The sequence below is a fragment of the Miscanthus floridulus genome, chromosome 2 (genome assembly GCF_019320115.1).
Source record: "Miscanthus floridulus cultivar M001 chromosome 2, ASM1932011v1, whole genome shotgun sequence".
Taxonomy (NCBI): domain Eukaryota; kingdom Viridiplantae; phylum Streptophyta; class Magnoliopsida; order Poales; family Poaceae; genus Miscanthus; species Miscanthus floridulus.
In genome coordinates, this window is record NC_089581.1 from 36,071,058 (window position 1) to 36,143,146 (window position 72,089).

Below are 72,089 nucleotides of genomic sequence, written 5' to 3' on the forward strand. Positions count from 1 at the left end.
TACAGTATTGTTATCTTATTGTGCGATTCGTGTGTTTTTAGTATAAAATGTTAGCTATCCCGTAGCAACATACGGACATGCTACCTAGTCTATATATATTGCCAAACTGACCTTTGTTATGACGTACTTAGGGGGGTGTTTATATACATGTGACTAAACTTTAGTCCCTGTTACGTTGGATGTTTGATACTAATTAAGAGTATTAAATATTGATTAATTACAAAATTAATTGCATAAGTCGAGACTAATTCGTGAATATGATGATACAATAAACATATGCTAATCATAGATTAATTAGGCTTAATAAACTTGTTTCATGAATTAGTCACGCCTTATGCAATTAATTTTATAATTACCTCATGTTTAGTCCCTCTAATTGACATAAAACATTCCATGTGAGAGGGACTAACCTTTAGTCCCTGGATCCAAACACCCCCCCCGCTCTTACGCAAATCATTCATTTTTCCTTTTTTTGTTTTTCGGATTTCGATATTATTGAAGTATTGGCTGATTTTTATATGAATAATGAGTAGTGAATATGTCGGTACGTTGCAATGGGAAGTACAATTTGTTATGTGACAACTTGTGGATCAAACATTTTTTTTCAATGATTATGTCATTTTAACTGGTTTTGGAACTAGACTTCACACTGTGTCTGGATGCATTGCTCTAACTTGTACGGATACAAGAGCCATAGAGATTTATCATTGATCACGTCATGCATTCTAATTCATCTTGAGAACAGATTTTGCACCATACTTTAATTATTATACTAGCAAATATGTTTCGGAGGTGCTCATAGGGGTAGGATTTACGTACATGTGTTTATAGGGATGAATGTGCGTATGTGCATGTGATGGGCGTCTATGTTGTATTGTGTAATTCTAAAAAAAAATATTTGCATGTTAGAATAGAACGATAGTTACATACAACTTATTGCATGGTCACATATATGATTTGTTGCTCAAAGATTTATTCATGGATTGTATCATGTATTTCAATAGGACTTGGAATTGAACTCCGCACTATCGTTGGACGTGCATTATCATAGCTTTTACATACGAGCACGAGTTCCAGGTCACGTAAGGAACAGGGAGGGCTATGAGGACATTGTGGGGAGTCAAAACGGTTCGAAGATTCCTCTATTATCAAAAAGGATATTAGAGGCTGTTCATGATGAACTTCAAAGACAGAGGTGTCATTAGCGTCTACTCATAAAGCCCTTGTTAATGTCGATTAACAAAGGTAGATTTCTTGCCCGCCTCTAATGTTTTTTCCTATTGTTTTTAAAAACAACTTAGCCTTTGTGTAGATCTACAAGGCCCGCTGAGCCCTTCACTGTCGCCCTTGACCATCCTCTGAGTCGGAGTCCTCGAGATTGGGGAGTCCATGCCCCAGGTTTGGTGCTTGGACGACCCTCCTTGACGTTGGTAGTAGCTTTTGTTCATAAAGTTGCACCGAATCCGCAATGCTCTCATCAGATCAGGGTAAGGAAACAAAGGCCACACAAATCAAAACCACATTGCAGTGCACAAAAAGAAAAAAAAGGATCCAACATGGCTTGCAATCGGGTGACGTAGATACAAATCAACGACAAGCTCACCTAAAGGGAAAAGGTAGGGGATGGAGAGAGACCGACATGACTGTCGCCATGGCTGCCGACACTATCGACACCTTCACATCGAGGCCCTTGTATCCATTTGTCACTATGAAGGCGTGTGTTACGCCTCCATGCTTAGGTTGCCTCTATCTCCACGGTTCGTTCAATGCGGCTCCTCTCCTTGCTGTGTCGAGGCACTCGACCTAGTCATGGCTCCCCTTCCTGTGCCCCGGTGCTTCTCGCCCTCCCCATGCCATCTTCGGTGTCTCATACGCCAATGTCTACTTGAATGGATTTGATAACCTTGAATTAAGAGCTCATACTGGAGTAGATGCAAAGAAAACTGACCATCAAAAGTAGGGAGAGCCCTTAAATAAAGAATAGAGACCCCTATTTGAGGTTTATGCTGGAGTTTCTCTAACTTATATTATTTGTATTTAGAGAGGGATTTGGGCCTAGGGACTACAGAGCCAAGGCCCTAAAACATGCCCCGAAATATTTTTTATAATATATGTGCCTAATTTCATAGAGCCAAGACCCTAAAAATATTTGTTATAGTACATGTGAATTTCAGGCCTAATTCAAAGTGGGCCTACACAGTTAATCGGCCCAGACTCCCGTCCCCTTCGGCCAACCCCAACTCCACGACCGTGAGCGGGAGTCCCCGTTTGGCCGCCTGTTCCTCTCCGGCTCTCCCTGCCGGCCGCCGCCGCCTCAACCCAGCAGGCAGCAGCAGCCGCCGGCCGGCAACTCGGGCCCCTGCCGCTAGGGTCCGTCCGTGGCTCTGCTCCGCGGTCGGAGGCGCCGGGCGCGCTTGGCTGGGCGGCTGTCCGCCTGGCCGCAGCCGCACTGGCCAGTGGCCACTGGCCGTAGCTGGTGAACCACGAGCTCCGAGCGGCGAGCCGGAGCCGGCGACACGGCATATCCGTCGCGGCGTGGGCAGGGTGCCAGCAGCCAGCCGCCAGGGCAGCAGGAGCGCGGCCGCGGCCGCGCGGTACTCGTCGCCTACTCCTACTCGTCTGAGCCCTGGTAAATTCCCCATTCTCGTATCCATTCTCCGGTTCTGCCCGATCTAAAAAATCTTTGAATGATAATTAATTAGGTCGATTTTTGTAGAGTTGCACAATGAATAGGACTAAGACATTAAAATCTTTTTTTCTCCTTCTCCTCCAATTATACAACTAGTGTTACGAAACCAACCTTCTACACAAGCACAATCAGAAGTAGTATATAGTAGTAGAAACACAGGTTATCAAGAATCAGCTAGCAATGCAAATGGCTTACAAAATAGGTTTAGGTTCACTTGATGAAGATACGAGAGACGAGGGAGAACCAAACCATCATTAGTGAGGTATTATTTTAACCACTTCTATGCTTCCATCAATTATGTTGTGGATTTAAGCATGGAATTGAGATATCATCGAAACTTATGCATTTATAATCTAGTTTTGTTATATTATTGGTATTAGACCCGGTGCTGATGGTATACATGCTTTGGTAGTGGCCCTAGGCTTGAAAATTGACAAGCTCCACCACAGTTTGGATTCGGATCTGCTTGTATTATACCTACTAACTTTGATTGTTTTGCAAAAATTATCAGGTGTACATGTGTACACCCATGTCCTTTATTGGGTCCGCCCTTGGATCCTAGGCTATGCATACCAATTGAGCAAATGCATTTTATGATTTGCTGATCCTTGGCACTAGTTAGGAATTTCTTTTGTAGCTCTTGGAGATTTTATCAACTGTGTTGTTCAATTAAGCCTACAATTGAGATGTAGTCTAAATCTTGCATCTTTTATTTGCTACTCGAAGGGCGGGCTTGGTGCAAGCGGTAGAGTCTTACCGCTTGTGACCGGGAAGGTCCCGGGTTCGAGTCACGGTCTCCTCGCATTGCACATGCGAGGGTAAGGCTTGCCACTAACACCCTTCCCCAGACCCCGCACAGAGCGGGAGCTCTCTGCACTGGGTACGCCCTTTTTTTTATTTGCTACTCCCTCCATTACAAATTATAAGACGCTTTGGCTTTTTTAGATACGTAGTTTTTGCTATGTACTTATATATACCCTACGTCTAGATACATAGTAAAAGCAATATATCTAAAAAAGCCAAAATGTCTTATAATTTGGAACGGAGGGACTATGGTTATCTGTCCTAGTTTAGGTGGTTTAAGCACTTAGATCTTGGCCCTAGGCTTGCGGATTCGCCAGCTCCGTCACTGTCTCTAGTGAGTTCAATATGACGTCTATGGAGCACACTTCACATTGGGATGAAAGTGTTGGACCAATCCCCTAAAAAAGATTGAAATTCCTACCATCTTGCCACATAAGCTCAAATTTCCCATGTTGAGCGAGGATTCTCCAACCTGAACTTCACTTTGTGCTTTATTTGGAGAGTGTCATTACTATGAATGTGGTGACAGCAAGCAGTGACCTCTTTATTTTGCCTTTTACATTAGATGTTCCCTGTGCAGTTTGATTCCTGAGATGCAAATAGTAGGCTATTGACATGGATGAGAATATAATTTTGACTCTCTTTTTTGCAGAATTTAAATTGCAACGTGCTGCTTCTTTATATGCACGTCTGAATGCTTGGACCTGGTGTGACTACATAGCTTGGTATTCATTTCATAAATGATGGAAAGAAGATTGGGACAGCATGTATATTTGATTCCCAGACCTCTTCCCTTTATGCAACTGAATGCTATGTCCTCGTTCTCAGCTGGCCATGGACGCCGACCCAAGAAGAAGCTATATCACCGAGAACCTGGTCTTGACAAGGCCATGGATCTTCAAAAGAAGCCTGCTCTTCTCCTTCATCTGCGTGACCTCATTTTGGCACAAAAGACAGGGTCATTACTTGTACGTGACCTTGAAAAGGAGGTTGGCTTTGTCCAAAAATGGAAGTTTCTTTCACTTATCGAGCGCCACCCCAATATCTTCCATGTCTCTGGTGGAAGTGCTTCCCGAGAGCCCATTTCTGTCACACTTACAGAGAAGGCCAGAAAGATATCCAGTGAAGAGGCTGAAGCGCGAGAGCTAATGGAGCCAATCTTGGTGAGAAACCTTAGGAAGTTACTGATGATGTCGATGGACTGCCAGATTCCTCTGGAGAAGATTGAACTAATCCAGTCTGAACTGGGCTTACCTAAGAACTTCAAGAGCAACTTGATTCCAAGGTACCCTGATTTTTTCTCAATCCGTGATGTGAAGGGACTGGACCATTTGTGTCTGGAGAATTGGGACTCTTCACTAGCAGTCACAATACGAGAAGAAAAAATGAATTTTGAGGGTTCCCAGATAGGCCGTAGAGGGATTCCTAAAGATGGAAATTTCTTGGGTCCTTTTGCTTTCAAGTTGAAGTATCCAGCAGGATTTAGGCCAAACCGGAAGTACCTTCAGGAGGTTGTCAGGTGGCAGAAGATGGCATTTCCTTCACCTTATTTGAATGCTAGGCGAGTCGAGTCTGCAACACCACAGGCTCGAAAGCGTGCCATTGCTGTTCTGCATGAGATTTTGAGCCTGACAATGGAGAGGCGGTTGACATCTGATAAGCTAGATATATTTCACAACGAGTACAGGTTTCCATGCAAATTACTTCTTTGTTTGGTGAAAAATCATGGCATCTTCTACATCACTAACAAGGGAGCAAGAAGCACAGTCTTCCTCAAGGAGGCTTATGAAAATAGTAACCTTATTGATAAGTGTCCTTTACTGAAATTCCATGATCGGTTTGCATCCTTGATTGGCCGACCGTGCTCCAACTCAGACAACATGCTGGCAGTATAATTGGAGTGTGGATTTACTGATCAGGATTCAGGAGACAAACTATAGTTGGTGCATCTGTTTTGTTGAAACTCAGGTCAGCTCATTGCACATGCAACTACAATTTAAATCCTGTGTACAGTTGCTGTTTCTCTCAGTTCAGTAGCTAAAGATAACTAAAGAATTGAAAAAGCCAGTGTCTCATCTTCAAATGTGAAGCCATCTGAGAAGTGAAGTGGCAGCTCTGCAGATTAGGCAAAATAATGCTTGTACCAGAAGTCACATCTTTATTCTCAGTTTCCCACAATTGTAGGTTTGGATCCTAGGGCACCATATGATTGACTTAGGAATGTTCTAGGATTAGCTCCTTTATGCAGCTTATATCCCAAAACAATGTTATAGCATTTGTAGCTCTTACTATCATAACATGTGGTTTGCTTCTCTTGGATTGAACTGTTCTGATAAATAATACAGTCAGATGCTCATTCATTTTAAACAGTATCATACTCTCTCCTTTTATTTTTGTAAGGCGCGGTTTGACCCAGCATGGTCTCTAACATTGTGACTTGACCATTAATTTCTCATATATTATAATGTTTGTGACTATGAATTTTACATATGGAAGTGTTTTCAAAATTTCAAATATGAATCCGATAATACCAAATTTGTATGGTGTAATCTACAAAGTTTTAAATTAATTGTTTGTCAAAGGTTAACAACCGTCAGCTCTCTCTGTCAGCAAACCAGTTTGATTGGAAGAGGTTATCCTGGGTTACTCTACTGATCCTGCTACGGTCCAAATCCTTGCTGAGCTTGCAATTGGTAAAACAGTTCCACACTTTACTCTTCAGCAAGCTGTTCTTAGAATTCAAGGAAGACTCTAGATTAGTGCCAATAGTGCACTACAGCTCAAGCTCATTTCTGCTCTCCATGCCAGTCCTTTGGGAGGCCACGCTGGTTTTCCAGTGACTTACAGAAGATTAAGGCAATGTTTGCTTGGCCACAAATGAAGCAGTCAGTCCATGACTTCGTCACACGGTGTCAGGTCTGTCAACAAGCTAAACCAGAGCATGTGAAGTATCCAGGGTTGCTGTTACCATTGCCAGTACCTGAACATTCTTGGCAAGTAGTCCAATGGATCTTGGTTGTTGTCAACAAACTCTCTAAAGTTGCCAATTTTCTACCATACTCATCTATTTATAGCTATGACTATTGCTCAAACCTACATGCTGAATGTCTATAAGCATCAAGGGATGCCCCAAACCATTATCTCAGACTGGGACCGTATTTTCACTAGTAACCTTTGGCAAGCCCTCTTCAATTTGGCAGGCACACAACTGAGTATGAGCAGTTCCTATCATCCTCAGTCTGATGGGCAGACTGAAAGGGTAAACCGGCGTGTTGAGACATATCTCAGGTGCTTTGTACATGCTTGTCCATAACATTAGGGAAAGTGGCTCTATCTTGCTGAGTATTGGTATACTACATGCTTCCATTCTTCTTTGAGGAAGTCTCCTTTTGAGGTACTATATTGACACTCTCCTCGACATTTGCTATTGTCCCTGTTTAGTGTTCCAGATCTTCAAGAATGGTTGGAGGAGCGCCAACTCATGCAGGTACTGGTCAGGCAACATCTTGAACGCGCACAGCAGCGCTTCAAACATTAGGCAGATAAAAAATGATCTGAACGTAGCTTCAATGCTGGTGATCTGGTGTTTGTCAAACTTCAGTCATATGCTCAGAACTCTGCAGTGTCCAATCCAACTACGAGCTCTCATTTCGTTATTTTGGGCCTTTTCCTGCCAACAGCAAAATCAATGCAGTGGCATATGAAGTTCAGCTTCCTCAATCTAGTTTATCTGGTGTTTCATGTGTCCCAACTGAAATTGGCGAAGGGACCAACACACCAGGTCAATGTCACCATTCCTGACCTTGATCTAAAGGGCGTACCCAGTGCAGAGAGCTCCTGCTCTGTGCGGGGTCTGGGGAAGGGTGTCAGTGGCAAGCCTTACCCTCGCCTGTGCAATGCGAGGAGACCACGACTCGAGCCCGGGACCTTCCGGTCACAGGCGGTAAGACTCTACCGCTTGCACCAGGCCCGCCCTTCATTCCTGACCTTGATCTAAATTTGCAAATTCTGTTGTCCATTTTGGATCATTGCCTTTGACCCTTTGTTAACTTGGTCGCAAACTGATCCCCCAAATCCTTGTGCATTGGTCAACGTGGCCTCCGTCTATGGCCACTTGGGAGGATGAACAACGACTGATCAGGGCAAGCTCATGTAAAAGGCTGGCGTTTGCAGGTGTTGGAGGTGTGCTGGTTGTTTAGGAGGGAGGCACAAGGGAAGAAAGGCAACATTTTAGACTTGCTTAGGCATAGGCAGCGGCATCTGGTTCTCCAGCGATGATATTGGTGGTGATTTTGGCAGCGGTGAACTTGTATCTCCACTATCATACTGTTGAGCGCTAATATATATCCAGTACAACCTTACAGAAAGCACCTATAGATGCTCCAAATGCCAGTAGCTGAAGTTTTTTCTTCCATCTAGCACATCCAATGGTATCCTAGCTTCTGAATTTGTTGACAGTGCCACCTTTCTATGTTCATGATTTCTAATTGTTTCTTCATGCTTATGTTACTTAGCTACTTCAGTCATGTCCGTTGGATGATCACACTTGTTCACCTATTTTTGCATTACTAGGATCTGTTTAATGAATTGCAGTACCACATTCTTGTAGTTCCATGTCTGAGATGTGAACTTGACTAAAACATTGTCAGCATCCTCATGTTTTGAATACTGAGTTGTCTACTTGCTTATTGTTGAATCAAGCATAGTGGATGGATGAGTGTTTGTGGTTATGCTCAAATGCTAGACATGCATTTTTCAAATATTTGACAACCATATTTTTTTTGGATTAAGTCCGCTTTAGGCCCCTCAACTCTTGTGTTAGTCTCATTTTAACCATCAACTATAAAACCGTCTAGTACCGGTACCCCAACTGTCAAAACCGTTCACTTTTAGCACCTGGGCGGGGGCAAGGCTGTTTTGACCGACGTTGAGCGGTTTTGACCACGCCACGCTGGCGTTGACCGCCATGTAGGACGCTGGCATGCATCTCAGCGACATGTGGGGCCCGCGCCCACCGCGGATGCTGGGCTCGACGATGTCCACTTCACCGCCGCGCTGTCCCACCGGCTGTTCCCTCCTCCCACGCCTTCGCCTCCGCCCGCCGCCGAAGTTCGTGAAAGAGGACCTACCATGGCGGTCGGTAAAAATCTCCGATGAAAAGACCTTCCGCGGCTATAAAGCCAGCCATGGCCACCATCCAGGAGCGCCTCACCGAGCTCCATCTTCCTCTGCTCTGCGCCGTGCTCACCTCTGCCCTCCTTCTTCTCTCCCTTTCCTCCTCCTCCACTCTCCCTGCTTCCCTCTCCCTGCCCGCGCCGATGCAGCCCAAGACCGCCACGGAGTCGCCCAGCGCCCTCCACCGCGCTGGAGCCGTTGTCATGCCGCCACCCTGTTCTGCTCGCCCGCACCTGCCTTCCCATCTCCTCTACTCCCTCATCTCTCTGTAATCCCTCTGCTCCGTGAACGCCGCTGCCCTGCTCCATCTCGCTCGCTCTGCACCGCGCGCCGCCCTACGCCCTCCTTCCCTCCGACTCCCTTTCTCTCTCTCTCTCTTCTTTCCCTCTCTTGCTTGCCCTCTCTTCCCTTGCTCTGGTGCTCGGGTGGATGGAGGGTAAGGTCGCTGCCTCCGCCCTTCCCGCCTGGCCATGACGTCGGGGTCCGCCTCGCCGACCTCGCACGCTCCGTGAGCGTCCACTTCTCCCAGGCTGGCCGGTGGCTGGGACAACCCACCGCCTGCCAGGGCGCACGGACCACCACCTCTTCCTCTGAAGCGCGGCGAGGCGAGCTGGGCGCGCCGTAGCGCGACGCGCAAAGGATCGGCTTGCCTGCCCTGGCAGATTGACGTAGAAGTCCGGCGGAGGCGACGTAGAAGTACCGCGGAGGCGACAGACGGTAAAGCGACGAGCCGGTGTCTCCTCTACTTCCGGCCGACTGCGCCGCCGCCCCAAATCCGCCGCCTCTAAGCTGTCCTCGGGCCGATTCCTTGGGCCACCAGCACCTCCTCCACCCCGTCGACCTCTCCGACGCCTCATCCTGGGCCATCGAGCGCCGGAGCGTTCTCCCGCCGGCTTGCGAGCAGGGCGGTGGCGCTCGAGCAAGTTGCGGCGGCAGGCGCGCGTCCACCTCGTCCACGTCACAAGTGGCGCCGCCGCCGGTGCTGGCTACTTTGATCTCCCGCCCGCCGTCGACTCGTCCAGCAACACCTACGCCCTGAAGCCGATCCCCTCGCCGGTGGTGGCGTCGGCCGACCCGTCGTCCACGGACTCGACACGGGAGCCCAAGCGGATGCGGACTGGCGGCGGCAGCACGTCGTCTTCCTCTTCCTCATCGTCACCCATGGATGGCGGCCGCACTAGGAGCTCCGTGGTCGAAGCTGCCCCACCCGCGACGCAAGCGTCCGTGGCGGTGGCGCGAGAGTGAGGGGAGGGAGGTGATGAGTGGGCCCCATATGTCACTGAGATGGAGGTTGGCATCCTACGTGGCTGTCAATGCCGGTGTGGCGTGGTCAAAACCGCTCCACGTAGGATAAAACAGCCCTGCCCGCGCCGAGGTGCTAAAAGTGAACGGTTTTGACGCTTGGGGTATCACCGTTAGACGGTTTTGTAGTTGAGGGTTAAAATTAGACGAACCCTATAGTTGAGGGGCCAAAAGTGGACTTAATCCTATTTTTTTTAGAGTTTTAGGGCCAGGTAGCCCCCGTCTTTCAACATTAGTTAAAAGACAAAATTATGCAATACAGCATAGTAGGCGGCATCCCACCTGAGAACCTGATTAACCCTTTTAGAACAAACCAGAGACAGTAACGACCCAACTAAAGAAAACTAAGATAGCATAACTAAAGACAACCACACCTACGCCTCCTAGATCTTCAGCAACACCATCCTGCCGCGTGGAACTGTCTTGAGCATATCCTCCTTGAAGCCAAATGGTAACATCTTCATAGGACCAGCAGCCTGCTCATCTGTCTTCACCCATAAGGAAGCCACCAGGTCATCTTTGCTTGTGTCCTGAGCTCGGAGATCATTTGACAACCATATGGGCACATATGTTAATGGCTGCCAAAAAACTTTAAAGTTCACATGTTAATTATAGTTTTAGACAGCTGTGGTAGAACATTTAACATTTTAGATAGCTGCAAAGTAACTTAATTTTCAACTACCTATGTACCAGACCCATCACATGTCTATGGCACATTGTTGTGGGAAGAACGAAAATGAGAATTATTGACTTCCCTTCCTTGTCATTGACTGTGTTGTATTACTAGCCTTGTATTCAGATCATCCATGATTTATAGACCCTACTGCTGTGGACCAACATTCCATCTGGTCCAGTATGGAAGGTCCATTTGATTCCTGTGTGCTCCTGGATTATCATTGCACTGACAGTAATATGTGTCTGTACTACAATGATCATCTTCTGTTGCCAGTCTAGCGCATGTGTCCTTGCATTCCTGGTGTTCTGATACTTTTTGTACTAGATGTTTTGTGTAGAATAAGTGAAGTTGAAATGTAGATGCCAATAATGTTCTTCAGCTGATGCATACATATCTATTTTTTCCTTGCAGTGTGCTCACTCAGAATTTTGTCCTGCAGCATTTGCGTCATCCTATACAATCATCAAATTCATGTTGCAGATTGTCCTGTTTGTGTTAACCAATACTTGTGCACCTGGGATTATTAGCCCCACTTCTTTGTGATGCACTAGTAACAGTTGGACAGAGGGAACTCACAATAGGGTCAAATATGAGAAATGCTGGCCAATGAATTATTATGTGATCTATATATCGATCAGGAACAGGTATGTGACCATGTAATTGTTTCATGTTATTTTCTAGAACTTGTATCATAGCAATCATTCTTGAAAAGTAAACTTTATCATCATGGTTGTCCATGGAATCTAGCAATCCAGTAGTCAAGATTTTGTTAGCATGTGTTGATTCTACCAATTGTCAGGCTATTTCATGGCAGGTATGGTGTACTATTGTTTCTTTTTTGTGAAGGTACTGCTTTGTGTCAAAATTGATACACTCAGCAGTTATCAAATAAAGAAACTTTCTGATTGAGTGGTGACAGACTGATGCCATCCTCTCTCTGAAAGCTTGTGGGTTACATTGTTGCTTTGCTGAATAATGATCAACGGAATGGGGACACTCAGTGCTGTTGATCTGGGATCAGATTCTAAATGGGGGAAAGCTTTAGCAATGGTTATCCCAACTCCACAACTAGCTACTAATAGGCATAGGTTTGGATCCTTTTCAATCATACCTCCCTCAGTATCTTGTATATGTTTTGATTTCAGTACCGAAGTGGCTGTCCACAATGCGCAAGGAATGCCTTGGTGGGAGATGCATCGCCGATGTTCTCGACTTAACTACAACGCTAAACCGAGCTTTCAGTGGGATCTGTTGGAATAATCAGATGATCATATACCAAGTAAAGATCAACCGACAAAATTATGGATGGTGTGGACACATTGAGGCAAAATCATGCCAACTGGCTGCTGCTCGATTATAGCCCATGAAAGTGAGGAGCATATACGGGGTGCGGTGATTGGGACCAGGTTCTGCAGACACCAAGAGGGCCCCCATAGTAGTGGTCACGAGCCTGGTCAGATGCACTAAAAGCTAGATTTTGATGGGAGTTAGTGGCTGATAGTTTAGGCAAGCCTATCCTGAAGTCATCCGAACAAAGGATGGAGACTAGACGCCCTTTTCGTATCCTGCTTTTTTCCTTCTGGTAAGCATTTATGCCTGCCTCTTTGGTAGCCTTTCTGTTTGCTGTTACTTCCACAACTTACATTGTGGACCTTGCATCGTCGGCTCTTAAATTTGTTGGCTCTATTATTGGCCACCAAGAGCACATGCTTTTACTTTGCTCCTCCAGTCACCCTCAGCCCCTAGTGAGTGACCCATCTGGATTTCCATGTTGATGCGTCTTCCTTGTACACCATTCTTTGCTTGCATGTCACTGTCCTTGGGTAGCATTACCCATCTGATAAACAACTTTTGTGTGTGGCTGGGGCCTGCCTTTGGAGGTTGGCAACTTCCACAAAATTGCAAGGGTTATCGCTGCTTCGGAACCGGCTTCTCTGGTTGGTTTTGGTGTCCCTTTCCCTGGACCCTGCCTTGACTTTAGGAAGCTACCATTATCTTTACTTGCCCTTCACTTCGATTCCCATACTTACCACCTGATTTAGACCTAAATCTAGTTTTATGCCCCCATTTAGGTGTGTTTCTGGCTTCTTGCAGCTTATTGCTAGAACATCATTATCCTTTAGATTTTTTCTGGGTGTCTGTTAACTTATTTGTTGGTTCTTATTTCTTTTTTTTCTGCTCTTAAGTAATAGTTTCTCAAGCTTTAGAGGAAGCCAATTGATCCCATGAATCTCATTGTTAAACGTCTCTTAGATGGTTGAATGTCACAAGTAGGTCTGGCCAGCCCCGACCACTGTTATTTCTGCCATTGTTCACCTAATGTCTATCCATTTGGAGGAAAGAGCACCTCATTCAGGCTGTGCAACCGTTTCTCTTTCGCTTGCTTGAATGATCAAATTGGCACTTAGTGGGTGAAACAGTCCTGATTTGAACTCTGATTTGAACATCTGAGCCTGCTCAGCCATCGCCGTCCGTCCACCCGGACAAGAATTTGGACTTTGTATCAGCGTCATCCTGGAGTCTGGTTTCTTCCGACTCCTCCAGCAGCAAGTCATTTTTATACTTGTCTCATCTGAAGAAAGTAATGTTGTGCTTATTCTATCCATGGAGTAGGGGTCCAACGTGGCGTAGCCTTGTGTGATTTGTTAGGTTGAGATTTCGCAATCTGGGCGTACAATCGGGCTGCCTGCCTGCCTGCCTGTCCCTCTTTACCCAATCCATTGGTAGTGTTTGCAAGTTTTCTTCATCTTTCTTTATCCCTGTCATGTTGACAATTAAAGACATGGGCATATTATTCTTCGAGCCCATTACTGAAAGAAACGATTTTATTCCATGTCAATCAGGCCGGGCATCTGGAGAGGGAGATGAATCATTCCATCTTTAGCTCACCACCAAACCCACCGGGTCAATCCACTGAGATTACCTTTTGAGATAGCTTCTTAATCTACGGGTTACATAGTTTATTCCTTCAATGTGTGCATATTTTGTAGGGGCACACTTGTGCTGGAGCAATCATATTCCTATCTTATAGATTGGACTATTAGCTGCTTTATGTTATTCATAGGGTATAAAGATTGTGCTGGCTGCGGATTATGGAACGCAGTGGTAAAGATAGACTAACTTTATTCGTGGCAAAAAAAAAAAGATGGACTAACTTTACTTTGACAGGAAATAAGTTATACGCTACCTGCAAAAATCAAGTTGTAGTGCAGCAGAGGCCAAGTTTTGTTAAAGATAAACAGGTAATGAGCTCTTTTGGTGTTTGGTAGTAGTACCGCTTTGTTGTGGAACAAGATGATCAGGATCAGACCACCCTCGTGCGCCGCCCTAATCGCTGATTGCCCACCTGTCTGTCTAACCAAGTAACCATCGGTCTGTTTCTTGTAGCTGTGAACTGTGAATAGCAGTAGCAGCCAAGGGCATATGCTTCCATGGCAGTGACCTCTGCAAGCTGCATTGTGTCGCTTCTCATCTGAATGATGGTGGTGGAGGACCGCTGTGTGGTGTGGGGATTTCGCCCGGTTTTGCTGATGTCTGCTGCTGCCGGATGCTGAAGCCATGCTGCACCTGCACCTTTCTGCCAGCAAAAAAAAACGTACGCTTTCGTAGCCATCTGCTTTTGCGTTAGCGTTAGGTCTCTGTATTTTCTGGCTTCCTTCAGCATCAGTCCACCTCATCATCCATCTTTTTCCTTGTTCTCTTGTGCAGTTGTACACTGTTCTACTGCTGCGATGAGAACCTTGCACGACGCATCACTATTCTACATTTATTCATTTATATACGTATTGTTTTTGGAAGAATGCTAGTAAAACTCAGACAATTTTGTGTACAGTTTTTCCCCCTGGTTTAAAACTGTATTCTTATTTTTTGTTGTTGTTTTGACAGGCGTCCAATGCTGCAAGTGGGTTGATTTCAGCATATACGTACTCCTACTTGTGAGCTTGTTCTGGAGCTTTCTTCTAGTGTTTCTTTCTCTCCTGTCATCATGTTTGCATGCTTGCAGGACGCTGATGGTGGGCATCGAAGGCCGCATAAATCCAGGGAAAGGGACGCGTGCATAATTGCGCACAGCACACACATCTACTGACGTTTGTGTGCTTGTGAAGTTGTGATCCATGACTGGAGAGCCTGACGCCAACAGTAGCGGCATCCTGGTCCTGGCCGCACCGACTGCACCCGCCGTCCGGCACCTTCTTTCTTTCGGCAGCAGTAGCAGCACTCCGCGCGACACGATGCCGTGTGGGATGGAATTGGATTTTTGGCATTTGCGAGGAGGAAGAAACCACCCCCATTTTCAGAGGCCAGCGTTCACTTCAAAGCCAAGACAGGAAAGAAGCCATGCCATGTAAAATGTAGTCGAGGCCGTTGGGATGCGACGAGATGACGTGTCCTACTAGATGTTTTTGGTGTCTCGGGACTCCGATCCTGACATAAAAAAATCCGCCAGGTTAGGATACGTAGAGAGAGGCTTCTTCTAGGTTGTACAGTTGAATGATCGAGATCACAAGACTAGACATATGACAATGGTAGCTAGAGTTCTATACTAAGGCTCTTTCTGCTTTGGTTTGTATTTTTTGGTTTTTTAGGTCCTAATAATGAAAGCCTGAAATAAATTAAAGTCAGCCTTTGAAATAGGATTATAAGAAATACCAATACCAATACCAATACCAATACCAAAGGATGTATTTTATAAGTATTGGATTACAAAGTTAACAACAGGTCTGAGCAGGCGGCTGCTCGAGCTCCTTGCGTAGCGAAGGCGGTGCCAGTGACACCGGATGATTAATTATGAAAATAAATATGCCCTGGTGGCTTACATGAGCTCATGACTGTGGTGACAAGCTATGATATGATGACTTGCACGAGACAACGCCATTAGCATGGACCGTGTGGCAAGGCTTGCATTTATGATTTATGCACCTTGAGTGGCTTGGCTCATGCATGGATCCCCTGGACGGGTATTCATGTTTGCATAATAATGAGCGGGAAGCGAGCGGTTATAGCTAGAGAAATATCTGCTGTAGGAGTATGTACGAATCTGTTGGCTGTTGCTGAATTCGTAGCTAGTAAGCCCTGCAATGATGCTAGCTGCGGATGCACCCGTTCCGTTTTGTTTTGATTGAACACCCGCAGCGCCTCTCTTTTCTTTCTTTCTTTCTTTCTTTCTTTTTTGGCCCCAACACCAACAAAGGACGGGCGGCAGGCAAGTGAGTGGAGGAGTGCGCGAGGCGTGCACGCGGAGTCGCACCACCGCGTGCCGCGTGCGTGACACAACGGCCTCTCCTCGCAAAGGGGCATGCATGGGCCACCGGCACCGCGCGCCACCGGACGCAGGGTGCCGGTGGCGGGCACTCCGCCGGGGTTGTTGGCTGGTTGCACTGCATGCGCCATGTTGCACGGCTACGGCCTCACGTCGTTTTTGTTGCGATCCCATTCATGGCACTGCCATCAGTGGAGGGCAGCGCCCAGCGGCCGGCCGGCCGGGATGGGATTTCCTTTGTGAATGAATTGATACAAAGGTGGCCGCGTCAGTTGGCATATCTTGCGCAGGCACAGACGAATGAAGATGGTACTGGTACCACCACCACAACAGCATCGCCATGTAGAGCGCCCATGCCCCATGCCGGGTGGGCCCGGCGACGTGGTAGCTCAGTTGCACCTGTGCGTGACGGCAACGGTACAGGCGTGTAGGTACTACTGCGACCTTCAAACAGTGCCTGCCGTGATCACGTACTTGAAGATTGGTACTGTAGCTCTCTTGCGCTACTACTAGCTGCCCGGCTGGACCTGGTGCGGCAGGCAGGTCAGCTCACCAGATCGGAATACGGCGCATCCATCCATCGTCCATCGGTCGGTAACTCTGTGTGCTCTGTGTGTGTGGTGTGTGTGTGTGGGGGTGGGGGGGTGGGGGGGGGGGGGGCTAAAGGGTGAGGGGTGTCTCGTCGGATGTCATATGAGGGTTCGATACTACCGCGAGACGAATTTGTTAAGCCTAATTAATACATCATTAGCATATGTTTACTGTAGCACCACATTGTCAAATTATAGACTAATTAGGCTTAAAATTCATCTCACAAATTAATCTCAATCTATGTATTTAGTTTCTTAATTAGTCTATATTTAAAACTCTATGCATATATTCAAACATCCGATAGACCAACGACTAAAAGTTGAGGTGGAACCAAACATCGTAGCTGGGCAGCTAGGCAGGGCAGGCTTTCAGCCTATTCGCTTGCTCGTATCTGGTTTATAAGCCATGACTTATCAGCCAATGAACAATATTTTTCTCTCAGATTAAACCACCCAACAGTACTTTCAACCATGGCTTAGAAGCCAAACCAGCCCAAACGAATAGGACGTTTAACGCTTTGATGAACACATGAAGCATTTGATTTCTAGGGGAGGAGGAGGTCCAAGATCAGGAGGGGGGGGGGGGGGTGTCACGAGGGGACCCCATCTTTTGCACATGCATCTGCGGGAGGAGGAGGCAGGCAGGGTCTGTTCGCTTAAACTTATCAGTAGGTTTATCAACTAGAATCTATAGTATTTTTCTTTCATAATAAATTAGCTTCAGTCAGCTTATCAACTGACTTTAATACAGGCGAACAGGTTGATCAGCCTCATCGGCGACAACAGCCAGGGACCCGGAACTGGACGGAGGAGAAAGAAAGTAAAGACCTACTAATTAACATGCTTGTATTGGGTACACTATATTATTCATATGTATCCAAAGGCTTCCATTTCATCACTAGCTGTAGCTAGCTCACACAAAGTTGGGTCGGGGGTTAGTTTAACTCACGAGGTCATCCCCGGCCATATACAGTGTACAACAACAAGTTGCCCTAGTGTTATGTGTCATGGCGCCAGCAAATTGCCCATACATCGGGGATATAACTAAGTACTATGTATCATGTGGTTTTATTTGGCTTTCCATGAAATCTAGCTAGTAATTGGTTGGACGGTCCACGCTCTAGATTTTATTTGAGGCAGTGGGATCGGACGTCGATCTCTGTTCAATAGTTATTATATATATGGGTGCTGTTGTGCCAGGGCTGGGGCTGCGGTGCGCGCTCCTTTATTTCCTTCTTTTCCCAGACAGGCCTCGTAGCCTAGTCTATGCTTCCGCTATTATTATATATAACTAGTCCGTGACCGTGTGTTGCTATGGGATAGCTAAATTTTTGTACTAAAAATACAAAGATTGTATGATAAGATAACAATACTGTGAAATTAAATAACGACGTTAAAGTGACATTTAATCAAAAAGTAAAGTTCGTGAAATTAACACAGTCACGGAGAACGTGGCGTCATGGCAGGGAGGCGGCGGGTGTGGAAGAGGAGCCGCGATCAACGTGGGGTGTTGTTTCCTACCGTGGGCGATCGTGGGGAGGAGGTCCCACCTGCTGGCACCGTTCATTTCGTAGGGTGGCATTTTATCAAAAACCGTTGGTGTTGATCTACGAGGAGTGGCATTTAGAAGGAAAGGCAGACTGACGACCCAAGGTTTTTGTCGCACAATATGGTTGTCCATCAGACTAGTAAACCAAGGTGCAGATGCCTGTGGTACGTGAACTTCTGTAACCACCACTTTCGAGCTGTTTGGCTTATGGTTTCTGTGACTGATAAACCGGCAGATGCTATTTTTTAACGAAAAATATAGTAGGGGAGACCCTCACTATAAGTTTTATTAAACAAAAGGAAATAAGAACACACATAACAAAGGTCAAATGAACAGTAAAAGAACAACAGAGAAGCTAGCCCGAGGTGGGTTATAGGTCTAATCTAGGGCAACTATACAAGAAAGAAAGACATGGCACTTTTCATCACTGAATCTATGGGCCTGCCGTCTAGCTTCTTCACAGAAGGAGCTTTTCCTAGAACCAAAGGATGGGCGACCTCTATCAAAAATAAAATTATTTCTTTGCTTCTAAGTTTGCCAAGCGGCAATGATGAAAGTCTCTCCATAAAGATGGGGTTATGATATTGAAGCTTGACGTGCTGCATCATTTGGAAGAATTCCTTTGTGAAGTCCCAACTTATTCCAAGAGATTGCCAACAGGCTTGGCTAAAGGGGCAGCTGAAGAACAAATGAAACGCAGATTCCTCAATGTTGCTGCTGCAGAGGACACAATTATAGTTATTTCCTTGAAGCCTTTGCTTTTTCCTTCTCAGAATGTTTCTTGTATTCAGTCTATCCACCAGGAGAAGCCATGAGAAGACTCAGAGTTTGTTGCAGCATTTGAAGTTCCAAATCTAGAGAAAAGGAGCTGGAGGTTGCATGTTCTTGTTGGAAAAGTTGTAGCACTTCGAGGAGGAGTAATTCTTGCTTCCCCAAATCTATTCCCAAGAATCCCTGTTTTGTTGTGAGAGAAAAACAATCTACCATGGCTGATAAGCCAGGCTGATAAGTTCAAGCGAGCGTACTTGCATACTTGAGTGCTTGATGTGCAAAGAAGAGTGTGTGGATATGGTGTAGATCATGCCGGTTGTAGTGTTGCCACATGAAATTCTATTGTTTTTTATATAAGCCTCCTCGATCTTGCGGCGCTCCGCCTCACGCTGCTTCTACAGCCGCCGAATCTTCACCGCGTCTTGCGCCATCCCCACGTACCCATCGTCGGCACCCTCGTGAGTAGACCAGGGGCAAGCTTGAATCGGAGCAGCAAAAGCTCCCCAATCGGTGGGATCTCTCCCCTTGCTGCACCCGGATCGGTGGCCGCGTGGCGGCGGCAACGTAGCTGTTAGGGAGGTGGCAGGCGGAGCGAGGGAGAGGGCGTGATGGTTTAGGTGGAGGGGTGAGCGTGGGATTGGTTGAGGGCCAAACGTGGGAGCGTGATTGGCGTGATCGCATAGGCGTGCTTGACTTCGCATGCTTTCCTCCGGACGTCGGATCGCACGGGACCGACAGCTTTCCTTCGCGGATGTGGGATCGCACGGGCCGACAGGAAGGTGAGGCGAAATTTTGTCGCCCAAAACGGTGTTCACTCTTTAGTCATTTTAGTTGTGATTAGAGTTACATGAGCATCAATGATGATTAGGCCATGTCTTATATATTACATCTAATCAGAGGCAATATTTTTATTTAAATATTTATAGTCATCTCCCTTCTGACGGATAAACTCAAGCCTAATATATCACCAATTACACCGTAAGTTTTTGAAAGTGAGGATGTGACACCAGTACTCTCTTGCATTGCAGCAAGAGAAGCACACAATAGCAAAAATAAAAAAAATTAAAAATATGTTTGCTAATAAAAAAGCGATGAACATTACCTTTCCTGTTTTATACTCCTTCACGTATGATTTTATTTGTAAGTAGATGGAGAGTTAACTTGCTTGCCCTGTGAATCAATGACAATCCCTTTTACATAACTCAACTTTTATATTTGATAATACATAGGATCATGAGCATATGCATGGTTAATATCACACATGGAATTGAGGCTGTTACCAGATATGTAACGGTTCAACACAGGAATGTAAAATATCCTTTACATGGAGAGGTGGACTGCAAGACTGCGAATGTTGATTACAACAGCTTGAATGAAACAATGAAAGAATGAGAGTGTGAATGTTCTTTTGTAGGTTGGGAGTTTTCTTGCAACAGTTGAATATGACTGGGAGCTTTGATAAGATTATGTGTGGGGTTAGTTATCAGAGATGTGTTGATGTCTGATTTTCACTTATATGAATGGAAGATCAGTGAAGCACATTTGATACATGTATGGACTAGGAACAGTTTAGTGTGTGCTAGAAATTTTTATTAGGATATACAAATATGTGGCCCACTTAGATTACAATGACTTGTTGCTGGTATTTGTCTGTGTATCTTCTGAATCTCTTTTGCAAGATAATGAACAGGTCAAGCAAGCAAGACTACAGAATAGCCTTCCATGCAGTGGTTTAAGAGACACAATGACGATTATGATCTCACCTTTACTTGATGATTGGCTAACATGATCGTGGTAATAAATTTGCATATGCAGTAAGAGCTCTTTTCCCTCTACCGGAGGAGGATGACTATGTTGTCCATAGTAACCTCCTGTAAATTATCCAAACCATGACTGCATATATACCGGAGATAAATATTATAGTAATACAAATAAAAAACTAATACTAGTTATCATAACTGAAAAGGACCATCCTAGGAAATATCTAAATGCTTGCATTACTGATTCATTCTTATAATTAGTTCAAAATGTTACACAAGTTTAAGACCTAGATGTTTATTGACCTGAAAAATCATTGTTCTCTCAATGGACAGACAGCAAAGATTCAGATCCAGATATTCAGTTATTTGGGACAAAATAGATTTAGAACTAAAATTCTTAGCCATATGATTATTCCATATTGTTTATTTACATGAAAATGCTAATATTCAGTGCTCTAGAAAATATTTCATTAACATAAAGAATATTGTTCCCATTATTCCAATCCTATTCCTGTATAAATAGTACAACAAGAAACAATTACCTTGACTTGTGCTGCAGCAATGCAGCCAAGCAAATTTTCACAAGCCTTGTTTTTGGGAATCCTGACTGCAGTCCATTTCTACGCAGCTAGCTCCATCAATATTTACAAAGACAACATTAGAAGTGGTTCCACACTTCTACTAAACTGCTGCAAATCAACATTCATATATGCCTTATAATAAGATGCATAAATTAAAATGTTTGGTCTCATAATTATGGGGAATCTTAACATGAAAGCTGCAAAAAGATTCTCAGTTCTACATAGGATGTTGATTACATCAATAATATTACCACATGATAGGACGCTTGAATTCTAAACTCATACTATATGAAAAAAAAGAATAAGGCAATTGCTGAATCCTCCAGCAGTGGCGGACCCAGTAAAGCACATCAACTTCAGCAAAAAAAGCATTCTTAGGCATACTACATACAACAAATTGTAATTAGATGAGATCTGAATACATACCCAGATTAATTAAGTTAGGGTTCATGTGCTCAGTTTCGCACAGCAGGGAGTGCAGGATGCAGCGTGATACCTGGTGGGTGCTGGTAGCCGGCGACGGACTTGAATCGCACCCTCACGAACAGCCGGTCAGGGGAGGCGCGTCCCCAGCCAGTCCGCCCCAGAGGTCGCTGGCGAGGCGGGCGTGTGGCGGCGGGGATCGTCGCTGCTGTCGTTGGAGCCGTCATGGGAGGGGAGGGGAGGCGCTACGGGAGCCGGGGTGGCGGCAGTGGGAGAGGACGGAGTGGAGCGCGTGATGTGGTTTATTTTGGAAAGAAATCGCACGCAACAGCAGACCGACGGGGAGAGGATAAGAGATCACATGGGTGGGCAGATCATCGGGGTGGGATTTTTTTTTCGCACGGATGAAACGAAGGTGAGGTAAAGTTTTTGTAGCACCAAAACGGTGTCTCATCTTTAGTCTTTTTAGTTGTGGGATATATACTGTTCTGCAGCTGGCCATAGAATAACTTATTCTGTGGTCACTTTGAGTTACGATAATTACTATTACAATTTACGAGATTACAGTAACTCCTTACTAAGTGATTTACTATAACATTATGGTAAATATCACTGTGAGTTGTAGTAATACGAATATCGTAAATGCATATTCATATTATCATAAATTGATACAAACATTATCGTAAATCAAGGTGGCTATAGAATAAATTATTCTATGGCCAGCTGCAGAATAGCCTTATATATGGTAAGTCTATTCTGCAGCTGGCCATAGAGGGTCGACATGCATATATATGGTCATCTTGAGTTGATGGATGGGAGCAACCATAATAGAGGGGGTAGTAGCAGTCATGTAGTTTTCACACACACAACAACACGGCGACGACAGCACCAACAAAAACAAAGAAAAAAGAAGATGGATGAGAATGGTATACCTATCAATGAATCTGTCTCCGCCTGCGTGCTTCCTTCTCGGACCGACGGGCATAGTTTTACCCCGGCGGCCGCGCCTTTCAGGCTTTTTAAATTTCAACCGCTTTTGCTCTCCTCTCCTTTCCAGTCGCCCTCTCCTTTTCATTATCACATCCCAATTCCCTTGCCGTATGCCAGAGGCTGAAAGCCTGAAAGCGATTCCGATCCAGTTGCCACGAGTGGACGCTATATTATTTGCATCTCTTTCTTGTGTGTGGTGTGGTCCCACATATACGTAGACATGCCTATGCATGTCCATGTTGTCGATCGCCACGGCCGCCGTACGGTGGATCGATCGTTGCATCTGCATCTGCTGCTGCCGCCGCCGCCGCCTAATGTGAAAGTAGGAGTAGTAGCTAACTAGTGCCTTAAAGCACAAGGCTTGAACCTCTTTTTCCAGGTTACTTCAGAGTCACAGAGCATTTTGATAAAGCCATATATATATGCATATACATGGCTACCGGGCTAGTGTGGGCAGCAATGCTGGTTACTAGCCACCATCAAGGGTGGATCAATCGATGATAGCATAGGATAAGTCGCGTGCACCATTATTGGTAAAACATAAAGAGTAAAGTGCACCGTGGGTCCTTAAATTTTTTCTCGCTTCTCATCTAGGTCCATGATTTTTTTTCGCTCATCTGGTCCATAAACTTTGTTTACATCCTAGTCGCCATCCAAAGTAGGCCACATAGGACCTTGCTGCCTACGTGGCCATTGATGTGGTGCCACGTGGTCTTTTTTTTTTTTGCGCAATTCACTCAAACAAAAAATTCGTAGGTCTAGATGAGAAGTGGAAAAAAGTTTAAGGACCCACAACGCAATTCACTTCAAACATAAAATTATGAAATAAATCCATTGCTTTAATTTATTAGTAGACCCCACATGTACCTGCTTGGTAGGGTCAAAAGGCTAAGCATATGTACGTAGCATGTCGACATGGGATCAAATCTGTGCCATCTTTGTTGGGTGGTGTTTCGGTTTGCCTTCCAAGGAGGAATAATTAAGTTCCATGCATGTGTAGTGGTGTGTTGTATACATAGAGGCTATTTGCCTAGTACTAAGGGCGCGTTTAGATGCAAAATTTTTTGGGTTTTGGCTACTGTAGCACTTTCGTTTGTATTTGGTAATTAGTGTCTAATTATGGACTAATTAGGTTCGAAAGTTTCGTCTCGTGATTTCTCACCCAACTGTGTAATTAGTTTTTTTTATCTACATTTAGTACTCCATAAATGTGCTGCAAGATTCGATGTGATGGATACTGCGCAAAAATTTTTGGGAACTAAACAGGCCCTAAAAGGGTCAAGTGGTGTAGCAGTATGAGCTGTACTATGTGACAATGCAATTCGTAGGTATTATTGGCTACGAACAAAAGATATTTGTTTTCTTTCTTTTGTCGATGGAAAATTCCACCCGTCGACCTTTAGATTTGTCAAACAATGTTCCATCTCTTCCATTCCCAGCCTTATTGAACTCTAGCTGAATAAAAGGGTTCCTTCCAAGTGCATTAGGTTTCCGATGTGACGCATCATTATTTAAAGAATCACGGTTGCTTATATTAAGTGATACTTGTAAACTTCAACGACAACGTGTGAGCAAACATTGAATATAAAAATATTACTATAAACAAAAAAACAACTTAGAATACTTTTTTTGCGAAAATCGTACCAGTAGACTTATAGTTAAAAGTTACTCCCTCACTCTGTTTAGAAAAAACAATGCAATTCTAATATAGTATACCAAGTCAAAACATCTTAAGTTCGATCAACTTTATGCGAAAAAGTATTAAGATACTATGATACCAAATAAATATCGTTATATTTGTCATGGAGTATATTTTCATGGTATAACTATTTGGTATCATAAATATTGAAAGTCTTTTTTATAAACTTGGTTAATAAACTTTGGATAGTATGACTTAAGAGTAGAACTAGAATTGCATTCTTTTCCAGACAGATTAGGTTGGTTACCAATACAATTTGTGCATTTTTATTACAGTATACATCATGGAAAACTAATACTTGAACGTCCACATTGGATACATGTGTCAATGCCAAAGCACACTATACTAGGGTACTAGGGTGCGCTATATATAAACGAAATAAAACAACGGTAAGCATCAACTTTGATAGCTTTATGTCTGCACTTTGGGGGCTACTACCCTTTCTCTTCCTCTATCTGTTTCTGAGGTGAACAGGGCATCAAATATTCTAGATATGGACGAGCCATCGGCAAGCAAAAGTTGCCCGGCCTTAGCTTGCAATGATATGGAATCTGCACCTTTGCGCGGGCGGCCATCTATCATGCATGATTCATCCATTTTTCTCCCAAACCACACGTGAACCAGCAGTGAAACTTTGGTGGAACAAAGCCTTTAGTTAGGGCGGCATTTCGCTCTCTCTCTTTTTTTTTTTTTGCCCCCCCCCCCCCCCCCCCCCCCCTGTGGTTGTGAGATTAGAAAAAAGGTGAGTGAGTTCACAAGAATCCATGCTAAACATGACACATGTAATTGGAGACAGTACGTCTATCTCTCTTGTGAAAGCGATTGAACCTAGAAGAGCCTTAAAAGTAACCAAGAAAAGGACATGATAGACGTTGATGTGGTGTGGCATGTCCATTCTGCTTCTGCCTATATTATGCCAATTGCTTTTTGATTCGTATGCTATACTGTAGATTGGCTGAAACCTGGTCGGGTTAAATAAACATTTCCTTTTCTTCTGATCGAGGAAACTACATATTTAGAACAAAAATCCACACCTATTAATGATGATTAGTGAAAACAAGATGAACGCCAACCAACATCACGCAAAGACACGTATGTATTTACCGCTATATATGTTATACTTTCTTAATTTAAAGGAAAACTAACATGAAAGGATTTTGCAGTTAATCCAGAGTATTTTCTAAGAATCCATTTAAGCTCAACGAGATCGTACATATTTGTGTGTGTTATTAATACCGTATATACTGTACTAATCATCACTACTTTTCTGAAAACAACTAAAACAACCAATGAGATGATACTCCACATCCATGTGCTAACACCTCTGTGCCACTTAAATTTTGTCAAAAGGAAAATGCAAATAAACTTGGTTTATCATTCAGGCATCTGTTATCATCTTGTGGATACTTTTTTGTTATCATTTCAATATTGGCGAGTATGGTTTATATTATATAGAGAAGTTCATTTCCTTCGCAAGGAAAATATAGTTAACTGTTTTACTACTAATTATCATACCCCCATTATATTTCAACTTTTCAACAAGTAGGCTGGCTCTTTTGATCGTCATCTTCAAGGTGCTGTTTCGATCATGTTTCTAAAAATAAGTAACTTATGGAGGCAGGTTTATACGGCAAAATCAACTCATTCTGCTGGCAGATATATCACCAGTAATCAACTCGGGATAATATTAGGAAGCTTGACGAACAATATCCATCACATCATACTATATCAATCTACTGCATTTAATTCACAAAATAGACAGATAACATTTTTATTCTCTTAAATTGAGTGGCTAAAAAAAGTAGTGCTACTATATATAATAATAATAATAATAATAATAATAATAATAATAATAATAATAATAATAATAATAATAATAATAATAATAATAATAATAATAATAATAATAATAATAATAATAATAATAATAATAATAATAAAACAAAAGAGGCATGCAGGCACGTACCTGAAACCCGGGTGCAGGGTGCTCCACGAATTGGAAAGCTCAAAGTCGTTAAATCTTAGAAAAAAAAATCAGAAATATACGATCAAGAACTTGAAATGGAATGAAACTGAATCAGAAATTAGTTAATGAGAAATTGGCAAGGCAACCGAGTTTTTTGTTTTTTTAAAAAAATGGAGAGAAGAAGAAGACAGGCGAGGCGCGTACAGGTGCGGCCATGATGGTCACTGTGAGACTAGGATGTTTCACCAATTGCCTAGACCGCATCAAAGGATCGGAACGCATTGACGACGCACGGTTCACGTTCACATATCGCTTCCGATGAACAATACGAGTACCACCACTCGGTCATCACGTGCAACTTGTGATACCTACTCCTAGACCCTAGACGGCTACTAGCTAGCTAGATCGATCATCGTTGGTTGTAGTGTTCGGCGAGCAGTAGCAGATGGAGATGGTACATCTAGCTAGCCAGCCTGCTGCTATCCGTGGCCACCAGGATACGATCGATCGATGCGACCAGGGGATGGAAAATTGAGAGGTAACGGCACCGAATTTGATGCGTCGTCAGGGTACGATCTCATTTCCCATGTCGTACGTATATCTAGATAGGATTCCGGATACAATAGGCGCTTTCGGAGCAGGAAGGAATCGTCATCCTCCAACCTTTTCTGGTTTCCGATGGCCGGAAGATCCACGAGCGGTACGTGACACGGCGACAGCAAGCCAAGATGCGCACGGCCGCATGCACGTCCCTTTTTATCTCTCCGCCCGCGAAAAAAGAAGAAAAAGAAAACACAGGCTAATCCGGCGGCCCCACCCCACCCCCCTGCTCGCTCCCTCGGGTCGCTTGCACGTGGGGCTGCGCGAGCGCCGCGCGACACGTACTCCACACGCCCACACGGCCACGGCCCTCCATCGGCCTGACCGAATTTTTTATTTTTTAGCCTTTTTTTTAAAAAAAAATCACAAATATATCTCTAAAGTTATGATTTTAAAATTTAGACCTTTAGCTTGACGCTAGCCTTACACTTCTCGGCGCTATCGTTGCTCACGCCGAGGTCTTAGGCTCGACGCAGACGTGGCAGTGACTTGGCAGGCAGCTCGGTGCCGTAGATCTTGGCACCGAGCTTGGCGCCGTAGATCCTGGCGCTGAGCTTGGCGCCGTAGATCTTGGCGCCGAGCTTGTATGACGCCGAGGTGGTGTTTTAACCCGGCCCCCAACCTTTCTGTCCGAGCCTTCTTCCCCTTCTTTCTCCTTCCTCTTGGGTTTTTTCTCTCCCCACTTCGCTCTACCTCACGAATCGACATATTGGATCTTAAAAACTTTAATTTGATCCGTAGGTCTTCGAGAGCAAGGTATCCTTGCTCCTCTCCTAATTTTTTTTCGCATCGATTCAGTATATATTAGTTGAATTTTTCAACCTAAGAATCGTCATGACTTAGGGTTTCATGCAATTTTTAATATTTGTATTATACAACCGTAGATGCCAAGGCATGAAAAGCTAGCAAACCAAGGTAAACGCAACGCATGTTGTTATGTTATGGGTTCATTGTTGTGCATCAAATGAAAAACCCTAGGTTTAGGGTTTAATGTTAATTGCTTTTGGTTCTTAGAACGAAATTGGTTGAATTGTAGTTATGGCCGGATGACCGAAAATGTCTTCCACCCATTGCCTCTGCCAGTGGTGTTCCAGTACTCATGTGCTTTTATGACGATCCTTGCAAGGTAGCCAAGTCCGATGAAGAGGACACGTATAGTCAAAGGTATTGGATGTGTTCTAATTTTGCGTTTGAGCCTACACTTCGTCAGCGCCGCATTAACAAGATGGTGAGAAATTGATGTTGTGTAATAATTATTTGAGAAAATTTCTTATTTGGCCCTGGTTTAAAGTTGTCTTTCTTCCTTGGCCCTGAAACAAAATTTCTTACCTATTTAGCCTCACTCGAAGTTTCATTTTCCAATCTGGCCTTACCATCATATCCCGCCTCTAACACCGTTAAGTGGCACATAAAATGACCAAACTAGCCCTGAGACATTATGAGAAATCAAAGGTCACCCAGGCAGCATAACAACATAATTTTAAGCACTTTGAATCTAATTTTCATAACACAAATTTTTATGTTATGAAAATTGGATTCAAAATGCTCAAAATTATGTTGTTATGCTGCCTGGGTGACCTTTGATTTCTCATAATGTCTCAGGGGCAGTTTGGTCATTTCATGTGCCACTTAACGGTGTTAGAGGCGGGAGATGACAGTAAGGCCAAATTGGAAAATGAACCTTCGAGTGAGGCCAAATAGGTAAGAAATTTTGTTTTAGGGCCAATAAAGAAAGACAACATTAAACCAGGGCCAAATAAGAAATTGACCCTAATTATTTTGTGTCAAATGAAGTCTTGCATAATTTATTTATTTTGTAACAATTATATTTGTTGCAGACCCCTCCACCGCTCTGTGATTTTAAGCAGTAGATCGACACTGAGATCAAGCCTGAAGATAAGAAATGGATGCAGAAACTATTGTGGTGGGAGGCAGAGGACAAGGAGATAATAGAGAAGAGACGCAGATAGGAGGCTGCAAAAAAGGAGCACAAGGAAGAGGAGGAAATGAGACGTATTGCTGCGTACATGGAGAAAAGAGAGAAGAAACTTGAGTGTGCACGCCAAGCGAAAGCAGCGATGGAGGAGAATCCCAATACCCTAAGGAAGGGAAAGTAGTCTTGTTGCACTCAGTAGTCTCCATGACTTACTAGTTCTATAGTTTATTTATGAACAATATTGTCTACTGTCGGCACGTACTTCTACTATTATTGTGTTGTTTAATGTGGCATAGTATTGGACTTTTTATTATGTAGTTGTTTTCATTATTTGTGGTCATAATATTCAGTATAATGTTACGGACGTAGTGAAATATGATCACATGCTGCAAACACAACCTAATAAAGTAGGGTATTATATAATTCAACACATAAAACACATGAAATGGCATGTGAGAACATGTACCGAATTAGGGTACAGAGTTCCTTCGACTAAACCTAACATGCCTTAGGTAATTAAACCAAACAACAAATACATGGATGTGCCATGTGAATAAGATAGGGCCGTCCTAGTAGTGTGGTCACATAGCAAATTGTGTTGCACCTTCTCCACAGTAGCCTCCCATTGTTGGTGGTGGTGGTGGCTGGAGTGACTGTGGAGGCCTCTTGTTCTTGTGGTTAGGATAGGTGCAATATGGATCATTGCAGAGTGCCTCCTGTGAATCAACATCATTGTTGTTGTCGTCTTGTTCGTCGTCCTAGTAACCGCTGCTGACTTTTCTTTTTAGATCAAAGATACGGTCCTACAGGTAGTAGATGTACTTCGTATGTGGATAAATAGGTCGAGAATTGACCCACCTAGTGAACCCATAGTTTTTTTCGGACAAGGAAGACTGTAATAAGTATGTCATATAAGTTATATAGAAGAGGAACATATTGAAGAAACAAATAGTAATAGGAATTACCCATGCTCGTGGGCATTTGAAGAAATGATGACCTCCATCTATTTCCTCAATGAACATCTGCACTAGGCAGTCCTCACCATGCATGCATTTTGGCCACTCTTCTTTCCGTTCATCATATCCTCTCAGTGGTGCCACTTTGGTGAAATCACTTTTGCTCTCAATTAGGAACCTCTAATAAAGAGCTTCATCAAAGAAATCAGGACCAAGAGAACCCTCCCACACAATGGTAGTTCCCTTCCCCTTTCCTCTTCCTCTAGACGATACTCCAGACATTGGTACTGCAATGAAAGAAAATACTAGTTGGGAAGTAAGTAGCAATGCATCCAGCATTGCGTATATATAGGCAGAGGTAGGTTTAGTTGCCGTTTCAATGTGTTATAACTGGTCACAAGAAGCCTAATTAGTTTCACTGAAGAGCCTATTTCAATGGACACTGAAAAGCCTAGATTCATTTTATGAAAAGTCTATTCGTCATTGACATGATAAATCACTAAAAAGTCTTGATGCTATAGGTGTACTATGTAAGTGAAGTGATAAATCGCTATTGTCATCGTACTCATCATCCTTGTAACTGAAAAGTCTATTTTCATTGTCTGAAAAGCCTAGATTCGTTCACTATTACTGAAAAGCTTAGATGCTATAGGTGTACTATGTAAGTAAAGTGATAAATCGTTGTTGTCATCGTACTCCTCATCCTTGTAACTAAAAAGTCTATTTTCATTGTCTAAAAAGACTAGATTCGTTTACTGTTACTGAAAAGCCTAGATTCATCTACAAAGCGTCTATATGATATGATTGTACTATACACATTCTAATGAATTTATATTTAATATGTGTACTATATTTGTGCCTTTTTAGTAGTGTAGTATAATTAATGATTCACGGAAAAAATTCACAAGAGTTTCCCTTGTATCAGGAGCATCCACAGTTATAAACAGAGACATCATTATATAATCCAAACATTTAATCGTCCAAAGAGCATAATACAACCACTTGTGAGGTATCCTGCTCTCGATATTATAGTTGCGATGCCTAGCTGCTGCCACCAAATGAGAACATAGAAAGTGGTACTGCCTTGGTTTATCACAAGTGCATGTGAAATTTTGGGGATAACCACATACATCCTTGACTCTCGGACCTCACCGTCGGACATTGTACCACCCCTATGCTCGACCCGATAAGTCCCTGTTGAAAGGTCCTTGTGTGGTTTTGGTAATTGAGTGACAACCTAGATGGACTAATTGTGTTTATGTGAGATACATAGGTGATTAGTCCACAGGTACATGTGTGTGAGCAACATATGCCATGAAGGTGAAAATGGCTTGGAGATGTTGCAAAGCTCACACATGTGATGACGAAGGAGCTCATTGCAAATGAGACATGACATTGAGTCATGTGATCAAGGTGGAGAAGATCAAGACATGACTTGGCTTGATGGACCGGTTGCAAGCGTAAAGGGCAAGTTGGAGGCTTTGGAGCGATGGACCACATGGCGGTGAAGCTTAAGCAAGACTTGGCACCGATGGACGAAGGCAACGGTGAAAAACAAGTGAAGTCAAGATCGATGAACCGATATGATCATGTGATGATATGAAGTGGATCATATCATTATTGATTATGTTGGTGCATGTATTGCATCGACATTGGAGGAGACGGAATGGAATGCGCAAGGCAAAGGTATAACCTAGGGCATTTCATTTCACTGGTCATAGGTATGTAGAGAAGTTGATGACTGGGTTTAGGATAGATGGTCGTACTATCAAGAGGGGCAAACTTGTTTGCATATCGGTCACCTAGTGCCACTCGAGTGATCTAACTTTGCATCATCTCTAGGATTGAGTGGCGTGGCAAGTTGAGTGGCTAATCCTGTGGAAAATGATTGTGAAAATACTAACACACATACACATGGTCATGTACACTTAGTGGTGTTGGCACATTTACAAAAGAGATGAAGTTAGAGTTGATGTGGATCAACTCGGCGATGGAACGGAGGCGAGAAAGGTTTGAAACTCCACCGGCAGAGTGTCCGCCCATAGAGTGTGGACAGTCCGATGGTGCCATCGATGCCCTGTATAGAAAAGACAGGGTTTCAGAGTGTGCATTGGAGGATGGTCACACAGTAACCGGACACTAGGGTCCTGTGTCCAGTCAGTGGCAGCAGTGAAGGCGCAGGCACTGGTCTTCGACCGGACGCTGGGTCACTTTGTAATCGGACGCTAGGTGGCTGCATTTGGTCCCACTGACATGGTAGCATAGAGAAGAGGAGAAATGACCGGATGTTGATGCTGTGTCCGATCATGACCGACTGGATGCGTCCAGTCATGAATTTTCACCTGTGGAAGCTTACTAGAAGTGACCGGGTGCTGGGGTCCTACGTCCGATCACTTTGAGCAGCTGTGTCCGGTCATCACTTGACCGTTGAGATCAAGCGACTGAGGTTGAATAGAGGCAACATGTGGTGAGCATCTATTGACCGGACGCTGAGGTCCTGTGTTCGGTCGATATGATCGGCGCGTCTGGTCAACCCAAAAAACTCCCAGTGAAGATGTAACGGCTATTTTAGCCTATGGGGCTATAAATAGAAGGGGTCTTGGCCATAGCTTGGGCTGAGCACCTCGAAGGACTTTGTGTCCATGCTTGAGAGTGCTCGGGAGCCCTCTATCTCACATATGCTTGATCGTGATCATCCGATTGTGTGAGAGAGCGATTCTAGTGCGATAGCATCGTGAGGTTGCATCGAGTGGCACTAGGTGATCGAGTTACAAGCCAGTGGTGCTTGTTACTCTTGAAGGTTGCCACCTCCTAGACGGATTGGTGGTGGTCTCCGTCGAAACCCACAAGAAGCTTGTGCGGTGCTACAGGAGAAGAGCTTTATGAGGGGCATTGTGCTCGCCCCACTGGAGCCGTGAAGAGCAACTCTAGTAAAGCATGTCATTGAGCTACCCTCACTTTTGGGGTAGGTTCTTGTGGTGCCCGATGTGTGGGCTTGGTGGGTGATGCCAATTAGCCGTCGAACCACCAAGTGAGCGGTCGACACAATGGGGACTAGCATGTTGGCAAGCATGTGAACTTCGATAGAAAAATCACCGTGTCAACTTTATTCTTCCTATTGGTTTGCATCCTCATTACACAAGTTTATAATTACTTTCATATACATTGTGCTCATGTAGTTGCTCTTGTAATTAGTTTGCTTGTATAGCTCACTAGTTACCTTCTTGCTTGTGTAGCATAGAAGTAGCTCCCTTGCATGACTAATTTGTTTTGTGTAACCTTGTTAGTCACTTTGCTTAGTTTGAGTAGCTAAGTATTTGTGCTCTCTAATTTGGTATTTGTTGCCTTGTTATTAAGCATTGCTAGTGAGCTTAGTTGGCTTTATGCTTTTGTTTACTAGGAGCTCCCCGTTGGTTAAAGTACTAGTGGCATAAGTTTATGTGACCTTGCTTCTATAATTGATTAGGTGAGCTCTAACTAGTCCGATACCTTTGTTGCTTAATTAGAATCTTTGCAATGTGCTAGAGAACATAGATAGAGGGGTGTAGTCTTGGTTAGACCGATAGTTTTAATTCTGCACTTATTTTGGTTAGCCAACACGATTAAGTTTTAGAAACGACTATTCACCTCCCCCCTCTAGTCGCCATCTCGACCCTACACCTGTGGCATGGTCAAAGCATGTAACCTCATATGTGCTAGCCCTTTCATTTGCCTTCTCTAGGTGTGTCTTTGGTTTCAGAGTCTATATATCTCCATCACTCCGCAACTTCAATGCATGGGCGTATCTATCGTTGAACTAGGCAACAAGCTTGTAGAAGGTGAATTGAACGATTACATTTACGGGCATACAATGTATCCTGTCGATGCGGGACCCATAGGATACCCCACAAGAGAGAGAGAAGATCTAGTCTAACTAGGATTCTTCCCATATAATCTTAGTAGTAGTACTATTCAGTAATCCTACTAGAAACTCTCATTGTAAACCGACTAGGACTCTGGCCTCCTGACTATATAAAGGAGGGTAGGGCTCCTAGGAAAGAGGACAACAGAACAATAATAGTACGACACTTCATAATCAATCCAACGTAGAGGCTAACACCGGCTGGACGTAGGACTGTTACTCGATCAACGATCAAGGGTCTGAACTAGGATAAGTCATTTTTCTCTTGTGTTCACCATTGAGTTTTGCATATGCTGAGGCCCAAACATACTGCCTCGGGTACCCCCGTGGCAGGCTATCGGTGGTCAAACATCGACAGCTGGCGCGCCAGGTAGGGGCTTTTGACGAATTTGCATCTGAGATCTCGATGGACCTCAACAACATGATCTTCTCAACGGGATCCACTTTCATCTTCAGCTCATGGATCTGCGAGGCAGACAACAATGGCAAGCTCCAAAGTTGTCTCCTTGAAGATTCGAAACACCATGAAGACGATTCTATTCCGACGACCATGACAGATCAAATCTCCAGAGGATTCGCGCAGCTCATAGTGTCTAATTCAACTCAGGTTCCGCAGCTTTGCACATCCAACTCGAATTCGAGCTCCGCATTCGAGTTGGAGTCTTATCCGAGTCCTTTTGGGAAACCGAGTTCTTTTCCGATGGGACTTAAGAACGTGGCCTTGACCTATCAAGAATACAACTCGGAGTATGCGTAGAATCCCTTCAAGAAGTCAGATCTTCCTCCACTTGGACTCCTAAACATGGCAACATCTTATTAGGGACAATTCGAAAGATCCTTCAATCCAATGCTTGGGATACCACTGACAGGAGCCCAGGAGGGTCTCGTGCTAACGATAACATCGCAAGACTATATCATCCACTAGCCAGGTTCCGTTCCTGAAGATAGCGGAACCCAACTAGTCGGCACAACAACAACAGCTATTCTACCTTACCAAGAAGGAGACTCGATCTGTGACATCGAGGCATCTACTGAAGTCATCAGCAACTCCGACAGTATGAAAACTAACACCAATAATAGAACGGCTCACGCACGGGAAGTACTCATGGTTCGATGTCCTCGGTCACCATTAAATCCCCTAGAAGCATCCGATGTTAGGTCATCAGATGAATTAGAATCCAACATATCACCCTTTGCCTAGGGCTACGATGGAGAAACCGAGAGTCAGAAACAAGCTAGAGAAAGGAAAAACAAGTTGAAGCAAGGGCACCAACACCGTGCTAGGCAGCGTAGGGAAGCCTGGATCAGATACGAGTCAGATTTGGCTGAATACGATAGAAGAAAATCACAACAAGAAGTCGAAGGAAGACGCACGGCAAATACGCCTTATGATAAGATTTGAGAAGCATTAGAAGAACTCAGAGCAACTTCACATCCCGGTGAGAAGTATGAATAGCTCCAAGACTTGCTCCGGTCGATGATCCCGAGAACGCATGAAGAGAGAGACCAATCAAGACTACCTGCTAGATCAACAACCCACAGGCAAGAAGATCAAAATCAAAGGAAGTCCGCTTTTGAAAGACCAGGGCCAGGTGGAAGCCATAACGGAGGAAGTAGGAAGGAACATAATCAAGGCCACCAATTTGAACAACCAAGAAAGACCAGGAGTAGGGTGCCTACCCAGATAGCCTCACAGAATTATTCCCATCAAAACAATAGTTGGCTAGAAGGAGGTGCCGAATCTGAATTCAAAGAAGCCGGAACACACGACAGATTCCCCTGTTTCGCGAACAGGCTTGCATCGGTACGATTACCTCACAAGTTCAAACCGTCTAACCACTCTAAGTATGATGGCAAAACTAAACCAAGGCAATGGCTCAGAATATATTCACAATCAATTGAACTAGCCGGAGGAGACGACGATATCAAGACCCTATTCTTTCCCATGGCACTAGAAACTATGCCCCTCCAATGGTTCGATAAATTGAACCCAGGATCGATCAGAAATTAGGAGGACTTGCAAAGAGCTTTCTATGAAAATTTCATGGGTATCATCACACACCTGATCACTCATGCAGAACTGAAAGGACTCAAGCAAAAGGGAGGCGAAAGTCTCAGAAATTACTATCGACGATTCGGTAAACTACAGGCTCAAGTGCATGACATCACCGAACGAGAAGTAATTGAAGCTTTCTCTCACGGAATCATGGCTAGGTGGCAATTTCAAGACTTCTGCAAAGAAAATCTGAGAAACAATGAAGAATTCAGACGAACAGTAGAAAAGATGATTACTGCAGAAGAAAAAACACGAGAGAGGTTCCTGGATAGAAGCAACCAGGACAACCCGGACAAGCAAAATCATCGAAATAGTAGACATCAAGAAAGAAAACGTAGACAAGACAATACCGTGGCAATGGCTGACAAATCAAAGAAGTTTTCCAAACCCAGAAGATATGATGACATTGAAAACATACGTTGCCCATTGCACCCTAATGGGAGGCACACCATCGGAAATTGCTACACTTTCAATGATCGATACACAAGAAAAGATAGTAAGGAGAACACCAAAGAGGACAATCAGAAAAAAGATGAAGACAACCACGAGGACAAAGGATTCCAAAAACCCAAGGGAACGGTAGCAGTGATCTTCTCAGGGGCTCCAGATTATAGAAGCAAACATCAAGAAAAACTAGCACTACGGACTATCATGACAGTAGAACCGGCTACACCAAGATATCTCAATTGGTCACAATATCCAATCCAATTTTCAAGAGAAGACCAATGGACTAGCGTAGGGAACGCAGACCATTACCCACTAGTTCTAGACCCAACTATTGCCGGTATGACTGTCACCAAAGTACTAATCGACGGGGGAGCTGGACTCAACATCATCTTTTTAGAAACACTAAGGAAGATGGGACTACAACTCACCGGGATGATCACACCAACAAGCACACCTTTTTATGGAATAGTACCCAGCAAAGCAGCCATGCCGCTCAGACAAATTACTCTACTAGTCACTTTTGGAACACCCTCAAACTACCATATAGAATTCATCAAATTTGAGGTGGCAGACTTTGAGTCATCATACCACGCAATTCTTGGACGACCGGCACTAGCAAAATTCATGGCGATACCGCATTATCCGTATTTGTTGCTCAAGATGCCAGGACCTAATGGAGTACTTTCCCTTCAAAGTGACTTGAAATGCGCTTTTGACTGTGATGTTCAAGCAATCCAAATTGCAGCCAGAGCACAAGATGACCAAAGTAGAAGAGAAATAGCCACCATTGCTGCAGAAATAAACCCAGAGGAGCTAGTGATACCAGCTAAAAAGCCCGGCATCCTAGCACCACCAAAAGAAGCCGATGTCAAACAAATCGACCTGGGCACTGGTGATGCCTCAAAAACAGCAATCATCAGTGCCCACCTCTCGGCAAAATAGGAATTCGCGCTCACCAACTTTCTTCGGGACAACAAAGATATATTCGCTTAGAAACCGGTCGACATGCCAGGTGTCCCAAGGGAGTTGGCTAAGCATGGAATCGATGTCAATGAAGACTCTAAACCTATAAAACAACGGCTACGACGATTCTCACCCAACAAAAAGGCATCGATTAAAAAGGAAATCACAAAACTGATGGTAGTCGGATTCATTAGAGAAATCCTTCATCCAGACTGGCTAGCAAACCCGGTCCTTGTGCAGAAGAAGAACACGGACGAGTGGCGCATGTGCGTCGACTACACAGATCTCAACAAACATTGCCCAAAAGATCCGTTCGGGCTACCATGCGTTGACTAGATAGTTGACTCAACGGCAGGGTTTGCACTATTATCCTTTCTCGATTGCTATTCAGGGTATCACCAGATCGCATTAAAAGAACAAGACTAGAGCAAGACGTCTTTCATTACTCTGTTCGGTGCTTACTGTTACAAGACCATGTCGTTTGGACTAAAGAACGCTGGCGCCACATACCAAAGAGCTATCCAAACTTGCCTTGGGGATCAAATCGGTGAAAATGTGGAGGCATACGTGGATGATGTAGTGGTGAAAACAAAGAACCCAGACACTCTGATTGAAGATTTAAAGCAAACCTTCGAAAACTTGAAAAGATGGAGATGGAAGTTGAACCCAAATAAATGTGCATTCGGAGTTCCCTCAGGACAACTACTCGGATTTTTGGTCAGTCAGCACGGGATTGAAGCCAGCACCAAACAAATTCGAGCTATAATAGAAACGGGCCCACCTAGAAGTATCAAAGATGTGCAGAAACTAACAGGATGCATGGCGGCCCTCAACCGTTTCATATCAAGACTCGGCAAAAAGGGGTTACCTTTCTTTAAACTACTAAAGAAGACAGACAAGTTCGGGTGGACAAAAGAGGCCGATGAAGCTTTCAAAAAACTTAAAGAATACCTTACCTCGTCGCCTGTCCTGACACCTCCAAAGAAAGACGAAGATATGATGCTATATATTATGGTGAATTCTACCATGATTAGCACGGCGATAGTCATAGAAAGAGAAGAACATGGGCGCATGTATAAAGTGCAACGTCCCGTACACTACATCAGCAAAGTACTGTCAGAATCCAAAATCCGATACTCGCATGTACAAAAACTACTCTACGCTCTACTTATCACCTCACGCAAGCTTCGCCACTATTTCGAAAGCCACAAGATTACCGTGATGACAGATTTTCCACTCGGAGACATCCTACACAATAAAGATACCACAGGGCACATATCTAAGTGGGCAGTCGAGCTTGGTGCTCTCAATATCGATATTACCCCACGCAAAGCAATCAAATCTCAAGCCCTTGCTGATTTTGTTGCCGAGTGGACAGAGATCCAACAACCTATATCAAATACCATCTTTGACCACTAGAAGATGTATTTTGACGGGTCACTCAAACTAGGCGGAGCTGGTGCAGGCGTTCTCCTCATTTCTCCAGAAGGAAAACAACTCAAGTATGTCCTTTAGATATTATGACAAGCTACAAATAATGAAGCAGAATATGAAGCCCTCATCCACGGGCTACGAGTGGCAATTACCCTCGAAATAAAGAGATTACTCGTATACGGCGATTCAGCAGTAGTCATCAACCAAGTCAACAAAGATTAGGATTGCACCAAAGAAAACATGGGTGCTTACTGTGCTGAAATACGGAAACTTGAAAAACATTTCCAAGGATTAGAAATTCTACACGTCCTGCGTGATTCCAACATTGCAGCAGATGTCCTCGCCAAGCTCGGATCAGACAGAGTGAAGGTTCCACCTGGCGTATTCATAGAAGAGCTATCAGTTCCCTCTATCAAACAACCTGGTGAGATAACCCCTAAAATTCAGGCTAAAGGCGTTCAGATCTTGGTAATCAACACTTTATGGAGCCAAGTTTTCATCGACTATATCAAAGAAAATAAATTGCCAGCAGATAAAGCAGAAGCCACCCAAGTTGTTCGTAGAATCAAAAACTACATTCTAGTAGGAGATAGACTTTACAGAAGAGCAGCATCATCAGGAGTACTTCTAAAATGTGTCTCATTTGAAGAAGGCAAAGAGATCCTAGACGAAATACACTCAGGTTGCTGTGGAAATCATGCCGCTTCAAGAACACTGGTTGGCAAAGCATTTCGCACCGGATTCTATTGGCCAACCGCTTTGAAAGACGCAGAAGAACTTGTCAGAAAATGCAAAGGTTGCCAAATGTTTGCAAGACAAGCCCATGTGCTAGCTCATAATCTTATCTGCATCCCACTCGCTTGGCCTTTTTCCTGCTGGGGGCTGGATCAAGTAGGACCTCTGAAGAAAGCAAAAGGTGGCTTCGAGTATATCTTTGTAGCAATCGACAAGTTCACCAAGTGGATTGAATACAAACCACTCGCGAAATATAGCGCAACCAAAGCAGTCGAGTTCATCCAAGACATTATGCACCGCTTCGGCATGCCCAATTGAATCATCACAGATCTAGGCTCCCCCTTCACAGCTACAGAATTCAAAAGCTAGGCACAAGACTATGGTTTCAGTATAGACTACGCGTCTATTGCACATCCAGAAGCCAATGGACAAGTAGAAAGGGCTAATGGACTCATACTAGCCGGATTAAAACCAAGGTTATACGAAGAACTAGTGGACTATGGATCCAAATGGATTGAAGAATTACCTAAAGTAGTATGGGGGCTATAAACTCAAATAAGCAGAGCAACAGGCTACTCACCCTTCTTCCTAGTTTATGGGTCAGAGGCCATACTGTCTGCCGACTTGATCTGGACATCACCAAAGATAGAACAATACGATGAAGGAGAAGCAGAACACACAAGAAGATTAGAACTCGACAGCTCAGAAGAAGTCAGAGTAAACGCTACCCTCCAATCAGCCAGATACCTACAAGGTTTAAGATGACACTACAACAAGAGTACCCATCCTCGATCATTACAAGTCAGAGACTTAGTGCTAAGAAGGATACAAAAAACTGACGGACGACATAAGCTACTCAGTCCATGGGAAGGTCCGTTCATTGTCACAAAAGTCACCAGACCAGGCACATACAAGTTAATAACCGAAGATGGAAGAGAAGTCAACAATACATGGCACATCAGCCAGCTAAGAAGATTCTACGCGTAAAAACAACTCAAGAAAAAATAGATATGCAAGCCATAAGGGACCAATGTTCACAATCGACAAAGGACAATATTCCTCGACAACATATGTATTAGTTTATATTCATGATCAATAAAGATGATATTCATCCACAGCATGTCTTGTCATGACTTTCAACGAGTTGTTTTCACGAAATAAAAAGCAAAATGGCTGAAAACATGCCTGAGCATCCTGGCCGAGAGCAAAATAGCTAAAAAGACGCTTGAGCCCGCCGATGAGGGTAGCTAAAAGCTAACACCCGAAACAAAAAGCAAAATGGCTGAAAACATGCCTAAGCATCCCGGCCAAGAGCAAAATAGCTGAAAAGACGCTTGAGCCTGCCAATGAGGGTAGCTAAAAGCTAACACCCGAAACAAAAAGCAAAATGGCTGAAAACATGCCTGAGCATCCCGGCCGAGAGCAAAATAGCTGAAAAGACGCTTGAGCCCGCCGATGAGGGTAGCTAAAAGCTAACACCCGAAACAAAAAGCAAAATGGCTGAAAACATGCCTGAGCATCCCGGCCGAGAGGAAAATAGCTAAAAAGACGCTTGAGCCCGCCGATGAGGGTAGCTAAAAGCTAATACCCGAAACAAAAAGCAAAATGGCTGAAAACATGCCTGAGCATCCCGGCCGAGAGCAAAATAGCTGAAAAGACGCTTGAGCCCGCCGATGAGGGTAGCTAAAAGCTAACACCCGAAACAAAAAGCAAAATGGCTAAAACATGCCTGAGCATCCCGGCCGAGAGCAAAATAGCTGAAAAGACGCTTGAGCCCACCGATGAGGGTAGCTAAAAGCTAACACCCGAAACAAAAAGCAAAATGGCTGAAAACATACCTGAGCATCCCGACCGAGAGCAAAATAGCTAAAAAGGCGCTTGAGCCCGCCGATGAGGGTAGCTAAAAGCTAACACCCAAAACAAAAAGCAAAATGGCAGAAAACATGCCTGAGCATCCTGGCCGAGAGCAAAATAGCTGAAAAGACGCTTGAGCCCACCGATGAGGGTAGCTAAAAGCTAACACCTAAAACTAGTCGACCGAAATTAAGCTTCAAAAGACCCTCCAGCTCTTCATTCTGAAAAGCAAGAGGCTCGGGGACTACATCCAGATAGGAATACTTTTTCCTCAGAAAAGCACAAGCGCCACTCAAGAAAGCACTCGGATGCTGAAGTTTGTCAAGGCAACATTCTATGTTGAGTCGTTTTACATAGCGCAGATGAAAGGTTGTCAACACAAAGATCTACATCTAACAAGTCATAGCGCGGACAAAGCACTCGACGGATCACAAAAGAGGAAGAAAAGAAAAGTACTCGACAAATCGAGGGATTTCGTCAGGATAACGCACAGAGTTGTTTACAGAGCAGAGACAAAAACAGGACAAAGTACTCAGCAAGTCAAGTAACTCCGACCACACTCGGGCAAAGAATACATCAACGAAAATAAAGAATCTTCATTTGAAGAGGAGTGTAATATTACAAGAGGCTGGTAAATTGGATCAGGCATTGTCATCAGGAAGGGAAATATCAATATTAAGACTGTCTACAACCCTACTGCCTAAACCTTTGACCTCAGGCTCCATCCTCTCAATGTCATCAAGGTATTCTTGGCTATCAGCTTCCTCTGCTATCTTGGACAGAGGCGCCTCTAGAGCAAGGATCCAGACCTGGGCCAGCACATTCTTGGTACATACTTGAGCGCACTTCTTCGCAAACTCTTGGAAACGAGTTGGAATCCAAGGAATGAACTAAGCCCAAGATTGCCCATCATCCGCTGGAGTCCGGAGAACATCAGCTACTGAACGAAAGGATTTTCACAAAACGTTCCAATTTTCAGTAGCCGTCGCTAGCTTCCCAGACAAGTCTTCAATAGTTTTTTGGGCCTATACAAGATCTTTATCAGCTCCACACCTGATCAACTTAGCAAGTGCAAGTTCTTCTTTAGCATGAGTAATTACCTCCTTAGCCTTGTTATGACTTGTACGAATAAGAGTCTTCATTTCATCAATGCCCTCCGAGAGCTTTTTTTCTTCAACTCGGAGAGCTGGACAAGACACCAAACAAAAAGTCAGCAGGAGGGAAAGGTTTGAATACTGAAAGAAACAAAGAGAACCCGGAATACCTTTACATTCTTTCTTCATGGCTTCCAAGCTCTTCATGGCCTCCGAGTTCTTTGAAGCCTCCCAGATAGCAGCATCTTTCTATTTCTCCAACTCCTGGGCAACAGTGTCTCTCTGTTTCTCTACCTCTACCACCTGGGCATGGAGAGCCTTTTCCTCTTTTTGATGTGACTTACGCTCAGTCTCCAACTCGGCTCAGAGGAGGTCAAGGTCAGTCTTTAGAGAACTTACCTCGGAGGACAACTTCTTCTCGGTTTCAGACAAAAAGAAGAAGCCGGTATGGTCACGAGAGAAAGTCTAAACAATTAAAGAAAGAGAAAAAATAAGGCGTAAGGATGAAGGCAAAACAAATGGCCTAAGAAAGAATATCAGAAAAACTTACATGAAGCTTCTCCCTGAAAGAAGTCGCAAAGGACGCCAAGCTCCCCCAGGCTACGGTCAGCTTTGATAGCCGATGGGTGGCATCGAACTGTTGCACCACGTCATCGGTAAAAGAGGGACCATTGGAAGCAAGAGAAGGGGAAGAAGAGGCCGGCTGGGGCAAAGAAGGAACGACCAAAGCAACCTCCAGGGAAGCCGAAGCCAATCCCTCAGAAGGACCCGACGCGACGGCCTTAGTCACCTCCAAGGCGGCCAAGTCCGCAACTTCGCCAGGTAGCTCTGAAGCCCCCGCAGCAACTTCACCAATAGTATGTTGTGAGTCCTGAGGCTCAGAACTCAATGGCACGGTGGAAGGCTGAGAAGAAGTCGATGAAGAAATGAGAGAAGACGAAAGACTAAAAATTGATAAAAGAAAGCACCGATGAGAACCAGAAGAAGGAAGACAGAAGCAAAAGGATGAAGCCAGAATCTACTCACCCAACCACTTTCTTCTTCGCGAAACCAAAAGAAGGCCTCGCAGGGGGGACCACGACAGCGAAAACGTCCCCGCCACCCGACGATGGGAGCAGGATAGCAAATATCGAAGCCATGAAAGAAGCCGAGGCTGGAGCCATGGAAGAACTCTACACTGGAGGAGTGGTAGAGCTCGGTACCAAGGCTACCAAAGAACTCGACACCGGAGCTTCAGAAGAAGTCAGTGCAGGAGCCTCAGAAGAACTCGTACCCGACATCCGGTTACTTCAAAAAAGTTCAAGACTAAAAGTCAAGACAAAGAAGAGAAATTCAATGCAACAGGAATATGAAAACAACTCACCGCCGCATGATGAGGGGTACTTCATCATCCTCCTCTCCCTCAACTAAGGAAACCAGAGCACCTGCTGAAAAAAGAATAAAAAGTACACGGTTCAAGAGAGAAACAGGAAAACAAAGGAACAAAGAGTATTAAATATGCTCACCTAAGAGCATGCTAGCAACAACTGGAGTACCTGAGAGACTACTTGGTTTGCGAGACTTCTTGGAGATAGGCAGGCCAGATGAAGACCCATCCGTTCGCCCCCTCTTTGGGACACTACGAGGACCACGAGGGACTAGACGAGGAACATATTCTTTATATACATCAACAAATCTGGAAGAAACTCCAGGAAGCGTTATGGAGGTTGGGAACTTACTAGTTACGGAAGTTCCAGCAAGTTTATCCCCAGTCTCCGCCATGGCAGGGAGAACATCAAGAGAAATCGGGTCAACAAAGTTCCACCCAATCTCCTACGAAAAAGGATAAAATAGTAAGACAAGGAAAAGCTAAGCAAAAAATGGATGCAGCAAGAGTACATAAAGTACCCAAACAAAGAGATAAACAACTCACAGCTGGGGGTGGGTTGTTGGTAGAGAACTCAGAGACAGCAGAAGGAACAACGCTCACTCCTTTCAGCATCTTCTGGAGATGCTCGAGTACCTCCTCATCGGTCAGCTCAAGAGCTAGGACCATGCGTGAAGGATCCTCGGCCCCAGAATACTCGAAGCCAAGGTGCTCCCGCTCTTTCAAAGGCTGAACTCGACGATGAAGAAAACTCGAAACAATACCAAAACTGGTTAAACCCTGCTATTTCAGCATGCTAATCCTATCAAGGAATGGCTAGATCACTTAAATCTCAGCAGGTGACTCAAGTTTCTTGTCCCATCGGTCATTCACCACAGGACCAGATCCAGAGTGGACGACAAAGGAAGGGATCAAATTGGCAGCATAAAACCAGTCGGCACGCCAATCTTTTACAGAATCAACAAGGTCATTGTCAAAGAACTTGCTCTTAAGACCCTAGCGAAACTGAATCCCGCAACCACCAAGAACGCTGGTTTCTTCATGGCGGGGTTGGGGTTTCAGGCGAAAGAAGTAACGAAACAGAGAAAGAGAAGGGGGAATTCCAAGGAAAGCTTCGCAAAGATGAACAAAAATAGAAAGGTGAAGAACAACATTAGGGGTTAGATGGTTCAGACTAACCCTGAAATAACCAAGAAACTGGTGAAGGAAGGCGAAAGCAGGAAGGCAAAGTCTAGCGCGGACAAAGGAAACAAAAAGGACAATCTCACTAGGACCTGGAGCAGGAACCCGATGCTCGCCCAGAACTCTCCATTCAGCGATGTCTTTGCTTTGGATCAAGTCGTCGCTGACGAGCTCGCGTAGCTGATCTTTGCTTGTTGTTGGAGCCGGCCAAACCTTCTGAGCAGCCCTCATGGCCATGAACTCTTGGTTCTCGATCAAAGAAAGGGATGACTCCTTGTCCATGAAGGTCGCTTGGGACTTGCTCACGGTTTTCTTCTTACCCATGAACTAGCAGAAGCAAAAAGGTAATGGGGAAGATGAAGCTAGGATGGTGGTGCTCGGGTGACGGCGATGATGACGACGGTGGATTTCTGAAAGCTAGGGTTTCAAGGCAAGAGCTAGGTAGCAAAGGAAAGGAAGATAAAAGGTCTTTAAATAGATTTTTTAGTGATAAAAATGGTCCACAAGGCCCGTTAAAGCACGGTGTGGGAACGCAATGGTCCATTTATCGACATAGCTAAAATGACGGAGGGCACAAATCCACACAACGGTACAATCCAACAGGCAGACTTCAGATTTATCCATCTAGCACTACTACAGAGCCATCAGATAACTGCAAGAACAGCCCATCCTCAAAGAAGAAAGGAAGGGTAACTTCTGAAGGAACAAAAGAACCCAATTCTTGATAAAAAGAACTCGGAAATTTCATAAGCAATACAGTAGGAGAAAGCATGGCAACTAAGAAGGCAAGAATCTTTTTTATTACAAATGAAATCAAGAAGTACAAGATTACACATCTTACAAGACCTGATGAACTCAGTACTACAACAAGCAAGGTAGCAAAGAGGAACCTAGAAACAGCTAGGCTCTGGAACGACTACGTGTTCCAATTTGCTGCCACGTAGAACAAACCGCCCTCGGCTACACTGTTTTCTTCAAAGGACGAACACAGTGCATCCAAGACGGAAATCAGTAGCATAGTAGAAAAGCACGGACCAAAGGAGGCTGGCAGGCATCTGTCTACCCAAGCCCGACGTGATGCAGGATCAGGTGTTGATCTGCACCAGATAGCCGCAGGGCAGACAAAGAGCGCTAGCCAAGAACTGCCAGATGAAGGGACGAAGCCCACATCACTAGACTTCCTCCAACTACCGCCACCAACTTCCTGATGCAACACCACTGCGGGATTAGTCTACCTCTAACCCCTATCACAAGATTTCCTCTAGCTACGACAAGATACACAACAACTACAAGATATGCCCGGGGGCTACTCAACTTCACAAACTACCATATCCATGACTACAAAGACTTCAGGCCACACAATAGAATGCTTAATGATTCAAAAAACAAGCACCACAGGAGGGTATTTATAGACCAAAAGAGCGGTGCACATGAACCGGGAGCACCGAAGGTAAAGACCTGACAAAGGAAACAGTGAAAAGATAGGACTCAATGAAAAAGGACTTAGACGTGAAGGAACAGTGACCAAGGACAAGCATATTCGAAAGGATATACCACCACGGTACAACCCATCAACAAACAGCATTTACACCCAACCAACTCCACACAACTACATCCGACAACAGAAGACTAGCGGAGAGTATGCCAAGGCCATGTAACCGAGTTCTTTCCGAATAAAAGAACCCAGACATAAGCTCGGAGGTTGGATGCTGTGAAACTACAAGGATGATGGTTTAATCCAAGACTAAAGGGCTACTTCGAAAAGATGCTGCAAAACTACTCAGATGATGACATAATCCAAGTCTCGAGGACTACTTCAGAACACAAATTTTCAAACAACATAAAGATTCAAGACCCTCCAACTTTTTGTTCCAAATAGCAAGAGGCTCGGGGGCTACACTCAGTGAGTGCACTTTTTCTTCGAAAAAGCACACGTCACTAAAAGACTTCCTCAACACAGACCACTTCAAGACATTACGACAAAAAGAACCCAGAACAAGCCATATTCGAGTTCTTTTTGATAAAACTTCAACGAGCAATCAGAGCAACTTCAAGACAAGATCCTCCAGCTCCTTGTTCCAAATAGCAAGAGGCTCGGTGGCTACAACCAGATGGATATACTTTTTCTTCAGAAAAGCACTCACCACTCGAAGATCCCAAGAAGCGCTACAAGGTTTCACTCCAGAAAGCACTCGGATGACATTTGTTCCTACTCAACAAGACCTGAAGGAGCAAAACGAGACTTTTAGAGCTCAACCATGAAGTGCTCGGGGGCTTGTCGATGCGGAACCCATAGGATACCCCGCAAGAGAGAGAGAAGATCTAGTCTAACTAGGATTCTTCCCATATAATCTTAGTAGTAGTACTATTCAGTAATCCTACTAGGAACTCTCATTGTAAACCGACTAGGACTTTGGCCTCCTGACTATATAAAGGAGAGCAGGGCTCCTAGGAAAGAGGACAACAGAATAATAATTGTACAACACTTCATAATCAATCCAACATAGAGGCTAACACCGGCTGGACATAGGACTGTTAATCGATCAATGATCGAGGGTCCGAACCAGGATAAGTCGTTTGTCTCTTGCATTCATCATCGAGTTCTGCATACGCTGAGGCCCGAACATACTGCCTCGGGTACCCCCGTGGTAGGCTATTGGTGGTCAAACATCGACATATCCCTAATAGCAACTTATTGAATGACTCTACCATGTTGCTGCACTAAAACTCGTACCTCCATCCACCGGCGTCATGAGCTCTTGTCCATTTCTCCAAATCCCTCATCAAACATGTGAGCCATTGCCTACCTTTTGCATTTGATGAGGTTCTTACCTGCTCCAACTTTTTCTGAAAGTACTTGTCCTCAAGCTATCAAGTAGCCTCTTGGAACAGATCAAAGTTATCCTTCACACCATCCTTCCAAAGTAGATTCTCGGCAAGGTGCCGAGTACACCAATGATGGTGCAAAGGTGCATATCCCTCTATCTACTCTTGCACGGCATTAAGTATGCCCTAGTGCCTATGAGATATGATGTCAACCTTCCTGCTAGGCCCAACCATATGTATCCAGACTAGCCTCAAGAACCATCCCTAATTGTCATTGTTCTCCTTCTCAACTAAAGCAAATGCCAAAGGAACCAACTTGTTGTTCGCGTCACAGGATATGGCTATAAGAAGTGTGCCCTGGTATTTGCCAATCAAGAACGTACCATCAATGGAGAAGATAGGATGACAGTGCCTAAAGGCCTTGACACACTAAGGGAAGCACCAGAAAGCACGAAAGAATATCTGCCTCCTATCCTTCTAAGCATTTAGTTTTGGGATGTACTCATAATGCATGCCTAGATTTACCGCTTTGATTGCATTGAAAAGTACTGACATCTGCTCATACCCATCCTCCTAGTCCCCATATATCATCTTCCACACTCGCTGCTTAGCACTCCAAGCTTTACCATAAGTTTTCACATAACTTCCATACAATGCCTCAACGGTCCTGATTATTGTCCTAACCTTCATGTTGGGTTCTACCTATAATATTCCTATCAACCGCTTGGCAATGAGGGTAGATGTCAACTACCAATGCTTCAGTATCAGCACATGGTCAGCATAATTGTGTGGCCCGACAACTTTTGTGATCTTCCACTTTCCGGTGACCTTTTGCTTCCTTGCATAAACCCGCTATGGGCAGCATTCCTTGTCACACACAATTATGTAATGACGCTCCGCATATGAATGCAAGACCTTGTAAGGTCTCTTTCGTATCACTACAAATGCATGCAACCACCTCTTCAATGCAGGGAGGTCCTTGAATACCCTCATATTCTCAATTACCATGTTAGGGACAGCCTCGGGAGCTTCTAGGAGCTCATCATCACGTCGTTCTGCACACGCCTGATCGGAATGAGCAAGATCGTTGAACTCATGAACTCTTGGATCATGGTTGCTGAGAAAGATACACCTTAGCCTCTCAACGTCACTATCTATCAGCTCTCCAATAGGGCGATCATCATCAGAATCAAGAGCCCTTGCCATCTCATATGGCTTCGAATCATTCATAATTTCAACACTATTAGAGCCACAGAATCCATCTCCACAGTGCACTTGCGCAGCAATAGGGGGCACATCCACATTGTCAGGAATGTCTCCTGCAACATAAGTAGAGAAATAAGGAAAGAATGAAAGAAATGGATGTAAGGAAGGGGGTAAGATCCTAATAACCATGCAGATAAGACACTTACTCGGATGATTCTGTGTCAAAGAGATCTCATGAGGAGGATCTGCCACAACATCATGAGTCTGACAAGCATCTCCAACTACCTCATTGGGGCAGATTAAGCATCAAGAACCGTAGGTGCAATGTCTACATCCATATCAGGTTTTAGGACGGAAGGGTCGAAGTGTGTCTGCTGACCCATTGGTGGGGAAAACCCATGAGGGATGGGATCAACTAACACCCGACGCACAACCACATTCAAACATTGCAGCTGACTCTTCATAGCCGATCTCACATAGTTCTCCCACTGATCTACACACCCAATTGGGACCATTCACCTAAGGATATTAGGAGGAGAACCTAGGTGCAGTACATCCTCAACTGCAATACCATCATCATCTCCAAGGCAATGCAGCTCCTCCCAAGCCCTTGCAACCATCTCACTAAATGAAGGCCTATCATTGAAAAGCACAGGCACGCTTTGCATGTCAATAAACTCAACATATCCATAGCGATCGCATTCAACGGTGCCTCCATGATATGGTCACTAGGTTGTCCATTTAGTTCAAACATATAACGAAACATATGTCCTTTAGTCCAAATTAGACCATAGATAGTACCTAACAAGTACTTTCTAACTATAAAGTAAGTAAATAAGATAATAACTATGTATATATATACACTGTACTCACAAAATAGCTATGTCCATGTACATATGTATCTATGTTTCTATCTATCTACATATCTAACTATATCTATGTACATATGTATCTATGTTTCTATCTATCTATATATCTATCTCACTAGATCACTAACTAAATCAACTACCTGAGTCATCACATTAACTAGTAAATAACAAATAATCGAACTACTACATTACAATCAAAGCTAACAAAGTACCTACATTGCATATTCACAATTTTTATCAGGCATGGCTAGGCGCTGCAGGGCTCGGGGACGGCGCGGCAGTGGGCAGGGATGACCACCGAGGGCGCGGGTGAGGCGGCGCTATCGAGTGGGCGTGGGCGTAGTGGCGCGGTCACGGGTGGGGACGGTGTGGCAGCGGTGATGGCTCGATAGAGAGAAAGAGAGGGGAAGAGAGAAAGGAAGGGAGGGCCCATACGTAAGAGAGGGCTTGGCACCGAGCTCGGCGCCAAGATCCACGGCGCCAAGCTAGCTACCATGTCAGCGTCCACACCACCAACGTGGCCCCGAGCTCGGTGCCAGCAACAATGGCATCGAGAAGTGTAAGCTTGGCACCAGCAACGCTAGCGTCAAGCTAAGGGTCTAGATTTTAAAATCAAACCTTCAAGGACATATTTATAAAAAAAATTCAAAAAAGGACTAAAAATAAAAAATTCAGTCATCCTAACGGCTAATGTGGGCCGTGGCTGCCCCGCTCTCTTTGTTCTGCTCCATTACCATTTCCCGAAGCAAGCATGGTGGGTTGGCACGATGATTTGGCCGCTAGCTAACTGTGCTCCATCGAGGGGGGTGGTGGCACACATCATCATAAGCTTCAAATTTCTGGTCGCATGTATACCATACAAAAATAAAAAAATGGGAAATAATCCTGTCCACATTATACTCCTATTTTCATTATTTCCAACAAAGAAGGAAGCGGGGTGGTTTTGCTATTCGTTTCATTATATTCTGAGTTCCAAATTAAACACGGTGAGAGATGCATGACAGGCCGTCTAATTTGGCGCCGGGTTCTCTCCTGCTGCATACCAGTTCATTTCATCATCAGAATAGTATCCCACCCACGGTTTCCGCACCTAGGTTGTTTAATTTGCATCGTACCAAACATGCGTATACGGAATATACACCTTCAAAAAAAATAAACATGACATGAATATCATCGGCAGTCCTCCGAGGGGTATCCCATGAAGGTAGATTGATCGGTAGAGAAGCGTGAGATCAAGAACAAGAAGGCAACAGAGACACACGAGTTAGACAGATTCAGGCCATCAGTATGATATAATACCCTACTCCTATGGTCTGTTGGTTTGTATTAGCTATCATATGCTGTCGATAGAATATCATCGGCAGTCTTTCGAGGAGTATCCCACGAAGGTAGATTGATCGGCAGAGGAGCGTGAGATTAAGAACAAGAAGGCAACAGAGACACACGAGTTAGACATGTTTAGGTCGTCAATATGACATAATACCCTACTCCTGTGGTCTATTGGTTTGTATTAGCTATCGTATGATATGTCGTAATTTTGGAGAGGGTCCCTGCCCGCCTTATATAGTCCGAGAGGCAGGGTTACAAGTCGGTTAGATCTGAGAGATAACCGGAAAGTAATAACAGATTCCAAGAATTATGGGATCACACGTATCCTAACAGATCTCGTAGCATCTTTAGGATATCTTCCCCATGCCTTGCGGAAGGCGCCGAGCAAAATTGTGTCCCGCAAGGCTTCGTCTTGTGGGCTAGGCCGCCCCTGGGGGCGCAGCCCATGTAGTCTGCCATGGGTATCTGGGGTCATACCCCCCACAGCTAGTCCCTGAGCACCTTGTACCCATTATGCAACGCCGTCTTGAGCTTATCCGAGCAAGTGCGAACCAAAGCCGAGTAGTCCAACTCATGGTCCGATGACTGCGATGAGTCACTCAGCAGTTGTGAGCAGTTGTCGAGCTATGTGCGCCATCGCCGAGTAGCATAAACCGTAGCTGAGCAACATATTCCAAGTACGGCTTGCCATAAGGGTGTAAGGAGCTCAAGTCCAGAATTGAAAATTTCTTCGCAGTGGACCAAGTGTGCCCATTTAGAGTCCGACCACGAGAAAAGGAGATAATCTTCATTAGCTTCAAGAGGCACGGAGTCGTCAAGAAAAAACAAGCACATTCACCGCAAAGTGAAGTGTGCCCACTTAGTCCTCGAGCCTAACAGTAGATGACGTAGTCATGTGGTGTCAGGGTCTGAAGTAGTAAAAATAAAAAAACCAGCCGAGTAGACAGCCAGTCCCTAGGCGTAGCCCTAAAACAAGATAAAACACATTCACCGCAAGGTAAAGTGTGCCCACTTAGTCCCCAAGCCTGACAGTAGATGATGTAGTCATGTGGTGCCAGGGTCAGAAACATAGAAATAATGAATGACCAGCCGAGTAGGCAGCCAGTCCTCAAGCTGTAAGCGACGATATCGGAGAAATCCAGCCTTGGAGAAAAAATCAGAGTAACAGCTGTACAATAACGGTTACTGAGTCTCAATAAATGGCAGAGAAGTTGGTGATTATTCGGTGAGTAGCAACTGATAGTAGCAATAAATGGGCGACATGGGCTGTGGTTGCGCAGAAGCATAGGTAACGGCCCATATACCGCATCGGAGAAATTGGAGTGGCTCAGATCGTGGGAACGGTTCCCAAAAAACCCTTAAATGCGGAAGGGTGGGGAAAGTGCTTTATAATAGTGCCACCGCTAGAGCTAAACAGATTGGTGGAAGCCGACATTCTCCCTGACTGTGCTACCGCTGGATGGCGGCCAGCCCTCGGAGAGTCCTTCCCAACACCCCATTCTCCTTCGAGGACTATTTCTAGCGCGGGTTAGGCTTTCTAGTTCATCCATTTCTGAGGGATCTGTTAGAGCTCTGGGTGGTTACTCTATGCAACCTCCACCCCAATACCATTTTGCACATTTCAATCTTCATCCATTTTTGTGAGGCATACCTCAGAATCCTACCCCACTTCAATCTCTTCCGTCACCTATTTTGGTTGAGGAAGAGAGGCAGCGCTGGTGTCCAAGGTGGTCGGCGGGGTGTACCTTTAGCTGCGGGATGGAATGGCAAGCGAATACCTTACCATGTCACTTAACACGTCACTGTAGGGGTGGAACGCTAGGTGGTTCTACATGAAACAAAGCCACCTAGCGGTTCGCTGTAACGCCAACCACATCCTAGAGAGCTAGCGGAATTGGTTGGAGCTACCGAGTAACGATGATATGGAGCAAGTGAAGGAACTCCTTGGCTTAATAAAAGGCGTGAGGACCAATGGCGGATTGGTAGCGGCAAGTTTCATAGTGCATCGCGTTCAACCCTGTAAAAAGAGGGCGCACCCATGCTTCGAATTCAAAGGGGAGACTTACGGTACCCGAGAGAGGCCAGAAATACTGTCTAGGAACATCGTTGAAGAGTGGACTGCTGAGCTGTTCGCTTCGCTTGCCTCATTCAGATTGTTAGGGTACACAAAACCCTTTAACTGCCAGAATCTGCCTCCTCAGGTGAATATCCCAACTGTGTTTTTCCGATAAGTTTTTTATTTTGTCATTGCTGAGCAATAGACTGATCCACTCATGTGAAGATCCATTCGTAGGATAGGGCAGTGTATTTCTTGGGCATGCCAAAAAACGATTGGTTGCTGGCAGTGGATGCACGACCACTGGCTCAACCTAAAGAAAGGTCCGTTGGTGTTTCCTCAGAACCCAGAGGTATGGATGTTGGTCGAACGAAGAGTCCTCCCCCGGTATTGGAGAAAATTCGGGAGAAGAGGCCGGCGGCAGATGAGCTAGCCTAGAAGAAGAGGAAAACAACGGCTACTGCCCCCCACAAACTAGGGGACATCTTGCTTGGCGATGATCAGACCAATCGAACACGAAGGACCACAGTGTTCGATTGGTCTGACGACGATGAAATTCTGATAGATCCTCCCCCTGAGCATGAAAGAGCCTCCACGTAGCACACGTGTGGGGGAACAAACCAAGGTAGGCAAAGAAGTCCATGAGGCGCCGATGAGGAAAGTCCTCGAGCAGTGGGTTGAGGGAATTTCTGCGCAGCAGAAGACGGAAGTCCCTGCGGGGCGAGCAACGGAAGTCCCCGAGCAACCAGTAGAAGCGGGCCTAGAGCAACCGGCCAAAAGGGCCCTAGAGTAGTAGGTAGAACCAAGGTCGACCGTGGAAGAGCCGATTATTCCCCTGCAGAGCACGGGAGTCGACCCCACGGCTGCGCCGGGAGGCTCAGGCAGGCATCGCCGGTTCAAGAAATTGAACCGTCAGACCAAACTATAAGTGTCCTTGTGTTGAAGTTACTTTGCTATATTTTCTTTACTTCTATGGTGACTGAATAACTGATTTGACATGGTGCAAGGTGAATGATAGATCTAGCCCCACCTGCTTAGACTGAGCAGTAACTAGAAGCTGGCCCTGGAGCGGTGGAGATGCCAGTAGACCCCATCCTAGAGTCCCTGAGTGCTCGGCAGCATGTGGGGGAGCCAATCGCTGCCCCTGGTGGACTTGGCAGTAGTGAACGGCTGTCTACAATGGCAAATGAGTTGGCGACAGCACCCTCGGCAATGGCAGAATCTGGAGCAGAAAAGCTTTCGGCGCTAAAGGAGCAGACGACACTCCTCGATGCTTCAGAGGGCATGGTCTGACCCGCTATCTGGCCACCAAGCCCCCAGGTGGTGCCCCCTGCTACAACAGAGGAGGACGAGGTGGAGAAGATCGTGCGTGACGAACCTCGACCCCAATCAGTCCGGATCCTCCAAAAGCGCAGCGACGACATAGTAATTGTTGAAGAGGAGGACACCACCAAGGAATTTAGGAGACTAGAGACTACCCTTACTGGTGTGATGAAATAGATCAAGGTTAATACTGTGTTTGGAAAAGATCCTGGTTGTTTTTTGGAATTGGATAACAATACTGTCATTGTGCATTTATAGGAAATAACTCGAGTTGCCGAGCAGCACCGCCAGCTGGTAAAGCGAATGGAGCCCCTTGCTGAGGAGAACGAAAAACTCAAAGAGGCCAAGAACCTCTTGGAGAAGAACATCCAGAGGGCCCGATGTGAACGAGATCTTGCGGAATCCAACGTGCGGGACCTGGAATATCAGAAGTGGGTCCTGACCGAAAAGCTAGCTACGGTGTCCGAGCAGGTGCGGAGCCAGTCCAAGTAGCTGGCCACTGTCTTTGGCCAACTAAAAAGTGCTTCCGAGCAGCTAGAGAGGAAAACCGAACAGCTTGACAGTGTATCCAAGTAGAAAGCAGGTATGATATATCAATGAATGTACTTGTGTATTGCTAAACAGCCACATTTTCAGTGATAACTATTGCACTTGTAGAGCAAGACGCTGAGCTCAGCCAAATGCACCAGGCCATCGATCAACTTCGCTAGGAGAAGGCAAAGGAAGCAGAGCGGGCGGACAAACTTGCTGAGGAGCTGAAAGGTGAATTCCTCCTTGTCAAAATTACTATTGAAGTAGTTTCATTGTATAATGGAACATTGTAACGCTTGTAGGCTATCGTCATAAAACCAAAGCATAGTTTGACGTGCTAGTGCAAGAGGCCAAGGTCCAAAAGGAGAACTTCGACGCTGTAGTCGCCGCAATTAAGCTGGTGCTTGACTACGTTGACCTAGAACCGGCCACTCAGCGCAACAGTAGGCGGCAACGTTTAGACACCGTCGTCCAAAGGTGTAAGGCAGCATGGGAGAACTTCAAGATCTTCAACCGTGATGCTATTATTTCTGTCGCTACCCATGTCCTCGTGGTTGTTCGGTCCCATTACCCAACCATCAACCTCAATCAATAGGGGGTGGGTTCGCTGAAGGACTGAGCGATGTGGAGACCCAGCAGCTAGAGGATGAGGTGGAGGATGCAGCGAAGACGCTAGCCAACGATATAGATCTGTTTGGTGAGACGGATGGTAATGGCGAAGCTCAGTAATCTGCTCATAGAGTATCATCTATAGAATCTTGACAGTGTAGTTAGAATGCACGAAAGCATAAGAAACAATTATTTATCGAATAAATGTTACAAGGTGCATGTATATGCAGTATATGCAATTTGTTTGTATTTCAGCAAAAAAATCTTCGTAGTTTTAATCCTAACGTGATTGTGCGTAGTTCAAGTAACGTCTGAACAGTTGGTTTGCTACTGATCCCTATGGCCTTGGCCAGCCCATAGTTCATAACATCGAGCGCGGAGCCTGTGCATGTGTAGGAGTAACAGGCGTGAACTAGGAACCGTAGCCGACCACCCATGACGTAGAGCGTGGAGCCCATGGCACGTCTAGGGAGAGATCGGTGACTGGGTCTTCTCCATAGAAAATAGCACGGAACGTGTGCTGCTCGGCGGTTGTTGTACGAACTTGGAGATAAAGGTAGTATAAGCGGCGGCAAAGCAATTAGTTCTGTGCTGAGCTCTCGGCCTTGGATAGCCCATAATCCATAACATCGAGCGCAGAGCCCGTGCACGTGTAGGAGAAACAGGCATGACCAAGAAACCATAGCCGACCACCCATGACACAGAGCATGGAAAAGAAAATAGGTTGCTCGCTGATCGACGAAATATCTTGGAGGTTTAGAGTAAAGTGTTCAGCAATTTGGAGAAACATGTTTAGCGAAATTTTTTGGAGATTTGGAGGAGAAAGTTCGACGGTTCGGAGAAAGCGTGTGGCGTAATACGTTGGCGATTTGGAGGAAATGTGTTCGGCAACTTGGAGAAAACGTATTCGGTGATTTTCGGTGAAAATGTTTTGGCAATTTGGAGATATAGTTTGGTGATAACTTTGGAGGTTTGGAGAAACTTATTCGGCGAAATCGTGGTCGGCGATTTAGAGAAATCGTTCGGCGATTTTGTATTGGAGCTCATTATTGAGTATCGTAATGCTCAGCGACCGTATGTGGAGATTGAGAAGTAATGGAGAAAAAATGGAGACAAATTATGGAGACCAAAACTTTATTTATCATAAAGTGGAGAGTACATATCTGGAGCATTTCAAGGATAGAAACATACAAGGTGCTCGATGTGCCATGAATTGGGAACATCGATTCCGTCTAAGTCACATAGGTGATAAGACCCTAGTCAGGTGACCTCTTTGACAATGTAAGGCCCTTCCCAAGGGGAGGAGAGCTTGTGCAATGCTTTGGTTTTTTGTTTTCTGTGGAGAACGAGGTCGCCAACGGTGAATGAACGACCTTTTACGTTGTGGTTGTAATATCTCCGCAAGCCTTCTAGGTATTTGGCTATGCGGACATAGGAGATCAAGCGTTCCTCCTCGGCCCTATTGATATCCTCTGTCCGAACACCCATAGCTTGCTCTTCATCATAATTTTCCACCCTAGGTGATTGGAAGGCAACATCCGCTAGAAGTACGACCTTCGAGCCGTAAACCAAAAAATATGGAGACATACCGATGCTGCGACTAGCTTGAGTGCATAGTCCCCAGACCATAGCTGGTAGTTCCTTGAGCCATCTGCCCGGATGCCTTTCTTCTTTTTGATATAGCCTCTTTTTTAGGGCATCAAGGATCATGCCGTTCACCCGTTCGACCTGGCCATTGGCTCTAGGATGGGCAACGGAGACGTATTTAACGGAGATGCACCGGTCTTCGCAAAAGTCCCAAAAGTGATGGCCAGTAAACATAGTTCTGAGGTCGATGATGATGTTGTTCGGGATACTGAACCTGTGTATGATTTTGTCAAAGAGTCCAACTACTTTCTTCACGGCAGCTGAGAGAAATGGTTTATACTCGATCCACTTGGAGAACTTGACAATAGTGACGTATACATACCAGAAACTACCTGGCGCTAGCTTGAAAGGCCTGATCATGTCCAGTCCCCAGCATGCGAAAGGCTAGGAAGCTAGGATGGTCTGCAGTTCTTGAGCCGGTACGTGTATTTGCTTGGCAAAAAATTAACATCCTTCGCAGCGCCAGACGAGGTCTTCGGCATCAGAGATGGCCATGGGCCAATAAAAACTAGCTCAGAAAGCTTTGCCGACCAGGTTTCTTGAGGCCGCATGATTGTCGTAGGAACCAGAGTGAATTTTGAGGAGTAGTTTTACCCCTTCATCTTGGGTGATGCATTTCTGCAGTATCCCTTCTTTGACACTTTTTCTCATCAAGTTGCCATCTACCAGCACGTAATGCTTGCTTCGGCGAATTAGACATTCAGTTTTGGTCTTGTCGGTGGGTACTTTGGCACTGATGAGGTACTTGATGAACTGCTCCCTCTAATCAGCGACCGGTGAAGGTACCGCAAGTACCAACTGCTCGGTAGGGGGAACCTCTTTGACTTCCTTTTCTTCTTTATTGGATGGCACCAAGAGATCTTGAATGAAGACCCTCGACGGAACCACGATGCGAGCAGAACCTATCTTTGAGAGCTGGTCGATAGGTTGATTTTGATCTCATACCACATGAAGGTACTCGATACCGTAGAACTTCCCTTCAAGCTTCCTAATTTCGGCACAGTATGCGTCCATCTTCTCACTGGAATAGGACCAGACTTTGTTGAGCTGGTTGATAACCAGCGCGGAGTCCCCATACACCATGAGGCATTTGACGCCGAGCTCGATGGCTATACAAAGACCATGGAGACACGCTTCGTATTCCATGGCATTGTTGGAGGCCAAAAAGTGTATCCGAAGAACATAACATAGCTTATCCTTAGTCGGCATAATGAACAGAATGCCCGCACCAGCACCATTGATGTTAAGGGTGCTGTTGAAGTACATCACCTAGTGCTCGGGGCAAGTAGCGGCGATGGGCTCTTAGATCTTGGTCCATTCAGCGACAAAATTAGCAAGCGCCTGTGACTTAATGGTAGGTCTGCTTCTGAATTCAATGGAGTAGGCACCGAGCTCAATAGCCCACTTAATGATGTGGCCATTGGCCTCTTTGTTGCAAAGAATGTCCCCTAGAGGGAACTCAGTGACCATGGTGATCTTGTAGTATTCGAAGTAGTGTCAGAGTTTGCGCGATGTAATAAGAATGGCGTATAACAGCTTTTGTACCTGAGGATAACAAGTTTTGGGCTCATTAAGTACCTCGCTGATGAAGTAAACCAGATGTTGCACTTTATAAGCGTGCCTAGCTTCCTCACGTTCGACGACAATAGCTGTGCTGACGACGTGATAAGTAGCGGCGATGTATATTAGCAGAGTTTCATCTAGACGTGTCGCTGTCATGATCAGAGGCTTTGTTAAGAACACCTTGAGCTGCTCAAAAGATGAGTCTGCCTCCTTCGACTAGGAAAAACGCTCGGAGGCCTTGAGGAGCTTGAAGAAAGGTAGCCCTTTTTCACCGAGGCGTGAAATGAAGCGACTTAAAGCAGCCATGCAACCTATAAGCTTCTATATATCCTTAACGCATGTCGACTGTTTCATATTGGTGATGGCGGAGACCTTGTTAGGGTTAGGTTCGATACCTCGAGCACTAATAATGTAGCCCAGCAGTTTACCGGATGGAACTCCAAAGACACACTTTGAAGGGTTCAGCTTCCATCGATACTTGTTCAGGTTGGTGAAAGTTTCTTCGAGGTCAGCGATAAGGTTGTCGGCGGTCTTAGTCTTGATGACCATGTCATCTATGTAGGCTTTAACATTGTGGCTGATCTGTTGGTCGAGGCACATCTAGATGGCCCTTTGATAGGTAGCCTCAGCGTTCTTGAGTCTGAAGGACATAGTTGTGTAGCAGTATGCACCGAAAGGCGTAATGAATGATGTCTTGATCTAGTCTTCTTCCTTTAGGGAGATCTGATGATAGTCGGAGTAACAGTCAAGGAAGGAGAGTAGTTCATAGTCGGCAGTGGAGTCTACAACCTCATCTATCCGAGGCAGGCCAAAGGGGTCTTTAGGGCAGTGTTTGTTAAGATCAGTATAATCAACACACATTCTCCATTCTTTATTCTTTTTTGAACAAGAATAAGGTTTGCTAACCAATCTAGATGATACACTTCTTTTATAAATCCGGTAGCTAAGAGCCATTTTATTTCTACCCTAATAGCCCTCTTCTTGTCTGGCGCAAATCGGCAGAGTTTCTGCTTGATCGGTTTGGCGGTCGGTGAGACATTCAAGGAGTGCTCGATCTTCTCTCGTGGTACCCTCGGCATGTCTATAGGTTTCCAAGCAAACACATTGGCATTGGCACGTAGGAAGGAGACAAGCACACTTTCCTATTTGGGGGTCAAGGTGAGCCCTAATCTTCATGGTCTTGGAGATGTCAATGAGACCGAGGCCGATCTCCTTGACTTCCTTAGACTTGGCGAAGGCACGAGGAAGCTCTAGCTCTAGGATCTCCATGTCATCGGCAGGGGTTGTCTTGGCTTTGGCAACCACCCTAGCCATCTGGATGGAGAGGTCGGTGGCTTCGGTGAGAGCAAGACTCTCTGTCTCGTAGGTGTAGGCAACAAAGAGGTTGGCCCGTAGAGCTAGGACTCCTACAGGCGAAGGCATCTTCATCACCAGATATGTGTAGTGCGGTATGGCCATGAACTTGGCCAGAGCTAGCCGACCAAGTATGGCGTGGTAGGCGGTGTCGAAGTCGGTGATGTAGAAGTTGATATGCTCGACACGGTAGTTTCTTGCCATGCCGAACTGTACTGGTAGGGTAATCTCTCCAAGTGGTTTGGAGGCCCTGCCTAGCACCACACCCCAAAAGGTGGAGTTGGAAGGCGTGAGATCTGACAAACCGAGGCCTAGCTCTTTTAGGGCTCCGGCGAAGAGGAGATTCAGAGCGCTCCCACCGTCGACGAGGACTTTTCTAAAGAGCACCTTCTATACGGTTGCGTCGAGGATAAGGGAAAATGCCCTATGTAAGGAATATCCACCCACTGGTTGGCCCTACTGAATGTGATGGGGACCTTGGACCATGGGCGATAGATGGGGTTAGCGGTGGTGTCTTCTGTAGTAATGGAGAGCACCCACCGTGCGGCGAGCTTTCGCTCTCTTCTACTCTTAGTAGAGGTGAGACCCCCAAAGATGGTGGCGACCACCTTATCCTGGTCCTGAAAGGCATTGTTGTTGCGCCCAGGTGGTCGGCGACCTCCAGCTCCATCGTTGGCGTCGTCGTTGAGCCTCTTGTCCTAGAACTCCTTAGCCAAACTAATGCAGTCCTTCATCTTGTGTTTGGAGTTCTTGTGAAGAGGGCACGGGTCATCAAGGATCTTTTGGTACTATTCGTCGTAGTTGCGCTTGGCGTGAGGTTGACTGATGGCGGCGACGATGTGTTCTAGCCGGCAATGGCGATTTTGGCCAGGCCTGTGTCCTCTTGTCCGATCACTGCCGCTGTCATGATGGTAGCTGCGGTCATCGAGGCAACGGTTGCGGGGCATCGGTCGTCGGGGCGGTCGTCGTAGCGGTGAGACGGGTGATGAGGGCCTGCATCCTCATTGAAGTGCACCTCGGCTTCCTCAGCATCGGTGTACTGATTGGCCATAGTTATCATCTCACCGATGCTAGTGGGTGGCTTGCGGTTGAACTTGGAGCGGAGCTATCGATGGTGGAGTCCTCGAATAAAGACAGTGATGACCTCAGCTTCTGTGATGTTGAGAATAGAATTCCTCATCTCGGAGAAACGTCGGATGTAGCTGCGGAGGAGCTCAGATGGCGTTTGGTTGATGCGGCTGAGATCATGCTTGGTGCCGGGTCGAGTACATGTGGCCATGTAGTTATCGGTGAAGACTTTCTTCAGCTCTTCCCAGGATCCGATGGAGTCTAGCGCAACGCTGGTAAACCAGCTCATGGCGGGTGGCGTGAGCATGATAGGGAGATAATTTGCCATGATGCTGGTGTCTCCTTCGGTGGCACAGACAGTAGTGGCGTAAGCCTACAGCCACTATGTTGGGTTCATTCTTCCTTCATAGGGCTCGACCCCAGTGATCTTAAAACCACGGGGACACCAAAGCTGGATGCCCCTCAGGGTTGTCGACACCGTCGTCTATAGCGTTGCGGTCAGGGATAGGCTCGAGAGCTGAGTTTGGGTTGCCATACTCCTACTCGTACTCCTGGCGGTCACGCACTTCGTCTTTGTGGCAATCAAAGCGACGTTGCTCGATACGTCATCGCACATCCCGAAGGTTGCTGAGGTGCACTCGAGCGTCTTGTTCGACCTCCTAGTCATGTTGGCGATGGTGTTCAGCGCGATGGCCCCCGGCTCCCCCCTAGAGAGGTAGCGACTGGTCGGCGAAACAGCTTTGACTGGGGGGGCCATTGGATCTCAGCGTAGCTGATCGGTGAATCATGCTCGTAGAGAACGAAGGTCTCTGATCCTTGCGAATCTCATTGACCTAACAGTGAGCCGCTTTGAGCATGGCGGCAATCTTGGCGAGCTTGGGTGTTTGAGGGAAACGAGCGAGCTCATTGACGGCTACTGCCAAATTGGCGCTTGGAGTCTTGAAGACGTCGTGGCTGTCAACGCGGAGAAATTCTTTGTCGAGGTCATGGTGGAGCGGGAGCGGTCTTCCTTGAGAATCGAGCCGATTATTCCAAGCAGCCTCGGCCCTCGCAATGGCTGTCTTGTTTTCTCGCCGTTGTGCGTGGTTGATGTTCCGGTTCTCCCGAGCAATGTGCTCCTCCTCGGTTTCACCATTCTGAGGAGGGCTGTCGATGCTGACATTGAAGATCACACCACCCCGGAAGGGTGGAAGGAGGAGTTGCTCGGAGAAGGTTTCGGCGAGGGTCTCCATAGAGCCCTGAGACTCAGAGCTCGGAGTTTCTTCCGGGATTGTCTGGAGGGGCACCCTGGGGCTCCGGTCTAAGTGTAGCATGTTGACGGCTGGCGGAAGCTAGACGGCGACTTGGTCGGCGAGTAGATGGGCGTAGTCCACCTGGTCGGCGAGCTTGCCCCTCAGGGCATGTTGGTAAGCGGCGACGGCATTGGTGAACCCGAAGGGTAGGGCCGTAGCCCCTGTAGTTTCCCAAGCAGCCTCCGATAGATTTGAATCAGAGAGTGGTCAGCGCTGAACCAGAGTGTCCAGAGCCAATTCAGCGGTGGAGAGACAATCGGCGAGCTTCAGTTCGACCCGATCGATGGATTCCATCAGATCGTCATTGTTGATTCACCTCCTCTGGTAGAGAGGAAGCGGGCGATGAGTTGTTGCTGAAGGAGACCTCGGAATTGACTCCGAGATCAGATCTGCAGTTGCAGGTGCGGGGGTGGTCGGCGCAGAACCAATCTGCACCGGCTCGAGGAGCTCTCCGACTCCGTCAGCGTTGATGACCCACGAGATGGATCCGACCATGAAGATCTAGCCGGACTGCGGAAGGGACAAAGAGCCTGCAGAAAAAACCATCTTGTTCGACAAGGAAACAACACGCACACCGCTACCTGGCGCGCCAACTGTCAACAGAATATCGTCGGCAGTCCTCCGAGTGGTATCCCACGAAGGTAGATTGATCGGCAGAGGAGCGTGAGATAAAGAACAAGAAGGCAACAGAGACACATGAGTTAGACAGGTTCAGGCCGTCAGTATGACGTAATACCCTACTTATGTGGTCTGTTGATTTGTATTAGCTATCGTATGATATGCCATGATTTTGGAGGGGGTCCCTGCCTGCCTTATATAGTCTGGGAGACAGGATTACAAGTCGGTTAGATCTGAGAGATAACCAGAAATTAATAACAGATTACAAGAATAATGTGATCACACGTATCCTAACAGATCTCGTAACATCTTCAGGATATCTTCCCCATGTCTTGCGGAAGGCGCCGAGCAAAATCGTGCCCCGCAAGGCTTCGTCTTGTGGGCTGGGCCACCCCTGGAGGCGCAGCCCATGTGATCTGTCTTGGGTATCCGGAGTCGTACCCCCACACATGGTAAGCCAAGTATATATATCATGTATGGCCATGTAACCCTATGAATTCGATATGATTAGAGACGTCGAGGAGTAGCTACTACTACACATCTCGACCGTTCATCAGTCAATTTAGCCATGCATGTGCGAAAGAAGTTGAGGCGACGAGTTACCCCTTACACGACGAGTCATATGGCTCCGTCCTAAAAATTGTGCATCTTTGTAGAGTTAGTGATCCACTTTGGGACACCGCACTCTCGGTTATGAGCAGGTTCTTGACCTATAACCTCTGAGCAGGCTTATTGCGATGAAAAGACTCGTGGAAGATCGAGTTTCACCATGACACTCATGTTCATGCTATTGCTTACACCCTGTGCTATGACTAGCTTGTAACTTGATAGACCAACATTTTTTTACATTACGCACAAAATGTTTTGATGCGTGTTGACCTAACTATAGTCTCAAAATTAAATGCATATTACTTTTAGTAGTGGATAGCACCGATGCCATTACAGGAACAACAGGATTAGTTGTATTAAATCGAGTGTGGTCAATAGATGATAGATTGATTTAGTATGATTAATAGGATGATAGATTGATTTAGTATACGATTAATACGAGAGTCCTCGCAATTGTTGTAAAGATGGAGCGATTTCACACACTAATTTGTTGCAGATCCACATAATCGCCATTTCAAAGGTTTCTCGGTTTTTTCCTTCCCTATAGGCCTTGTTTAGATGCCATTCAAATTTCAAGTTTTTTCACTCTCTCTCTATCACATCAATTTTTAGCCGTTTGCATGGAGTATTAAATGTATGTAAAAAAATAACTAATTACACAGTTTAGTTGAAAATCACGAGATGAATCTTTTGAGCCTTGTTGGTACACGATTGGATAATATTTGTCAAATAAGACGAAAGTGGTACTATTCATCGAGTTCAAAAAATTTGCAAAGTGAACAAGGCCCTAGACCCCACTCATGTAGGAGCCTCCGGCACTGGTTGGGTCTGCCCTTTTTTTTTATATACTGGATACTATACGCTATGTATAGATGCCACTGGATGAGAGGAAAGAGAAGTTCGACGAGCAAGTCACCTATGGTAGTTTCTTGTAGATAGACAACCAATGCAACGTGACAATCCGAGGAGGATAGCACCTCGCATACAGTTGATCTCCTAGTTGCCAATCCATCGGAAAGGTGGCCTGCTTGCTCGTGCATCAATTGCTATTGGACGCTTTCCTATCTGAACGGCCCCAAGAGATTCGTACGTGACGTGTCCACCACCATCACACCTTACCTGCCTGCCGTAACAAAAGCCGGCTGGCCACACGTACGTTACCATATCTCCGCTCTCTCACTTGCTGACTTCCTGTCGCATGCAACGTATATACAAAATATACTCCATATATATAATAGATATAAATAATAATTCCCAGCGCAAATAAGCAGCCCACAGAAAATCGTGCAACGATCCCTCCAAACAAGCCACCAGGTTTATTTTCACGAGTAATAAGTAAAGTAATTAATTGCCTGCTAAGTAAAAAGAAATTCTTTTGAAAGGCCTCGGATTATTTGCCTTTTTCGTTATTTTCGTCTCGACTTGTATTCTCAGTGACCACGGCCAACCCAGGAGCGCTAGCAGCTAGCGCCATAAATACGGCCAACCCAGGAGCGCTAGCAGCTAGCGCCATAAATACGGCCAACCCAGGAGCGCTAGCAGCTAGCGTCGCCATCTCCACCAGGCACATCCACCAGACCACCACCTTGGACGCCGGGCCCCCCTCCATTGCTTTGCCTGTGCTCGTCTTCGTCTTCTTTATATAAAGACGCGGACGCATGTTCTCGGGGGAGGCTGAGGACAAGATATAGAGGCGTCGCCGGCCAGTACCACGATCGGCGGATATACATGGCCTTGGAAGCGCACCGCCTCCTGTTAGCACAACAAGGACAGAAGCAATTCACCAACGCGGCGGCGGCGGGATGGCCTTGGACGACGGGCGACGAACCTAGATGCGCGACGACGGCGAGGCCGAGCCATCATCATCAACAGGCGCCGTTCCAGTTCCAGCAGCAGGCCTCGTGCGTGGGCGTGGGCCTGCCGGCGCCTCCGGTCTCGTCGGCCGCGCCGGTAGCGCAGTACGCTGCTGGTGGGCAGATGTTCGTGGGAGACGCGGCGGAGAGCGGCGTCACGTTCGGAGGAGGCGCGGGTGCGGCGCAGCAGGAGGTGGTGGCGATGGCGATGGCCCCCAGGAAGCGGAAGCGCGTCGTCGAGCAGGGGCAGACGCCGCCGGTCCTTGAGATCGGCGCGGCCGACGTCGCGGCGCACTTTCATCAGCAACTCGTCGACGTCGACCGCCTCGTCCTACAACACGTAAGTTTTCAGTCCAGCGGTGCCGGTCAATGCCTCTGCCGGCGTCTAAGTCGTTGTGATTGGTGGAGCTGATAGAGCTGACGTGTTTTCCGGCTTTTGAATAACTGCAGACCGCGAAGATGTGGGCGGAGCTCACGGAGCAGCGGCGGCGGCACGCGCGGCAGGTCGTGGCCACCGTGGCGGCCGCGGCGGGGAAGCGGCTGCGCGCCAAGGAGGAGGAGATCCAGCGGATGGGGCGCCTAAACTGGGCGCTCGAGGAGCGCGTGAAGAGCCTCTACGTGGAGGCGCAGGTGTGGCGCGACCTGGCGGAGTCCAACGAGGCCGCCGCCAACGCGCTCCGCGGCGAGCTGCAGCAGGCGCTCGACGCCCAGCAGGCGCGCTTGTGCGGCGCCGCCGCTGGCCCTGGCACCGGCACCGGCAGCGCCGACGACGCCGAGTCGTGCTGCTGCGGGGAGAACGACGTCGTCGCCGGAGCCGGAGCAGGTGGGACGGGCCCGGAGGACGAGGAGGAGGCCGGGACGTCGTCGCCGCCGGGCCACAGGAGGACGTGCGCGGTGTGCGGCGAGGGCGCGGCCGAGGTGCTGCTCCTGCCGTGCCGCCACCTGTGCGCGTGCGCGCCGTGCGCGTGCGCGGCCAGGGCGTGCCCGGCGTGCGGGTGCGCCAAGAATGGCAGCGTCTGCGTCAACTTTTCGTGATGGTCCTGAAACCGATAGGATTACTGGATTAGAGTAGGTTTTTTTTTTGGGCCATCTTGTTGATGGAGGCGCGACGGTTCAGTGAAGATGCGGATAGGAGACGGATGCATCTTTGTACTTGCCTTTTTTTTTCTCTCAAAAAACTGTCAACAAGAAAAAATAGTCGAAAAATTCGGAAACTCTCATTATCGTTGTTGTGCTGCTTCCGTTTGTTTTCTAGTTTGGCGTATTTGTTCCCGGCTTAAGATTCTTTGTCCCTCTTTTGTATTTTTATTACACTAGATTAATACCAGTGCGTTACACGGTAATATAACAATGATATTGGTAATTTAAGTATGAGGGTGTGTTGTATTTATTTTAAAAAAATAGTATGGACGTGTTAAAAAAGAAATTTTCAGTATGAGCGTGTGTTGTATTTATTTAAAAAAATAGTATGAACGTGTTAAAAAAGAAATTTTCTGTAGCAATTAGGAGATTGAGATGTGGTGCGCCGGATGTTGTGATGAACGTGCATTTTGAATAATTAAACTGATGATCTTAGCCCTTAGTGTCTTTGGAATTATAAATAATGATCATATTCGCTTGTCTTATAAACTATACTATTTCAATAAATAAATAATATTTTTTTTCTCGTAACAAATCAGCGATCGATCAGTACTTTCAGCGAAGCGAACAGGGCCCATGTGAGGTTGCCGACCATCCTGACAAGGCTGCTGAGTGCTGACCGTTTCTGATGCGGGGTCGCAAACTGTGCAGAGTCGCAAACTGTGCAGAATTGGCTCACACGCGGACTCCGTAGAACTGGGCGTGATTTTGGATTTCAGGCTCGGCGGGACCGGATAGTGTACGTATTTGGCCGGATAGTATACATATTTGGTACGACTTTGGATTTGTGGTGCGAATGAACGGTGGCCAGATAGTGTACATATTTGGTCGGATAGTATAGTATTTGGTACAATTTTTTGGTAGTCTTTGTGACCGGATAATGTACGTTTTTTTGTCATCAGGTAGATGATTACTTTAAAACGTTTTTAGGTGTAGAGAAGTATATATCTGAACTAGTATATACTGGTATACCCATGTTGCCGTCGTCCGTTGGTTTCAGAAATCACTTTTTTTTTTTGCGACCACAATCACAACCGGAAGCTGATACAATATCTATATAGCCTTTTTAATTCGAAAAAAAAAACAATGTTTTAGCTTTGACCACAACAATGCACAGTATCACAGTGCGTATAGCGGAACTCCTTTTACGACTGTAAAGAGTTTACAACCTTGTACGCCGTTACAAGTACAACACAGAAAGGCGCTTTCTCAATCAACTCTCAAGCTGTTGGATCTATTAAGAAAACCACAGTAGGCAATCAATCAAAACAAGGAAGCACGGTTGGAGGTGGCGACAGGACACGGCACGGGACCGGAGCAGACGAGGAACACATGCCACGATGGGTGCGTTACTGAAGCCTGAAGCAGACAGCGTCTGTGAACTGCATGCCGGCCCAACCCACATGCGAACGGCAGGAGGACTGGAGGAGGAGCCAGGCCCGTTCGTTCACCTGCAACTGCACACTGCAGGTTGGTGGTGAACGACCAGCGTCGCGGTCCGCACCGCACGCAACGGACGATGCTCGCATGGCACGCAACGGACCTTTTGACAACGCTATCCCGCCTAGCGTGATGGCGCGACCCCGAACCCTAAGCTCTCTCTCTCTCTTCTTCTCCATCTCCTGCACCATGCGGGCCTAGAAGGTGCTCGGGTGAGGCAGACTGGTCTGGCGGTGAGGACGGGAGAGACGATGGTGAGGCGGAGGCGACTGGACGGGGTTAGGGCGGGGGCAACCGTGGCCATGACGGCAGCGGGGGGAGGGGGGAAGGAGGGCCACAGGCGCGGTAGGGTGGTGGGTGGCGGCAGCGACGGGATCGCACGCTCGCCCTTTGCGTGACCTGCCGCGCGTTATCTGCATCCTATATTAGATCTACGAACGTCTCGCGCTTTCGGTGCCACGGGTGAAGGTCATGGTCACAATACCACACCACGCAGTGGTCACACTGCGGTCCCAAACACATCGTAAGGTGCATGGCACCGCACGGACTAGTGTACCATAGTAATAGTACATGTCTCGTCTATATTTACACGGAAACGTCTCCATTTACACGTCGTTTCCGCGTCTGTCGTCGCTCATTGTTACCTATTTTACTTTTTAGTTTAGAACCATAAAAACTTCATGGACATCACATCACTCATGTCATATTGTCATGCTCTAGCTGCCCAAGTCAATTTGCATCACGGTTCGTCACACCACTCATGGCGGCATTCGTGACGGGGGTGGTGACGGGCCTGTGGTGCCATGCCGGTGCAGCGGCATTCGAGGTGAAGCAGGCCGCTTAACAACATTTTAGTCATTTCTTACATCACTTTTCATGCAACATCAGAGTATAATATTTATTGTTTATAACAACGGGATATAACCATGTTATCAGAGTTTCAGCGGAAATAAAATCATTTAATGACAAGTTAAACATTAACATGATGATCCGTTATATACATTATAATAGGTTATAAGTTTTTCCATTGTAAAACATTTTGGGTGAAATTTTCAAATAAACTCTATGTCCGCAATGTTAAGGAAATCATCGCTAAGCCCACCAGGAGTTTCCCACACACAAGTGTCAGCTCTAGCATCCACCTGTCACCTGCAACAAGGTAGAACAAACCCTAAATACTCAATTGTACTCCATAAGACTTTCCCATCAGAAGGAAAGAAAAGACTCCAAGGATATGCAAGGCTATCTGGCTTATGGGTTTATTGCATCTGCAGGAGGCATTACTAAGCATGCATCCTTATATTCAATTTTATTAGCAGTCACCATTAGTCCATTATCTAACCATTCTAGGTAAGCATTTGTGCTACTTTTAAGCAGATGATAAGCAATCAGAACTATTTTATCATCTTTCATATTTTAGTTCTTACTACGGTGCTAGATTGTAGCCAAGTCGTATCGTATCACACGGCGATTCACGAACCAATGTATCCCAGTTGGGTGCCTCGAAACACACGCCCCACTTGTACCCTAGGCACAAGCGGGACCAACCCACCATTCTCCTATCAAGGGGTCTAGGTCCCCGTCCAAACTTGGACTCCAAGCCGCCATACCTAAGTCCCGGACTCAGTGTGGTGCTTAGACCTCCACCATCTCCACCTCCAATCAGTCGGTCCGAAAAAAGCCGAAACCCATGGCAAAAGAGCAATGGGCCTTTCTGACCCCATAAGCAAGTATATGCTTAGGACAATAAGTCTGTGACCTGACTAAAATCCAATGCAACGGTCGGTCCTCAATCGACACAGACGGAACAAATGCAATCCGAGCCTCGCTCGAATGCCTAACCAAGTCCAGATCCAAAGTACCATTCTGCTCGGTCTCCAATTATCATTCATATATATTTCATGTGATAGTAATATAATATCAACAATAATATCTTTCATATCTCTCGCGAGTGATAGGTAATCACTCGACTTCTACCGGATCCTATAGCATAGCAATCTACACGATCCTGACATACTAGTAGGACTCATAGGATAAGGATATATATATATATATATATATATGCAAGTGGTTTTCATTCAACTCCTTCAAACTTAATGCACAAGCATAAGAATAAGTGCAGAATAATAGGGGTTATTCACCGATCCTTGCCTGGGTAAGACATAACCAAAGTTAATGTTCCATCATGATGACACAATCATCAAGGCACCATCTTTTCTGCTACTTTGGTCGACTCCACGATCCATTGTTGTCCCTATTATGATATTTATGGATGCAACGCAGAGACGTAAATAATCAACGGCGATGGCAACTCTTAAAATACGATTACGCCTCTCAAGCTAATGACTTAGCTCTGACGACTAACATACTAGACCACATATCCAAGTTGTCGAACTAGGCGCTAATTTCACACAATGTTTTAGTTATAAAATACCTAGGTGTTTCTTTATTAATTAAATATATATTTAAACTAGGGCTCATTTAGCTACCTTAGCAAACTATTTATTATGGAGCTATAAAAATTACAGTGAGCACCTAATAATGGTAGGAATTCACTGTGAAAGTTTTAGAGCCAACACTATTATCAATTTATCACGAAAATTCCTATAAGTTTATGCTTAAATAATATTAGAGCATGTTAAAATATTTAAGGCAACCGTGGAATATTTTAGAACCATGTGAACCAAGTACACTAGCATGTAGATCATGATTTTATGAACTTAACAAAAATGGTTTCATAATTTTTGATCAACTACACAAATTTCTATTGAATTTACAAGTTTACCTTGGAAACCTAATTATAAAACGCGTTAGGAATGGAAAGGACCGGCGGTAGCCAAATCGACCCAGCAGCCCAACGTGAACCACGCGGAATGAGGCCACGCACTAGTAGGCCGACCCAACAAGCGGCCCACGGCAGACATGCCCCGCGCACGACGACGGCTTTGTAGGAAAGCCCCTGAGGTTTCAGATATTAATACCACTACTATGTGCATTATGCCTTCCGTCAGTGGTTTTATAAACTAGCCCCCAAACTATCCGCCTTGACAATAGGGTGGCCCCGATGCCACCGCGCTCACTGGCGAAGCTCCAACCGACATTGCATGGCTAAGCCGGCCAACCAAGGCTTAATCAACACCCCTAACTGACTAATGGAGACCTATGAACCTACGCGCAGCGATGCAAAATAGAAAGGAGCTCAACAGTGCACTACCACACCTAACCACGACATCGGGCCGAACCGCATGGTGGCGCAAGCGTTTCGGTGGACTAGGCCATTAACAGAGGAGTAAAGATAGTAGGGAAGCACTAGGAGCTCACTGCAATCCAAGCTGCAGTGATGGTTGAAGCGGAGAAGGGGTCAGGGTGGCCAGTCCACGCGTGAGTTGATAGGGCAGCGGCGCTCTGAGGCGGACACCGACGTGTCACCTCGCCACCGATAAGCACCCTAGCCAAAACCATGTGAGCACCGAATAGGGGACATCAAGGCGAGCTTAGGGATACGATCAATCAAAATGCAACCAGCCCTACGGGCGTTACCCCCAATTTCCTGAGCACGGCGGTGATTTTTGACCGACGACGAGTCAAACGCCAAATTGGCCGACCACAATGCCCAGCTGCTCCTTGGTGTGGGTCGGGCTACTGGATAACCTCCTAGGCTACTTGTTGGTATGGGGAATCGAACTACGGAGCCTCGAGTAAGGTGAATTGGGAGAATGGGAAGTACGGTGCCCCTGCTGCTGCCATGTCGCGGAGAGGCACAAAGGCGAGCCAAGCGGGTTAAAACGGAGTGGTACAAGCACATGCTCATAGCTAACAAGGCAGGGAAGAGCTTGGCGTGGTGCACATGGCTTGAAGACCCAAGCGAGCCCTCAGGCGGCATTGAGTGAGACAAGCAAGGTAGAGGAGCATCACCTCGGCACTACGATCGGCACCGGATCGCCACGATGCGGCGGTAGCGGCATTGGCTCATGGTAGATGAATCGAAGGGTGGGTAG

General features: G+C 45.8%; 2 protein-coding genes across 10 annotated transcripts; both read left to right on the top strand.

Moving 5' to 3' along the window:
• The first annotated feature begins 2,230 nt into the window (after nt 1-2,230).
• On the top strand, nt 2,231-15,166 carry LOC136521892 (protein WHAT'S THIS FACTOR 1 homolog, chloroplastic-like). Of its 9 annotated transcripts, none has more exons than XR_010775706.1 (8): nt 2,231-2,629; nt 4,146-5,461; nt 6,104-7,923; nt 11,058-11,290; nt 11,792-12,228; nt 13,815-13,888; nt 14,034-14,241; nt 14,532-15,166. XR_010775706.1 is itself a non-coding variant. In XM_066515692.1 (3 exons), the coding sequence occupies exon 3, from the start codon at nt 4,384-4,386 to the stop codon at nt 5,386-5,388; it is 1,005 nt and encodes a 334-aa protein (XP_066371789.1). In that variant the 5' UTR covers nt 2,231-2,629; nt 4,146-4,218; nt 4,322-4,383; the 3' UTR covers nt 5,389-5,870. The 9 variants fall into 9 exon arrangements, 2 of the variants coding, with proteins under 2 accessions (XP_066371789.1, XP_066371761.1); XR_010775705.1 differs by lacking the exon at nt 14,532-15,166 and adding an exon at nt 14,355-14,517; XR_010775707.1 differs by lacking the exon at nt 14,532-15,166 and adding an exon at nt 14,355-14,517 and having other exon boundaries at nt 6,112-7,923.
• Nucleotides 15,167-65,185: 50,019 nt separating this feature from the next.
• LOC136538452 (BOI-related E3 ubiquitin-protein ligase 1-like) lies at nt 65,186-66,730 on the top strand. The gene is made up of 2 exons (XM_066530423.1): nt 65,186-65,851; nt 65,962-66,730. Exons 1-2 carry the CDS (start codon nt 65,387-65,389, stop codon nt 66,544-66,546), a joined length of 1,050 nt encoding a protein of 349 aa, XP_066386520.1. The 5' UTR covers nt 65,186-65,386; the 3' UTR covers nt 66,547-66,730.
• Nucleotides 66,731-72,089: the final 5,359 nt, after the last annotated feature.

Bases quoted from the DNA above. Each gene is read 5' to 3' on its own strand.
- LOC136521892 (XM_066515664.1), top strand. From the start codon at position 4,234: ATGATGGAAAGAAGATTGGGACAGCATGTATATTTGATTCCCAGACCT.
- LOC136538452 (XM_066530423.1), top strand. From the start codon at position 65,387: ATGGCCTTGGAAGCGCACCGCCTCCTGTTAGCACAACAAGGACAGAAG. The intron at 65,852-65,961 runs GTAAGTTTTCAG...GAATAACTGCAG, and splicing joins ACCGCCTCGTCCTACAACAC to ACCGCGAAGATGTGGGCGGA.